General features: G+C 37.9%; 1 protein-coding gene across 1 annotated transcript; it reads left to right on the top strand.

Annotated features, from left to right (window-relative positions):
• The first annotated feature begins 25,779 nt into the window (after window positions 1-25,779).
• On the top strand, window positions 25,780-49,314 carry LOC147606733 (uncharacterized). Its single transcript, XM_086792255.1, has 11 exons — window positions 25,780-26,095; window positions 26,198-26,461; window positions 28,315-28,421; window positions 28,506-28,841; window positions 44,087-44,197; window positions 46,722-46,817; window positions 46,949-47,021; window positions 47,261-47,319; window positions 47,432-47,614; window positions 48,960-49,073; window positions 49,171-49,314. Exons 1-11 carry the CDS (start codon window positions 25,780-25,782, stop codon window positions 49,312-49,314), a joined length of 1,803 nt encoding a protein of 600 aa, XP_086648381.1.
• The last annotated feature ends 22,775 nt before the right edge of the window (window positions 49,315-72,089 follow it).

Genomic DNA, 72,089 nt, shown 5'->3' with positions numbered 1-72,089 from the left:
TGGAGAGAATCAGGGAAAAGAGGTGGAGTGAATCAAGGAGAAATCAGTGGGATTTGATGCTTGGATGTAAACTCACTAAATTGAGGCATTGCCCTAATGAGAATTTGCTGGTTTTTGATTATCCATGCCTACATTAATCTATTTATTAATTACTCATTAATCACATCTTAATTATTTACTAATCACTTTGTTAATGATGTTGATTCTAGTATTTGATCCACCATAGCTCATCACAATGCTCTAATTTCAACATGGTATCAGAGCCATGCCTAGAATCCATCATTTTATGAGCTCATTATCTTGCTAATTAGTTTGCTAATTAGCAAGATAATGAGCTCATAAAATGATGGATTCTAGGCATGGAGCTCATTATCTTGCTAATTAGTTTGCTAATTAGCAAGATAATGAGCTCATAAAATGATGGATTCTAGGCATGGCTCTGATACCATGTTGAAATTAGAGCATTGTGATGAGCTATGGTGGATCAAATACTAGAATCAACATCATTAACAAAGTGATTAGTAAATAATTAAGATGTGATTAGTGAGTAATTAACAAATAGATTAATGTAAGCATGGATAATCAAAAACCAACAAAGGAACTATCAGCAAATCATTTGAACATGTTGCTCACATGAAGCAAAAAGACCTGACGGACAAGCTCATGGCCCCAGCCATGAAAGAAGAAGAATATCTCTTTCCAAGAAGAGGATCCACACCGAGAAGAAGATCTAAAGGAAGAATTGAAGGAAGACATGGACACGAGAAGAGAAGCTGCCCCACGAGAAGAGAAGCTGCCACAAGAAGATTAAAAGAAGAGAAAGACATGGACGCATGGAGAGAAGCTGCCACGATAAGAAGACTAAAGACAAGAGAAGATGTGAGGCTCCAAAGAGTAAGGAGCCATGTGAAAATCTCTGAGAGAGAGAGAGAGAGAGAGAGAGAGAGAGAGAGAGACCCCACAACCCAATGTAACCTACCCCAACAAAGTAAAACCACCTCTGAGCCACCGATGATGTAGGCCACGTGGTAGATAGATGTATGTGTGAGCACTTTAGTCAAGGTCGCGAGCACTTATAGTAGCCTTGGATACATAGAGAGAGAGAGTGTCAAGGACTATGAGTTTAGGGACTCGACGCACTGGTCTCGCAGGCTATCAAGTAAGAGAGAAACTTGATATAGGGTCCAGGTGTGCTAAGTTAACTTTAGGGGAGGTGTGATTGGCACTAGTCGCGGACTATCAAGTAAGGAGGGAAACTTGGTATAGGGTCTAGGTGTACTAGGAGTATTCACTTGAGGGGAGCTGTTGAAATATACAAGTGAATAGGGGGGTGTGTGCGGGAACAAGCCCTTGGTTAGAGGATGTAAAAGAGGATGAGTAAATGTGAAAGAACCTGTGAAAAGGTGAGAAGAATCTACTGGGAGAGAATAAAGGGTAGCATGAGAAGATTTAGGAAGTGTGGAGATATTCTAGGAAAAGTGAAGAGGTGGAGAGAATCAGGAAAAAGAGGTGGAGTGAATCAAGGAGAAATCAGTGGGATTTGATGCTTGGATGTAAACTCTATAAATTGAGGCATTGCCCTAATGAGAATTTGTTGGTTTTTGATTATCCATGTCTACATTAATGTATTTGTTAATTACTCACTAATCATATCTTAATTATTTGCTAATCACTTTGTAAATGATGTTGATTCTAGTATTTGATTTTACTCACTAATCACATCTTAATTATTTGCTAATCACTTTATTAATGATGTTGATTCTAATATTTGATTCACCATATCTCATCACAATGCTCTAATTTCAACATATACAAGAGGAGAGTATGAGTATGCAAGAGGATGGCTCTTCACCTTTGTCTCATTCTTTGATCGTTATATACCTTGTTTAATGCGCTATACTAAATGTCATGCTTTTGATTAATGTTAGGATAAACTATATAATGCAATATGGTTAGAGGGAAGTCACTTTCACACGGAGTGTGTGGATTCTAAAAGAAACACATTTGATTGTGGTGTGATGGCAACTTTTGAGCAAGAAAGTCAAGCTAGGAGACATGATACCAATTTCATAGAGGAAAATCTTGAGTATTGTGGAACTATTAAAGATATTCTTGAGATTGGGCTTAGAGAATTTAGTCTATTCATCTTTGATGTGAAAAGGTTCAAGGTGATATGTAGAGGTGCTCAAGAAACCGTGAAGAAACATCCGAATGGGTTCTTTCAAATTGATTCCACCAAGTTTTAAAATGATGAGAAAGATACTTTCGTACTACCCCAACACTTAACAGGTTAGTAACCCAACCAATCCGATAAATCTTAATGTAGTATAATAAATGTGTAACACCTTTGCTTTGTGATATTAGGTTGTGTTTCACGCCACGATCGAATTGATCCAAAGTGGTGGTATGTTATACAAGTTTTCCTCGTTCAGAACATATCTTTCAAGATCAAGATCAAGATGTGGAGATTAAATCTCTAGATGAGGTGCAAGTACTACCACAAATCGGCTCATTAGAAGAAGACGAGAAAATGTTTTGAAGGAGGCTAATCAAGAGCATGAGGAATATCAATTCGAAGAAGATGATGAGTCACCTATCAATCATGACAATGTTTCATCAGATAATGATAGTGATATTGATATGGAACCTCATCGTATTAAGCTTCCATTAGATATAGACATTGATGAAGCAACACATATGGATTTTCTTATAAGATGGGATAGATTCGTCGTGATCTTGAAATTTTTTTCCTTCTCAAAAGTTTCCAACTATTTTTTTTTCTTGAAACATGGTTCGAAGGGTTCCAATGGATGTTTTTTTAAAACTATAATCATTTTCTCTGTGTATGTGATATGTATAACTTAAATTTAGCACTCAACTCTTTGAAATTTTATGCAACAAGAATAGCAGCAAAATTTTGCTGTTATTTTCATTGCTCAGTAGTAAAATTACAATACAACAGTGAAATTTTGCTGCTATGCTCGCTGCCCAACAGCAAAATTTTGCTACTAGGCAACAAAGCACCAGCGATATTTTGTTGCGAGGCAGTGACTGAAATGCCCAACATCCCAACAAAATAAACGTTGTTGGAACTCTTCTAATGAACGTTGTTATGCCCCCGACGTGTTGTAGTGCACTACGGAGGAGATATTAAGTATTATCACGACGGTGATTGGAAGAAGTTGTAGTGCACTACGGAGGAGATATTAAGTATTATCACGACGATGATTGGAAGGAGTTGTGCAAGGTGTATCCTAGGGCTTTGAAGTACTCATTTTAAGAGGATCCTAAGGTAGATTGTCTAGATGATATGGTGTATATTGTTGGTGATATAGAGTATAAAAATGTGGTAGGATATATAAATAGCACTCATAGCATGAAAATGAGACTAAATGTATGTTACACTCTTATCCCTAAATTGCTACCTTGATATATAGCAGACATAAATGTCAATTCAGTTGAGTATGGCTATATATGTGTTGAAACCTTATGTGATGACATTCATGTCGAGGAGGAGCTATTTGCTGACTATGAGTTTTCCTAACACTATGTACATTTATTAGGGAAAATTTAGGCCCTTTAAGGTTTTGTACACATTCTGTCTCTACAAAAATGGGCTCATGGTGAAATTTTTATAAATTAACTCAAAAGGGAGCGGAGTTTGGACATTTGGAATCTACTTTTCGAGACCTTTCCAATGATATATAGCATGATTGGCCAAGAAGTCCCCAAATTTGGTGATGACATGGCACATTCTTCATAATCACCAAATTTGGGGACTTCTTGAATATGGAAAATTGCCAATCATGCTATATATCATTGAAAAGGTCTTGAAAAGCAGATTCCAAATGTTTATACTCTGGTCACTTCTGAGTTTATTCGCAACATTTTTACCATGGGCCCATTTTTGTAGAGAGAGAATGTGTGCAAATCCTTAAAAGGCCCAATTTGAGTCCAAATTTTCCCTAATAGCTACATTGATAATTAAAAGATTATTCTCGTATGTTTTCATACAAGATTATATTTGTCTCTTTTTAAAGTAGAGGCATGATAAAATTCTATGTTAATCATTTTTGCATACACATGTAGAGATTGGCCCTAGAACCATTCTAGAATTCACTAGATGTTAACACAAGAGGGTGGAGAACAGCCCTACGGCCATTCTAGTATCCATAATGTGATTTGGAAAGTCCCTAGGGCCATTATAAAGCACATCGTGGATGGTTGAATGGCCCTAGGACCATTCTTTCAAGCACATTGTATAGGTGGAATGGCCCTGGGGCCATTCTACCATTCACAATGTTGATGTTTTATGCATGCACATGTAGAGATAGGCCCTAAGACCATTCTAATATTCACCAATAGTTGAGACAAGTGAGTAGATAATGTCCCTAGGGCCATTCTTGGAAGCACAATATGCTGTAGAATGCCCCTAAAGCCACTCTACCATGCATAGTGTGGTTGAAAGAATGGACCTAGGGACATTATAAAGAACATCATGCAAGGTAGAATGGCCCTAGGGACATTCTTTCAAGCACATTGTGCATGGTAGAATGGCCCTAGGGCCATTCTAAAACACATTATGCTTGCAAGAATGGCTCTAGGGCCATTCTACCATGCACATTACTCATGTTTTATGCATGCATGCTCTTGTTGAGAATGGCCTCATGTAGAGAATGGCCATTAGGAACTCAATGGAGTCTTTTTGGGCCCTTTAATTTGCCATTGCCTAATGGAGGTGATTAAGAAATAGACAAATAGGGAGATTACATGTGGACTGAAACCAATGGTTTGTAAGAGCCTAGAAGGTAGTGGTCAAACTTAGAATAATAGGCTAAATAGGCTCTTTTTAAATTTTCAAAATCAACTAAAACTCAAAAATTCAAAACGTATTTGCATTTTTCCCCTATTTTATATAGAAAAGGATAGCTGCAGCCTGCCACCAGCCTGCAGCCATCATTAACTAAGGCCTCCAAAAAGTGATAGAGGCCCAAAAACGAGTTCCCCTGCATTCAATGCACATTCCCCTTCACTTTCCACTATCCCTCTCTCCCACGTTCCCTCCAAAACGCTCTCTCTTTCCCCTTTCTCATAGCAAGGCGTTTTCCACTCTCCAGACTACTTCTTTTAGCTATCTACCTCTTGATCTACCTCTCTCTTCACTCAGAAACCTAGATCTATAGCTATGGAAGCTTGATCTGCAACCTGTTCTTAGAAGCTATGGAAGTTTGATCCTCACTTACATTTCCTTCCTTCATCCTTCTTCCTTGTCCAACCTCCTTTTACAGAGTGTAACAGCAGAGCTTAGCTATGGAAGCTTGATCTGCAACCTCCTCTGAGAGGCTATAGAAGTTTTGTAAGATTCCTCCCCAACCTTCGAGGTATACAGGAGTAAGAATCTCCCTTTCTGATCTTATAATTATTCCCTCTCTAAAATAAAAGAAAGTTTTTGTTTAAAAAAGGAAGACCCTTTTCCTAGAATACTTCTCAGGAGTCACGCCTATTTTAAGGATTCAGAACAATGAGTTCAGAAGTGAAAATCGGTGTTTTGGATACCAAGGTTTTGGTTTTCATTCGAGTACGGCCCAAAAGAAGTTCTTTATCTATTGGGGAGTTTAAGAAGTTATCCCTCAGATATTGTGAGTCTTATATCTGAATTCAATGAAAGTAGGTGACTTAGCCTACAAGCTTCTTTTATCTCTTCATCTCAAAATTCTTAATGCCTTCTATAGAAAAATGTGTCAAACCCAAATCATGGAAAGACGGTAAAACTTCAGTGGCAAGTTACCGTTGGCTTCTAAGTTACGCTAGCTCCTTCCTTTATATAAGTCGTAACTTTTACTTGTCGCTCACAGTAATCTTACTTCCATCGATCTCCTATCTTTCTTAATCTCCTTCATGGCTTGGCAACAAGAACTAGTTTTATCCATAATGATTCCTCACCTTCAAGACGCAAGTGAATCTGTGAAGAAGGATTTTATAGAGCAGTATGAGCGCTCACTTTTCCCTCACTTGGGAACTTCTGTAGCGCAAACCAAATGGCGGACCTATCAAAACATAACTAGGGTAACACCCTGGGGTCAGCGCTCACTTTTCCCTCACTTGGGAACTTCTGTAGCGCAAACCAAATGGCGGACCTATCAAAACATAACTAGGGTAACACCCTGGGGTCAGCAGCACTTTCGTAACAATGTCCGCTTGGCCATGGTTATTGAAGCTTTGGGTTTGGGTCCCCGATACTACTGCGTCATGAGATCAAGGCATCCTGGGTTTTCTGAGCGGGTCTTCTTACTGGCGTGTTTTCTTCCTCATGAGAAGATATGCCTTTACCCCGTTTTTGGCTTGCCTCTCAGAGGTCCTTTTGTTAGAACACCTCATACCACTGAGATAGGCGCAGCAATAACCCACAGAATCATTCCCATAGATGAGTTACCTTATACTTGTGCAGCTTGTGAGGACTGCTTTTGTGACCATATGATGGACGGGCTTATGGAAGTGTAAAGAGTTTCTCTATCTTTACTGTATAAGTTCCGAGAATGAATAAAGTTTAAATCTTGTTCGTATTTTGAATCTTGCTCTCTTTAAGACTTATCTTGGTGGTTAATCTTGATTAAATTTTTTTTTCTAAGTCTCATATTCGTGAATCTTGCGAAATTATCACAAGTTGCGAGATGAGGACATCTCGCGTTTTTTAAGTGGGGTAGAATGTAAGATTCCTCTCCCCCAACCCCTTTTTGATGTCTAGTATCTTCCCCTGTAATCAACCCTCTTCACAAATATAAAGACCCTGTTTTGCTAACTATTTTAGCCTAGAGAGAGAAAAATTATTCTAGAGAGAGAATATTCAGATTTTGAATATTTTTGGATAGAAAAATATCTCTTATAATTCAGATGAGTTCCCCTGAAACAGAAATTCAAAAAAGAATTTTCCAATGTGCAATTGGAATTAATTGAAAATAGCTATAAAGAACCTTAGCCTAAGGGTCTAGATTTTCAGAAATCTTTAGACTATGGTCCAATTAAGGTTCCTATGGACCAATAGCATCAATCCATGTGTAGGGAGGAGATAAATCCAACTTGTAAAAAGAAAATACCCAAAAATGAGTAAATGCTCACATGAGGTGAAGAGTTGAAAATGTACAAGGTTTATTAGTAAAAAAACTATGTGCAATATTAAAAATATGAGATATTTTGGGTATAATGATTTTATTATGACACATATGTAAGGAAGGGGAGTCCCTTAAATGCTCACATAAGATGAAGAGTTGAAAATGTACAAGGTTTATTAGTAAAAAACTATGAGCAATATTAAAAATATGACATATGTAAGGAAGGGGAATTCTTTAAAGGAGGTGCATATTTCACATAAGATGAAGAGTTGAAAATGTACAAGGATTATTAGTAAAAAACTATGAGCAATATTAAAAATATGACATATGTAAGGAAGGGGAATTCTTTAAAGGAGGTGCATATTTCACATAAGATGAAGAGTTAAAAATGTACAAGGTTTATTAGTAAAAAAAAAACTATGAGCAATATTAAAATGATTCCATTATGACACATATGTAAGGAAGGGGAGTTCTTTAAAGGAGGTGCATATTTCACATGCTTGAATGAGTTTTAAACTCATAAAAATTGAGATATTTCATCTCTTCTCTCTCCTCATTCAAGTCTAGTTCCAAAAAGTTAGCTTAACTGATCTAAAAATGGTCAAATATTGACCAAACTGATTTAGAAAATTCTAGAATCAGTTTGTTTGGTTAGGAGCTCAATTTTTCCTATAAATAGAAGCCTCCTCCTTGTTGAAAAATATATAGTGTTTATGCATCGTTACTCTACTCCACCTAAGCCAGAAACTGTGAATTCATTTAATAATTCACTAGTTTTTGGAGCTTCCCTCTTTCTTCAATCCCCATTAGTGGCTCCATCAACATACTTAACCAATTGATTGGTTGGGGGCCTCTACCGTGAACAAAGAATCAAGCAAGTTATAAGGTAATTAGTGAATATTGATCTTTCTATAATTTCTCAATGTTTCTCTCTTCTCAACCCCTCTCAAGCTTGAGAAGTTTAATTGGTATGGTTTTTTTTTAATGCTATTGAAGTTTGAATAGTAGTGAAGAGTTACATAATGCTATTGAAGTTAATTTTCATTTATGTTTAAATTCTAACGATTTTTATGTAAATTCTCTCTCTCACTCAAGAAATGGTCATACTCATGAACCGTTCTCAATCCAAATCAAGCTTTTCATAAAGCTTTTCCTTAACCCAAGATTAAGCTATGCTTGAGGCCAAATTAATGGCTTTTTTCTATACTTTTAGTTTATGTATATTAATGATTCAATCCATTATGGATTGATAATCCAATTAGAGATTATTTTAATTATTTTCTTAATGATAAGCATTATCCCTTAGAAAAATTGAAATTTATCAGTCATAGCAGCGGAGCTATGGCAAAATTTTTATAAAAATTATGTATAAAATAATCTCATTCAAAGCATAAAAAGAGGACTTCCTACCATATTCTAGGAATTATCATCCTAGATTAATTGAAAGAATTTCATTACAATCATGGAGAAATTGAATTTTAATATTATGCATAATGGATAAATTTTTATATATCAAAAGTGTTATTTTTATCATTTTTAATTTTCATGCATAGAAGTATGCATAAAGGAAAATTTTTATATCAAAAGTGTTACTTTTATCATTTTTAATTTTCATGCATAGAAGTATGCATAAAAGATAATTTTTTATATTAAAAGTGTTACTTTTACCATTTTTAATTTTCATGCATAGAAGTATGCATAAAGGAAAATTTTTATATCAAAAGTGTTACTTTTATCATTTTTAATTTTCATGCATAGAAGTATGCATAAAAGATAATTTTTTATATTAAAAGTGTTACTTTTACCATTTTTAATTTTCATGCATAGAAGTATGCAAAAAGGAAAATTTTTATATCAAAAGTGTTACTTTTATCATTTTTAATTTTCATGCATAGAAGTATGCATAAAGGATAACTTTTTTTTAATATCAAAAGTGATACTTTTATCATATTGGATTTCATGTATAGAGGTATGGATAAAAGATGATTATTTTAATGTAAAAAGTGTTACTTTTGTCACAATTGAATTTCATGCATAGAGGTATGCATAAAAGTTGATTATTTTATTATAAAAGTGTAACTTTTATCATAATTGGATTTCATGCATGGAGGTATGCATAAAAGATATTCTTTTTATACTAAAAGTGTGATTTTCATCATAAATGGATTTTATGCATAACTTAGATGCATAAGAGAAATTCTTTTATTCTAAAAGTGTAATTCCTACCAAATTGACTTTATGCATAAGAAGATGCATTTTAAAAAAATGATTTTTAATTAAAAAATGTCATTCTCATCTAAATTGAATTTATGCATAGGAAGATGCATAAAAGATTGAATTTTAATTCAAAAGTGTCATTTTCATTTAAAATGAATTTATGCATAGGAAGATGCATAAAAGATTGATTTTTCTTCGGAAGTATTAATCTCCTTAAATGGAATTTATGCATAAGTAAATGTGTAAAGAAATCTTATATCAAATATAAGAGTTCTCTTGTATTCTATAAATAGATATGAGATGTGATAGGATGTGATAAGAGGTGTATAAGAGATGATAAGAGGTGATAGGATGTGATAAGAGGTGTATAAGAGATGATAAGAGGTGATAAGATGAATTAAGATGTGTATGGGATGAGGTAAGAAGTGTATGTGATAGGATAAGATGCATATGGGTTGTGATAGGACGAGAATGGATGTGATGTAAAAGATTAGATGTGAAGGCATATGGGGTTACATGAATGGGAATGTGGAAATGGATGTATGTATGTGGATGTGTGGATGTGGAGATGGGAGTATGGATGTATGAATGTGAAAATGGATATATGAACGTGAAAATGGATATATGAACGTGAAAATGGATGTATGCATGAAGATGTATATGCATAGATGTGAATGTGGATATAGATGTAGATGTGGATGTATAGATGTGAATGGGAATGTGGATGTGAATGTGGATGTAGATGTGGATGTAGATGTGGATGTATAGATGTGAATGGGAATGTGGATATGGATGTTTGTATGTATGTGGATGTAGATGTGGATGTATAGATGTGAATGGGAATGTGGATGTGGATGTATATGAAATGTGGATGTATAGATGTGAATGGAAATGTGGATGTGGATGTATGTATGTATGTGGATGTAGATGTGGATGTATAGATGTGAATGAGAATGTGGATGTGGGTGTATGTATGTATGTGGATGTGGATGTATGTATGTATGTGGATGTGGATGTATGAATGAGGACGTGATAATGGATGTATGCATGTAGATGTGGATATATGGATGTGAATATGAATGTGGATGTGGATGTGGATGTATGGATGTGGATATGGATGTGTATGTATGAATGTAGATAAGGGATGTGGATGTATAAATGAGGATGTGAAAATGGAGGTATGCATGTAGATGTGGATGTATGGATGTGAATGTGGATGTGGATGTGGATGTATAAATGAGGATGTGAATGTGGATGTGAATGTGAATGTGGATGTGGATGTGGATGTTGGATGTGGATATGGATGTGTATGTATGAATGTGGATATGGGATGTGGATGTATAAATGAGGATGTGAAAATGGATGTATACATGTAAATGTGGATGTATGGATGTGAAGGTGAATGTGTATGTGAATTAATGTGTCGTCGATATGAGGAAATGGATGAGAATGAGTACACATTGAATGGAATGTGGAATAAGTAATGTGGACTAAGGAGGGATAATGTGGAAAGACGAGAGTTCGATTTAGAAACTGTATTTTGTGACTGTTTGTAAATGACTGTTTTATGTCAAGAATGATGGGGAAGCATTTTGACCGTCTTATGGATTAAGGTCATGAAGACCTAACTGTTAAAGTTGCAACTGCTGAGACGGAGAGTCAATGGAGGACGTCTCGCGTAGCAAGGTCGACCGAGGTCTTGACCAGCCTCGGTTCGATTTAAATGGTGAGCTTCCGGTACGGTGGATGAGGGACCAAGGAAGCGGCCTATGAGTGAAGCGCTAGGTCACCTGCGAAGGATCCTAGAGGGTGCTGACCATACGGTGCTCGGGCTCTGGGTCGCCGAAGATACCCACACGTGCGTCGTGGAAGATATTGGAACAAGGAGTAAGAGTTGTTTTGTGAAACCGAGCATGGATCTGGTTGATGACCTTGCTGGTCTTCAATGGATGAGTCCATGGCTCTTTATATGGATCTGTTGGTTGATCTTGCTGATCTTCAACGAGAGTCCATCTTGATTTTTATAAGTGATTATATTGCCGAGTATTATGGGCTAGGAACTATTGAAAAGGCCCCTGTGTGGATAGGTGGTGAGCGTTCTAGTTGCCAATGATGCCATAGATACTCTGATGAAGGAATGATGGAAAATTATGAATCAACCGGATAAATTGGAAGATTGTGATCAGTGGTACTATGGTTTCATTAAAGAATTGTTTAAAGTTAGCTGATGCTAAGAAAAAGGCAATTTCATATTGGGTGTGTAAGTGGTGTGGCTAGTTTTATGTTTGTATGAACTTCCGGCTAGGGGGCCTTGGAACTCTTTTCCTTGGTACCCGGGACAAAACCTAACCAAATTCCAAATTGGATCCCATCACTACAGTGGTTGGGCGGTTGGCTAACCCATGGGATCGGATGGGGTTAGGCTGGACTGATGGATCCGTAAATCGAGATTTAATTTCTATTATTACGATAGATGAAGTAAATCCCGGATAGAAATTGTTCTATGGATAGGAATCAACGGCTGTGCCTCTTGATGGGGAAAAAAGCGTTGATCCCAATGATCCAAGTGCAAGTTTCTTCCTTGAATTGACCAAGTACCGTTAAAGGTGCAGTCAGATCAGTTGATCCGTAATGATCTTGACTACGTTAGAGTAAAGAGTTATCCTGGTGGAATCGCCCATGCTTTCCGGGTAAAGGAAGTTTTTCCGGTTTTGGTTTTGGACAAACCGACGGATTAGTCTCTTGTCCAGATATCCGTGGGCGAGGCCCCGAGTGTGGATCCCTGCCCCGCGCATGAAGTGCTACTTCCGCTGCTAGTACCCCGAATCCGTTGCGCGGTGGAGAACGGGACCTCTCCCCCAACCCCTTTTTGATGTCTAGTATCTTCCCCTGTAATCAACCCTCTTCAGAAATATAAAGACCCTGTTTTGCTAACTATTTTAGCCTAGAGAGAGAAAAATTATTCTAGAGAGAGAATATTCAGATTTTGAATATTTTTGGATAGAAAAATATCTCTTATAATTCAGATGAGTTCCCCTGAAACAGAAATTCAAAAAAGAATTTTCCAATGTGCAATTGGAATTAATTGAAAATAGCTATAAAGAACCTTAGCCTAAGGGTCTAGATTTTCAGAAATCTTTAGACTATGGTCCAATTAAGGTTCCTATGGACCAATAGCATCAATCCATGTGTAGGGAGGAGATAAATCCAACTTGTAAAAAGAAAATACCCAAAAATGAGTAAATGCTCACATGAGGTGAAGAGTTGAAAATGTACAAGGTTTATTAGTAAAAAAACTATGTGCAATATTAAAAATATGAGATATTTTGGGTATAATGATTTTATTATGACACATATGTAAGGAAGGGGAGTCCCTTAAATGCTCACATAAGATGAAGAGTTGAAAATGTACAAGGTTTATTAGTAAAAAACTATGAGCAATATTAAAAATATGACATATGTAAGGAAGGGGAATTCTTTAAAGGAGGTGCATATTTCACATAAGATGAAGAGTTGAAAATGTACAAGGATTATTAGTAAAAAACTATGAGCAATATTAAAAATATGACATATGTAAGGAAGGGGAATTCTTTAAAGGAGGTGCATATTTCACATAAGATGAAGAGTTGAAAATGTACAAGGTTTATTAGTAAAAAAAAAACTATGAGCAATATTAAAATGATTCCATTATGACACATATGTAAGGAAGGGGAGTTCTTTAAAGGAGGTGCATATTTCACATGCTTGAATGAGTTTTAAACTCATAAAAATTGAGATATTTCATCTCTCCTCTCTCCTCATTCAAGTCTAGTTCCAAAAAGTTAGCTTAACTGATCTAAAAATGGTCAAATATTGACCAAACTGATTTAGAAAATTCTAGAATCAGTTTGTTTGGTTAGGAGCTCAATTTTTCCTATAAATAGAAGCCTCCTCCTTGTTGAAAAATATATAGTGTTTATGCATCGTTACTCTACTCCACCTAAGCCAGAAACTGTGAATTCATTTAATAATTCACTAGTTTTTGGAGCTTCCCTCTTTCTTCAATCCCCATTAGTGGCTCCATCAACATACTTAACCAATTGATTGGTTGGGGGCCTCTACCGTGAACAAAGAATCAAGCAAGTTGTAAGGTAATTAGTGAATATTGATCTTTCTATAATTTCTCAATGTTTCTCTCTTCTCAACCCCTCTCAAGCTTGAGAAGTTTAATTGGTATGGTTTTTTTTTAATGCTATTGAAGTTTGAATAGTAGTGAAGAGTTACATAATGCTATTGAAGTTAATTTTCATTTATGTTTAAATTCTAATGATTTTTATGTAAATTCTCTCTCTCACTCAAGAAATGGTCATACTCATGAACCGTTCTCAATCCAAATCAAGCTTTTCATAAAGCTTTTCCTTAATCCAAGATTAAGCTATGCTTGAGGCCAAATTAATGGCTTTTTTCTATACTTTTAGTTTATGTATATTAATGATTCAATCCATTATGGATTGATAATCCAATTAGAGATTATTTTAATTATTTTCTTAATGATAAGCATTGTCCCTTAGAAAAATTGAGATTTATCAGTCATAGCAGCGGAGCTATGGCAAAATTTTTATAAAAATTATGCATAAAATAATCTCATTCAAAGCATAAAAAGAGGACTTCCTACCATATTCTAGGAATTATCATCCTAGATTAATTGAAAGAATTTCATTACAATCATGGAGAAATTGAATTTTAATATTATGCATAATGGATAAATTTTTATATATCAAAAGTGTTATTTTTATTATTTTTAATTTTCATGCATAGAAGTATGCATAAAGGAAAATTTTTATATCAAAAGTGTTACTTTTATCATTTTTAATTTTCATGCATAGAAGTATGCATAAAAGATAATTTTTTATATTAAAAGTGTTACTTTTACCATTTTTAATTTTCATGCATAGAAGTATGCATAAAGGAAAATTTTTATATCAAAAGTGTTACTTTTATCATTTTTAATTTTCATGCATAGAAGTATGCATAAAAGATAATTTTTTATATTAAAAGTGTTACTTTTACCATTTTTAATTTTCATGCATAGAAGTATGCATAAAGGAAAATTTTTATATCAAAAGTGTTACTTTTATCATTTTTAATTTTCATGCATAGAAGTATGCATAAAGGATAATTTTTTTTTAATATCAAAAGTGATACTTTTATCATATTGGATTTCATGTATAGAGGTATGGATAAAAGATGATTATTTTAATGTAAAAAGTGTTACTTTTGTCACAATTGAATTTCATGCATAGAGGTATGCATAAAAGTTGATTATTTTATTATAAAAGTGTAACTTTTATCATAATTGGATTTCATGCATGGAGGTATGCATAAAAGATATTCTTTTTATACTAAAAGTGTGATTTTCATCATAAATGGATTTTATGCATAACTTAGATGCATAAGAGAAATTCTTTTATTCTAAAAGTGTAATTCCTACCAAATTGACTTTATGCATAAGAAGATGCATTTTAAAAAAATGATTTTTAATTAAAAAATGTCATTCTCATCTAAATTGAATTTATGCATAGGAAGATGCATAAAAGATTGAATTTTAATTCAAAAGTGTCATTTTCATTTAAAATGAATTTATGCATAGGAAGATGCATAAAAGATTGATTTTTCTTCGGAAGTATTAATCTCCTTAAATGGAATTTATGCATAAGTAAATGTGTAAAGAAATCTTATATCAAATATAAGAGTTCTCTTGTATTCTATAAATAGATATGAGATGTGATAGGATGTGATAAGAGGTGTATAAGAGATGATAAGAGGTGATAGGATGTGATAAGAGGTGTATAAGAGATGATAAGAGGTGATAAGATGAATTAAGATGTGTATGGGATGAGGTAAGAAGTGTATGTGATAGGATAAGATGCATATGGGTTGTGATAGGACGAGAATGGATGTGATGTAAAAGATTAGATGTGAAGGCATATGGGGTTACATGAATGGGAATGTGGAAATGGATGTATGTATGTGGATGTGTGGATGTGGAGATGGGAGTATGGATGTATGAATGTGAAAATGGATATATGAACGTGAAAATGGATATATGAACGTGAAAATGGATGTATGCATGAAGATGTATATGCATAGATGTGAATGTGGATATAGATGTAGATGTGGATGTATAGATGTGAATGGGAATGTGGATGTGAATGTGGATGTAGATGTGGATGTAGATGTGGATGTATAGATGTGAATGGGAATGTGGATATGGATGTTTGTATGTATGTGGATGTAGATGTGGATGTATAGATGTGAATGGGAATGTGGATGTGGATGTATATGAAATGTGGATGTATAGATGTGAATGGAAATGTGGATGTGGATGTATGTATGTATGTGGATGTAGATGTGGATGTATAGATGTGAATGAGAATGTGGATGTGGGTGTATGTATGTATGTGGATGTGGATGTATGTATGTATGTGGATGTGGATGTATGAATGAGGACGTGATAATGGATGTATGCATGTAGATGTGGATATATGGATGTGAATATGAATGTGGATGTGGATGTGGATGTATGGATGTGGATATGGATGTGTATGTATGAATGTAGATAAGGGATGTGGATGTATAAATGAGGATGTGAAAATGGAGGTATGCATGTAGATGTGGATGTATGGATGTGAATGTGGATGTGGATGTGGATGTATAAATGAGGATGTGAATGTGGATGTGAATGTGAATGTGGATGTGGATGTGGATGTTGGATGTGGATATGGATGTGTATGTATGAATGTGGATATGGGATGTGGATGTATAAATGAGGATGTGAAAATGGATGTATACATGTAAATGTGGATGTATGGATGTGAAGGTGAATGTGTATGTGAATTAATGTGTCGTCGATATGAGGAAATGGATGAGAATGAGTACACATTGAATGGAATGTGGAATAAGTAATGTGGACTAAGGAGGGATAATGTGGAAAGACGAGAGTTCGATTTAGAAACTGTATTTTGTGACTGTTTGTAAATGACTGTTTTATGTCAAGAATGCTGGGGAAGCATTTTGACCGTCTTATGGATTAAGGTCATGAAGACCTAACTGTTAAAGTTGCAACTGCTGAGACGGAGAGTCAATGGAGGACGTCTCGCGTAGCAAGGTCGACCGAGGTCTTGACCAGCCTCGGTTCGATTTAAATGGTGAGCTTCCGGTACGGTGGATGAGGGACCAAGGAAGCGGCCTATGAGTGAAGCGCTAGGTCACCTGCGAAGGATCCTAGAGGGTGCTGACCATACGGTGCTCGGGCTCTGGGTCGCCGAAGATACCCACACGTGCGTCGTGGAAGATATTGGAACAAGGAGTAAGAGTTGTTTTGTGAAACCGAGCATGGATCTGGTTGATGACCTTGCTGGTCTTCAATGGATGAGTCCATGGCTCTTTATATGGATCTGTTGGTTGATCTTGCTGATCTTCAACGAGAGTCCATCTTGATTTTTATAAGTGATTATATTGCCGAGTATTATGGGCTAGGAACTATTGAAAAGGCCCCTGTGTGGATAGGTGGTGAGCGTTCTAGTTGCCAATGATGCCATAGATACTCTGATGAAGGAATGATGGAAAATTATGAATCAACCGGATAAATTGGAAGATTGTGATCAGTGGTACTATGGTTTCATTAAAGAATTGTTTAAAGTTAGCTGATGCTAAGAAAAAGGCAATTTCATATTGGGTGTGTAAGTGGTGTGGCTAGTTTTATGTTTGCATGAACTTCCGGCTAGGGGGCCTTGGAACTCTTTTCCTTGGTACCCGGGACAAAACCTAACCAAATTCCAAATTGGATCCCATCACTACAGTGGTTGGGCGGTTGGCTAACCCATGGGATCGGATGGGGTTAGGCTGGACTGATGGATCCGTAAATCGAGATTTAATTTCTATTATTACGATAGATGAAGTAAATCCCGGATAGAAATTGTTCTATGGATAGGAATCAACGGCTGTGCCTCTTGATGGGGAAAAAAGCGTTGATCCCAATGATCCAAGTGCAAGTTTCTTCCTTGAATTGACCAAGTACCGTTAAAGGTGCAGTCAGATCAGTTGATCCGTAATGATCTTGACTACGTTAGAGTAAAGAGTTATCCTGGTGGAATCGCCCATGCTTTCCGGGTAAAGGAAGTTTTTCCGGTTTTGGTTTTGGACAAACCGACGGATTAGTCTCTTGTCCAGATATCCGTGGGCGAGGCCCCGAGTGTGGATCCCTGCCCCGCGCATGAAGTGCTACTTCCGCTGCTAGTACCCCGAATCCGTTGCGCGGTGGAGAACGGGATCTCACAGTTGGTACCAGAGCATTTGGTTAATAAAGATCAACTGAGAAGACAAATATATCAAAAATTTATGAAGAAACACAAAAAGGTTATAATTGTGTGAGATAATTCATACAATTTGATATTCAAACTGAAATTCGTAATTTGGTAGTTGGGTCTTCAGATGGAAGTACCGCAATTATATAGAATCCTTGACTTTCTTGAGGCCTAGACATGATAGTAGTTACCTTATAATTCCAAGGGCCGTGACTACCCGTATATACCGAGAGTATACTGCAGCTCTTTACTGACAGTATATACGAGTAAATCTAAGACTTGAAATTATAAGCGTTAATGCTATCTAGATGATGATTTCGAATGTGATTGATATGATTTTTAATTCTGTTTGAGAATGGATGAATTGATTTGGATTCTGATTGAAAATTCTGATTGAAAATTGATGATTTTTAAAAATTAGTTGAAATATAATGAAACCACAATGAGGGGGAATGGGACGAGTCCCTGTGATGATATTCATAACTAGAATGATGATAATGAATTCAGCAAATCACTATGAGATTAGTGGGTTGTGCTGTCAGATTGCTGCTGTTAATACTTGATCGGTAGATCAAGTTAAGGGATGTCAAATTGAGGACTTGCTTAACTGAATTTCCGTGGAGGAATGTTCCGAAGGAAACTTTTCGGTCTAATGGACCATTATCATGTTAAAGATATGAATGATATAATCTGAATGAATTGTTATTTAATGATGAGTTCTATATAAGGGATATTTATCCTAGTGTTCTGTTGGGTTGACCAGAATATAAGGAACCCCATAATAAAATTGGATCTTAAGAAAAAGAGCTGTCCTCTACCTTGCGAGATGAGGACATCTCGCACTTTTTAAGTGGGGTAGAATGTAAGATTCCTCCCCAACCTTCGAGGTATACAGGAGTAAGAATCTCCCTTTCTGATCTTATAATTATTCCCTCTCTAAAATAAAAGAAAGTTTCTGTTTAAAAAAGGAAGACCCTTTTCCTAGAATACTTCTTAGGAGTCACGCCTATTTTAAGGATTCAGAACAATGAGTTCAGAAGTGAAAATCGGTGTTTTGGATACCAAGGTTTTGGTTTTCATTCGAGTACGGCCCAAAAGAAGTTCTTTATCTATTGGGGAGTTTAAGAAGTTATCCCCCAGATATTGTGAGTCTTATATCTGAATTCAATGAAAGTAGGTGACTTAGCCTACAAGCTTCTTTTATCTCTTCATCTCAAAATTCTTAATGCCTTCTATAGAAAAATGTGTCAAACCCAAATCATGGAAAGACGGTAAAACTTCAGTGGCAAGTTACCGTTGGCTTCTAAGTTACGCTAGCTCCTTCCTTTATATAAGTCGTAACTTTTACTTGTCGCTCACAGTAATCTTACTTCCATCGATCTCCTATCTTTCTTAATCTCCTTCATGGCTTGGCAACAAGAACTAGTTTTATCCATAATGATTCCTCACCTTCAAGACGCAAGTGAATCTGTGAAGAAGGATTTTATAGAGCAGTATGAGCGCTCACTTTTCCCTCACTTGGGAACTTCTGTAGCGCAAACCAAATGGCGGACCTATCAAAACATAACTAGGGTAACACCCTGGGGTCAGCGCTCACTTTTCCCTCACTTGGGAACTTTTGTAGCGCAAACCAAATGGCGGACCTATCAAAACATAACTAGGGTAACACCCTGGGGTCAGCAGCACTTTCGTAACAATGTCCGCTTGGCCATGGTTATTGAAGCTTTGGGTTTGGGTCCCCGATACTACTGCGTCATGAGATCAAGGCATCCTGGGTTTTCTGAGCGGGTCTTCTTACTGGCGTGTTTTCTTCCTCATGAGAAGATATGCCTTTACCCCGTTTTTGGCTTGCCTCTCAGAGGTCCTTTTGTTAGAACACCTCATACCACTGAGATAGGCGCAGCAATAACCCACAGAATCATTCCCATAGATGAGTTACCTTATACTTGTGCAGCTTGTGAGGACTGCTTTTGTGACCATATGATGGACGGGCTTATGGAAGTGTAAAGAGTTTCTCTATCTTTACTGTATAAGTTCCGAGAATGAATAAAGTTTAAATCTTGTTCGTATTTTGAATCTTGCTCTCTTTAAGACTTATCTTGGTGGTTAATCTTGATTAAATTTTTTTTTCTAAGTCTCATATTCGTGAATCTTGCGAAATTATCACAAGTTGCGAGATGAGGACATCTCGCGTTTTTTAAGTGGGGTAGAATGTAAGATTCCTCTCCCCCAACCCCTTTTTGATGTCTAGTATCTTCCCCTGTAATCAACCCTCTTCAGAAATATAAAGACCCTGTTTTGCTAACTATTTTAGCCTAGAGAGAGAAAAATTATTCTAGAGAGAGAATATTCAGATTTTGAATATTTTTGGATAGAAAAATATCTCTTATAATTCAGATGAGTTCCCCTGAAACAGAAATTCAAAAAAGAATTTTCCAATGTGCAATTGGAATTAATTGAAAATAGCTATAAAGAACCTTAGCCTAAGGGTCTAGATTTTCAGAAATCTTTAGACTATGGTCCAATTAAGGTTCCTATGGACCAATAGCATCAATCCATGTGTAGGGAGGAGATAAATCCAACTTGTAAAAAGAAAATACCCAAAAATGAGTAAATGCTCACATGAGGTGAAGAGTTGAAAATGTACAAGGTTTATTAGTAAAAAAACTATGTGCAATATTAAAAATATGAGATATTTTGGGTATAATGATTTTATTATGACACATATGTAAGGAAGGGGAGTCCCTTAAATGCTCACATAAGATGAAGAGTTGAAAATGTACAAGGTTTATTAGTAAAAAACTATGAGCAATATTAAAAATATGACATATGTAAGGAAGGGGAATTCTTTAAAGGAGGTGCATATTTCACATAAGATGAAGAGTTGAAAATGTACAAGGATTATTAGTAAAAAACTATGAGCAATATTAAAAATATGACATATGTAAGGAAGGGGAATTCTTTAAAGGAGGTGCATATTTCACATAAGATGAAGAGTTGAAAATGTACAAGGTTTATTAGTAAAAAAAAAACTATGAGCAATATTAAAATGATTCCATTATGACACATATGTAAGGAAGGGGAGTTCTTTAAAGGAGGTGCATATTTCACATGCTTGAATGAGTTTTAAACTCATAAAAATTGAGATATTTCATCTCTTCTCTCTCCTCATTCAAGTCTAGTTCCAAAAAGTTAGCTTAACTGATCTAAAAATGGTCAAATATTGACCAAACTGATTTAGAAAATTCTAGAATTAGTTTGTTTGGTTAGGAGCTCAATTTTTCCTATAAATAGAAGCCTCCTCCTTGTTGAAAAATATATAGTGTTTATGCATCGTTACTCTACTCCACCTAAGCCAGAAACTGTGAATTCATTTAATAATTCACTAGTTTTTGGAGCTTCCCTCTTTCTTCAATCCCCATTAGTGGCTCCATCAACATACTTAACCAATTGATTGGTTGGGGGCCTCTACCGTGAACAAAGAATCAAGCAAGTTGTAAGGTAATTAGTGAATATTGATCTTTCTATAATTTCTCAATGTTTCTCTCTTCTCAACCCCTCTCAAGCTTGAGAAGTTTAATTGGTATGGTTTTTTTTAAATGCTATTGAAGTTTGAATAGTAGTGAAGAGTTACATAATGCTATTGAAGTTAATTTTCATTTATGTTTAAATTCTAATGATTTTTATGTAAATTCTCTCTCTCACTCAAGAAATGGTCATACTCATGAACCGTTCTCAATCCAAATCAAGCTTTTCATAAAGCTTTTCCTTAACCCAAGATTAAGCTATGCTTGAGGCCAAATTAATGGCTTTTTTCTATACTTTTAGTTTATGTATATTAATGATTCAATCCATTATGGATTGATAATCCAATTAGAGATTATTTTAATTATTTTCTTAATGATAAGCATTATCCCTTAGAAAAATTGAAATTTATCAGTCATAGCAGCGGAGCTATGGCAAAATTTTTATAAAAATTATGCATAAAATAATCTCATTCAAAGCATAAAAAGAGGACTTCCTACCATATTCTAGGAATTATCATCCTAGATTAATTGAAAGAATTTCATTACAATCATGGAGAAATTGAATTTTAATATTATGCATAATGGATAAATTTTTATATATCAAAAGTGTTATTTTTATCATTTTTAATTTTCATGCATAGAAGTATGCATAAAGGAAAATTTTTATATCAAAAGTGTTACTTTTATCATTTTTAATTTTCATGCATAGAAGTATGCATAAAAGATAATTTTTTATATTAAAAGTGTTACTTTTACCATTTTTAATTTTCATGCATAGAAGTATGCATAAAGGAAAATTTTTATATCAAAAGTGTTACTTTTATCATTTTTAATTTTCATGCATAGAAGTATGCATAAAAGATAATTTTTTATATTAAAAGTGTTACTTTTACCATTTTTAATTTTCATGCATAGAAGTATGCATAAAGGAAAATTTTTATATCAAAAGTGTTACTTTTATCATTTTTAATTTTCATGCATAGAAGTATGCATAAAGGATAATTTTTTTTAATATCAAAAGTGATACTTTTATCATATTGGATTTCATGTATAGAGGTATGGATAAAAGATGATTATTTTAATGTAAAAAGTGTTACTTTTGTCACAATTGAATTTCATGCATAGAGGTATGCATAAAAGTTTATTATTTTATTATAAAAGTGTAACTTTTATCATAATTGGATTTCATGCATGGAGGTATGCATAAAAGATATTCTTTTTATACTAAAAGTGTGATTTTCATCATAAATGGATTTTATGCATAACTTAGATGCATAAGAGAAATTCTTTTATTCTAAAAGTGTAATTCCTACCAAATTGACTTTATGCATAAGAAGATGCATTTTAAAAAAATGATTTTTAATTCAAAAATGTCATTCTCATCTAAATTGAATTTATGCATAGGAAGATGCATAAAAGATTGAATTTTAATTCAAAAGTGTCATTTTCATTTAAAATGAATTTATGCATAGGAAGATGCATAAAAGATTGATTTTTCTTCGGAAGTATTAATCTCCTTAAATGGAATTTATGCATAAGTAAATGTGTAAAGAAATCTTATATCAAATATAAGAGTTCTCTTGTATTCTATAAATAGATATGAGATGTGATAGGATGTGATAAGAGGTGTATAAGAGATGATAAGAGGTGATAGGATGTGATAAGAGGTGTATAAGAGATGATAAGAGGTGATAAGATGAATTAAGATGTGTATGGGATGAGGTAAGAAGTGTATGTGATAGGATAAGATGCATATGGGTTGTGATAGGACGAGAATGGATGTGATGTAAAAGATTAGATGTGAAGGCATATGGGGTTACATGAATGGGAATGTGGAAATGGATGTATGTATGTGGATGTGTGGATGTGGAGATGGGAGTATGGATGTATGAATGTGAAAATGGATATATGAACGTGAAAATGGATATATGAACGTGAAAATGGATGTATGCATGAAGATGTATATGCATAGATGTGAATGTGGATATAGATGTAGATGTGGATGTATAGATGTGAATGGGAATGTGGATGTGAATGTGGATGTAGATGTGGATGTAGATGTGGATGTATAGATGTGAATGGGAATGTGGATATGGATGTTTGTATGTATGTGGATGTAGATGTGGATGTATAGATGTGAATGGGAATGTGGATGTGGATGTATATGAAATGTGGATGTATAGATGTGAATGGAAATGTGGATGTGGATGTATGTATGTATGTGGATGTAGATGTGGATGTATAGATGTGAATGAGAATGTGGATGTGGGTGTATGTATGTATGTGGATGTGGATGTATGTATGTATGTGGATGTGGATGTATGAATGAGGACGTGATAATGGATGTATGCATGTAGATGTGGATATATGGATGTGAATATGAATGTGGATGTGGATGTGGATGTATGGATGTGGATATGGATGTGTATGTATGAATGTAGATAAGGGATGTGGATGTATAAATGAGGATGTGAAAATGGAGGTATGCATGTAGATGTGGATGTATGGATGTGAATGTGGATGTGGATGTGGATGTATAAATGAGGATGTGAATGTGGATGTGAATGTGAATGTGGATGTGGATGTGGATGTTGGATGTGGATATGGATGTGTATGTATGAATGTGGATATGGGATGTGGATGTATAAATGAGGATGTGAAAATGGATGTATACATGTAAATGTGGATGTATGGATGTGAAGGTGAATGTGTATGTGAATTAATGTGTCGTCGATATGAGGAAATGGATGAGAATGAGTACACATTGAATGGAATGTGGAATAAGTAATGTGGACTAAGGAGGGATAATGTGGAAAGACGAGAGTTCGATTTAGAAACTGTATTTTGTGACTGTTTGTAAATGACTGTTTTATGTCAAGAATGCTGGGGAAGCATTTTGACCGTCTTATGGATTAAGGTCATGAAGACCTAACTGTTAAAGTTGCAACTGCTGACGGAGAGTCAATGGAGGACGTCTCGCGTAGCAAGGTCGACCGAGGTCTTGACCAGCCTCGGTTCGATTTAAATGGTGAGCTTCCGGTACGGTGGATGAGGGACCAAGGAAGCGGCCTATGAGTGAAGCGCTAGGTCACCTGCGAAGGATCCTAGAGGGTGCTGACCATACGGTGCTCGGGCTCTGGGTCGCCGAAGATACCCACACGTGCGTCGTGGAAGATATTGGAACAAGGAGTAAGAGTTGTTTTGTGAAACCGAGCATGGATCTGGTTGATGACCTTGCTGGTCTTCAATGGATGAGTCCATGGCTCTTTATATGGATCTGTTGGTTGATCTTGCTGATCTTCAACGAGAGTCCATCTTGATTTTTATAAGTGATTATATTGCCGAGTATTATGGGCTAGGAACTATTGAAAAGGCCCCTGTGTGGATAGGTGGTGAGCGTTCTAGTTGCCAATGATGCCATAGATACTCTGATGAAGGAATGATGGAAAATTATGAATCAACCGGATAAATTGGAAGATTGTGATCAGTGGTACTATGGTTTCATTAAAGAATTGTTTAAAGTTAGCTGATGCTAAGAAAAAGGCAATTTCATATTGGGTGTGTAAGTGGTGTGGCTAGTTTTATGTTTGCATGAACTTCCGGCTAGGGGGCCTTGGAACTCTTTTCCTTGGTACCCGGGACAAAACCTAACCAAATTCCAAATTGGATCCCATCACTACAGTGGTTGGGCGGTTGGCTAACCCATGGGATCGGATGGGGTTAGGCTGGACTGATGGATCCGTAAATCGAGATTTAATTTCTATTATTACGATAGATGAAGTAAATCCCGGATAGAAATTGTTCTATGGATAGGAATCAACGGCTGTGCCTCTTGATGGGGAAAAAAGCGTTGATCCCAATGATCCAAGTGCAAGTTTCTTCCTTGAATTGACCAAGTACCGTTAAAGGTGCAGTCAGATCAGTTGATCCGTAATGATCTTGACTACGTTAGAGTAAAGAGTTATCCTGGTGGAATCGCCCATGCTTTCCGGGTAAAGGAAGTTTTTCCGGTTTTGGTTTTGGACAAACCGACGGATTAGTCTCTTGTCCAGATATCCGTGGGCGAGGCCCCGAGTGTGGATCCCTGCCCCGCGCATGAAGTGCTACTTCCGCTGCTAGTACCCCGAATCCGTTGCGCGGTGGAGAACGGGATCTCACAAGTTTGATCCTCACTTACCTTTCCTTACTTCATCCATCTTCCTTGTCCAACCTCCTTTTACAGAGTGTAACAGCAGAGCTTAGCTATGGAAGCTTGATCTGCAACCTCCTCTCAGAAGCCAGGGAAGTTTGATCCTCACTTACATCCTTCTACCTTGTCCAACCTCCTTTTACAGAGTGTGACAGTGGAGCCAAGCTATGGAAGCTTGAGTTGCAAATGCTTTGGCTCTCATAATCTTACTTATTATCTCCTCTCATCCCCTCCAATATCCTCTTTCAAAGTGCAGTAATAGCACAGCCAAGCCCTTGGAACTTGCTCTACAACTCCTTCTCTTTTTTACATCTCCCTAGTCTAAGTTTTTTTCTCACCATTCTATTTTTCTTTGCCATCAAGGTTTATAATCTCTCTAATATATACATCTGATGTCTTCTTCTAGAGCTCGAAGGCCTCCGATCAGTATTCAATCTCTCTCTTGTAGCAGTGGTCAAGATGAGGATGGGCACTGGAACATCAAACAGTACGAGAAGTGGAATTGGATTACGATGCAGCCTAGTACAAGAGGAAGCCACAAGGTGTCAAAGCGATACGTTGATATACAAAGTCACCATTGGAAAGGGCGGATATTGGAGCTCAAACAAGATCGTGATGGAAAAAAGCTAGCCAAGGTCCAACATGTTTACAAGGCAACAGAGCTGAAACTAGCAGACCATGACCAACGTCAACGATTTCCTGCAAATTGTAAGTTATTTCACCACTTTATATTCTTGTTTTTAAATCAATTGTGTGCTAATAATGGTATACTGAGCACTGCTTCGATTGTTCTTGGGTTCCTGTGCGTAGATATTTTTCCCTCAAACTATAGTGAATGGGAGCCTATGGAGGCAATTTCAGGAACCTTTGAAGCATACCATGTGGAGCTTGGTAGTTTAATCTTTGGAGGATGTCCAGCTGCACAACTTCTAGCACGAAACATCTTCTTCTATGAGGATACATATGTGGTTCCCACGACAGCAAATGGTACTGGAAAATTAGTTCCAAAACCTACGCCAACTCTCACATCTATTGAATGGCCAATTCCAGACAATGCTTCAGTGGCCATGGCTTGTTTGCAGATCGAAAGCAAGGTGCAAAATGTATGAAGTGCACATATGGATCTCACAAAGCAACCATAACCTGCTTCATACCTCTACACCTCTTTGTGTACCTGTTCCGTACAAGTGACACACATTGTACCCCAACTTTATGGATTGCAAAGGGGGAGAGAGCTCTGACTTGTTTCTTATCACCTGCATGGGATAAAAAAGTTGTTCAACACAATGAAGACACCATCAGATGCGGAGTAATTGTTGAGAAGGTTGTGACGCGCTATCATATTGCCAAGCAACAGTTGTCCATTGCGTTTCCTTACAGGCGATGGAAGCTTACAAATGGAGAATGGGAGGCGTTAGACTCCGACACAACCTCTACAGAACAGGGTGTGCTACATATATCCATGCAAGGTGGGGATGTAGAAGATGTTACTGTGAACGATGACTGGTCCCTTGCCAACTTACGTGACTACTTAGTTCTTCTCACTCAGTGGTGATTTTGCTTTGATAATCAATGGTAGAGTAGTGCGCAAAAGGCAGGAACGATCTTTTCTTTGTAGAGAAATTACTTTCCCTGGCTGTGTAGCTATCAGATAACCACTAGATATGTAATCTTGAATTGAAGTAAATACAATTTCAATTTTTTTGCCTCACTGTCTTATTAAGAATTTTCAATTGTCTTGTGCAGTTTTATTTTTTTGTGATAGTGTAAGGTTGGTCACAGAAGCATCTGTGGCGTGAGCCACTAATAAATTGGAAATGACCTTGCGATGGAAGGATACGTTCTTGCTTTCGCATACCATTTCTTAAAAAATTTTTGGTACTTACAAATTTTAAAAGTTTTTAAAAATTTTATAACAAGGTCGCCCATTTATAAACGATACTTTACTCATTTACATCAATTGACAATTATCGTTCTCTCCTAACACTTGCTCTTAATTTCGCACACCTTTCTGTATCACACACTCTCTATTTCCTCCAATCACTCATAGACATGGCACCTCTACTTGACGCACTTATTGCACAGCTAGGAAAGCTTGAGTTACTTCATAGGGTTGATGAGATCGTCCCTATGTTTGAGGGAGCAATTGATGTACGTGCAACAATGCATCTACACGCGGATGCTTTTACAGATGTCATTCAGTATATGGATGAACACATCAGCACGTACTCCATCATGTTTGAGGGTGATGAGGGCTTATGGGTTCCAGTTGACCTCATCAAGGGAAGAGAAGAATTTTAGATTTCGCCTATCCAGGTTTTTAAAATCCCTCACAGAAAAGGACTACAGAAATGAGGAGGAAGACTTACTCCTGGATCTACAAATGGGCAACATCGGCACTTCTTTCCTAAGCTGGGACATGGTTTTGGTCCTTCTGTTACAAGAGGGTGTGGCGAAAGAAAGTGGCAAGGAAAAAGAAAAGGGCAAAGTAAAGCTAATGGAGCAGGTCCAAGAGGCCCAAGCTGAGGAAGAGAATGTTACAGAACAATGGGAGGCCTCAATGGCATTGGTGGCTCTACAAGATAATGTCCCCGAGGAGGTTCCGGACCTAGTTCTAGAGGGTGATGAAGTACTTGAGGAGGTCCCAGACCTTGTTATCAAGTCTTTGCATCCAATCATTATTGATGGGAAAGAGTTTTTGTTTTTGGATGACATTGCCAAGACACTCGGGTTTCGTGAGGATGAGGCACTTTCTATTATTGCCGTGAATGCTGGGGGTCAAGACAAAGGAAAAGTGAAAATCTCTTTTGAAGATGACAACCTCACAAAAGCGCTTGCATATGATATTGGTAGCAGTACCTTGGAAGTTGTAGTGGCCAAAGCGCTCGTTGAAATAAAGCAAGAAGTGCAATTCTATGAGAGCGTAGATGCCTTTGAACCACACATGCCCTTGGTTGTTGCTGGCGATGCTCAAGACCAAGGAAGCATAAACTTGACGAATGAGCAACTAGTTGCAAGTGACGATGCAACTGAGGTATGTCCTTACTTCTTAGTTGTAAAGCAAATTATTTTTTGTATCATTTCACGCTTCCTAACTTCTATATTGACATGTTGACAGACTGCTTTTGAAGTGGACAAGTTTGCTATGCGCGTAGGAGGAACGCGGCCAAAGTCAGAGGGTCGAGATGCATCCCTTTGGCACTACATACCTGCCCTCAGAGCCGACATAGTGCGGGTTTTTCATTTAGAATATGCAGAGATCGCCTATGCCGAGCTCCTAAAATGTAAAGCACTTAGTGCAGTCTTGTCGGAGAACCCCTTAGCCTCGAACATAAATAAATGTATTTTGGTAGCTAGGGAAGCTGCCTTGTATTGCTTCACGGGCAACCATCCCGGCTCAGTTTTAGGCCATTGTGCCCTTTCTCAGGCTCAAGGAATCAATGAGCCGAGTGATGTATTCCAAAGCTTAGGCCAGAAACCAGCCTCTAGAACTCTATCTCCTGAGCTCTTCCAAGAGCTTATTAAAAAGATGTAATGCAAACTTCTCTTCCAAGTTTAATAAAAAAATTTTGTTGTGCATTGTAAGTTGTGATTTTTCCTGGCGTACTTGTGACATACCATTTCAAGCATCGCAATTTTAAGATTTTGTTCATGTGTTCATAGAAAAAATTGTTTAGGATTTGTTTTAATTGAGATCGTGATTAAAAAAAGTAATTGAGATTGGGTTAGAGCGGTATGAAAAAATATTGTATTTATAGATGTAAACACACTCACATATATGTAAGATTTGGGGCTGTTAGGGCACCTAAATGGTCTTATGAGCCTCTCAAGGCAAAAAAAATAAAAAAAAAATAAAAAAAAATAAAAAAAAATGCCATGTGCGCTACGGCGCGTAAATCTCCATTTTGACCTGGTCAAACTGGAGATTTACGCGCCGTAGCGCACATGGCATTTTTTTTTATTTTTTTTTATTTTTTTTGCCTTGAGGCACATAAGACACTGTATAAGTTTCTCTAGTTGACTTTATAGGATCTACATTTTTTGTATATATAAATATTCATATATATATGTGTGTGTGTGTACATATATATATATATATGTGCATATGTATATATATTTGTATATGTATATATATGTGTGTGTATATATGTTTGTGTGTGTATATATATATGTGTGTGTGTGTTTGTGTGTGTTTCTTCCTGTGTGTATAGTGCTTTTATATTTTTTAAATGAAATGTTCATTGGCACTGAGTATACAAAAAAAATGGACTCAACAAAGAATGTAACACAACTCAAAGTTTTCATTAATGTGTGAAAAAGCTACAAAGGAATCTGGGAACATTACAAAATTTTGTAGGGAGTATTACAAAATGGGTTAGCCTATTGAGGTAGAAGGCTACGCTCTAAACGTAGACGTAGGGCTAGGGACATATCTACAGGCTTCAAAGTAACTCTCTTGGCATGTACCATAGCCAGCACTGAGTCTTCAAAAACAGAAACTACAATATCTTCAACAGCTTCTTGAAGAGCTTCAAGAGCTGTGCTCTGTATGCGGTCAACCCTGTCAGAATATTTTTCCATTGTTGCTCTCACCAGTCGAGAGAATGGTGCCTTGGGGATGAGAAGATCTATGCTTTTCTGATATTTCCTAATCTCTCGTAGCGCGACTGTCCCTGGCCTCCATTTTCTCTTCTTCTTTGTAACTGGTGGAGGCGGTGGTGGTCTTTGATTCTCCCACGGTGGTCGTTCAGACCTGAACTTCTTTCTCTTTTGTGCACGCTCTTCCTCTTCTTGTTGGTCCCGAAACTTGCCCTCCATTCTTTTACCACACTTCTTGACTGGCCGTCTGGATGTTGTGGCTGCCTGTGTGGCTGTGCTTGGCTTGCCCTCCTTGCGTCCTCTTTGGGCTGCTGTCTCTTTTGCATTTCTGTCTCCCAAGCTGCCCTCACAAGAGCAAACTCTTTGTCAATGGTATCTTTCGTGATGCCATAGGACAAGAGCTCGACCTCCCTGTTCTTCAAGATAACCTCTAGCTGTTCTAGGGTGTCGGCCTCAATAACAATCTCCGGTGGCTGCCCTTGACCTTCCTCGGCTTCTTTTCAACGCCGCTCTTCTTCTGCTTCTCTACTAGACCCTGCTTCTTCAGCTTCCTTCCTGCGTTGCGCTTCTTCGGCCTCCTTCCTGCGCTCTTCTTCTCTCATCTCCTTTGCCTCTTGCTCTGTTATGATAGGTAGACTTGTCCTTTTTGCTGTAGCAGGTAGCAGGTAGTGGGCCGAGTTGATCGAAAAACCGCAAGTCTTGCTCCTGTTCTTCTGGCATGGCCTAGGTATGTACGAGTGCAAGAGATAGTGGGAGGGCAAGAGAGAGTAGAGCACAAAGAAGAAATTGAAATGCGGTGGCTATAAATGAAAAATGACTTAAATATGTCTATAAATATAATTTTTTAAAACTTTTAAAAAATTTAAAAACACAAAAAGATTATAATCAGAGAGTTTAAGCCCATGAGGAACCACACCGACGCTTGCTTGCTACCCACTGCCATAGTCTCTCCCTAGCATTTGATCTGTTGTATCCTTCAGTTCTTCTTGCATTAACAGTTTTCATTATTTGACGCCTAAGAGACAAATTACCGCGACTTTTCTGCCTTTTTTTGCCAACCAGAACGCGATAGAACCAGTTGAACATTTCATGGAGTGCATTACTCTTGACTTTGCCACCACCATGGCGAGTGCCCTTAAAATACACGGCCTTTGCTTGGTAATGTGATTTCTCCATGCCTTGATTGCTCCAAAGTGCTAAAGAGCCATATCTATCGAGAAAGTATGGCCCATATGCATACAATATATGTTGCATAGAAAATGACAAAAAGTCAACAAATAGTATGAAGAACATACTACAAGGACACAATAAATACAACATTACCATGTAGTGAGTAATGTGTGTTTCTCCCCATGCCTCGACCATTTCTTCTGTGAATCTATAAGTGGCTTCTTTAAGTGCCTCAATACCATGGTCATCCAGGTGAGGTCGCTCTAGAAGATCGACCATTTTATTACACACCTCCGATACATGTGCACGTTTTAGGCCAAGCCTGGCATCATTTCCTCGATATGTTGTGACATCACATATCTTCTTCCAAATTTCAAAGTCAGTGTGGCTATGAGAACCCAAGTGGTTTGATAGCAAGTGTCTTGCCTTTGATCCACCCATGCAAATTTTATTAGGGTTGTCTTGTGTAGGGTTTGATTTTCTGTCCTTTGTCAAGACCACTGCTCCAGCATGTAATCCCATAGAGGAAAGTACACCCTCTAGTGCACGTATTGACTCTTCTCGTCGATCTTCGGGCTCCATGTTCCAGACATAGTTTATATGGAGCATCAATAGCTTATCCAAAATCCTGAGTCTTGCATGTAATGTGCACACATGCACTTGACATAGTGGAATTTCCAAGATTGGGTTCCAAGCATTGTCCTCCTGGTCACGACTAGGTGGCTTGCTCTGGTCACAACTTAATATGCCATTATGCCATACCTTTGATCCTTTCCTCTGTTCAGCATAAAAAACGATTGCTTTTTTTGCACCCACCTGTTTTTGACTTTTGTCTTTGCTAGGTTGTTTCCCTTTTACTCTTGAGTCTACTGCTGTCTTGGAATGACAACAGTAAACACATGAGAATATAGTATTCGCACCTGTTTTACAACCCAACATACACTTTAAGGTTTTTAGATCGCCACCCAAGTGCCATTCAACATTAAAGCAGCCTATTCCGGGAACATCAAGCTTCTGACCATTGACCTGACAAGAGACGACATGTTGAATGCCAGACCGTTCAAAATACCACCTCAAGGTATCATGGTTCTCTTTTGGGAGGACCCATGCTGCTTGCCACCAGATGTTCTTCTCTGATTGAATGCCGTAGTAGTCCTGCTTATGCCCTTGACCCCTACTGTTGCTGTCTTCAGTTGCATCCAACTCTTGGGTCTCTAAAGGCCTTCCTCTAAGTGCTCGGCTCATCAAGGTTAAACTAACACGCTCCAGTCTTTGACCTTTAACCACTTGACATTCATCCAGCTTCAAGACAAACACGGCATTTCCACCTGTCTCTTCAAGTGTGACGCCATAGTACTGAATCATTGCTTTTTGTAGCACTTCCATGTCAATGTAGACATTGTTATATGCATTGTATTCAAAGGGTTTGATTGTTGGCATTGGCATAATATCCTCCACCCACTTGTACCCACCCACTTGTACCCACCCTCGAACATGGATGCAATATCACCATTAGCACACTTCTTTGCCATCTGTAAGCTATAAAGTGTTGGAAGTAAGGATTGCATAACTCCCTTTTCTCGCAACCCTAAAGTGATTGACCTGTATATTGCTCTGTAACCTTTCTGGCTAATACCTGCTGAGTCACATATATCAAGCATCTCTTTGGGGGTGACAATTTCTTTGATTTCCTTCAAGAAATGTTGACGAAGGGTCTCCCGCAGCTTATCATTACCAGAACCTGTTATCATTTCCATAATATCCTTCTCCTGAAGGACATGCTGAAGAAGGGAGGCATTAACATTGTCCTCAGCGTTGTTACATCCTAGTATAGCTGTTGCACAAGCCCTACAATCACAATGGTCAACCATGAGAGATGCTTTATTCATTAATTGCTTCTCAAAGCTGCTATAATTCCTACAAAAATTTTTACCTGGTTGTTTGTTTACGCCTCTTGCATGCGCCTGCTGCTGCTGTCTTTGAAAGCAACCCAACAGCTTTACGTTTTCTTTGCCTTGCGTGATATCCCATGGGAAGGTGAGTGAAATGGTGAACACGACGTCGAAGATTACGAGTGGAGTGTTGAAGACGAACATAATTATCGGTAAATTGATTTATTGTGCGCACACGATTCGCTAGATTATTCTTCTGCACCTCAAGCTCCTCTGAGAGCTCTTTAATCCTCTACATCAAACCATTGATCTGCTTAGTCGATGCCGCTTGAAGCTGGTCGAAGACAAATTGTGTTTGTCTCTTTTCAGCTACTTCATCTAGCCACAACATGTGTAATCTCCTACAATAGCCAAGAAGCCCATTGAAACCATCACCAACAAACATAAGAAAACTTGTAATGCTTTTGAATGGTGGAGGGGCACCAGATATTGGATCTGGTGGATAAAGATTTCCATCAATCCAAAGATCAATGGCCTTTGCTCCTTGCATTCGAAGCTGATCGTATGAAATATTGGGTGCAACATGCCTACTGCGTAGGGTTGCGTATTCTGTCTCCAAATCAACCTGAAGGCAGATCTTAGAAGGCTTATTGGTGATGTCTTGTAGTGCCATCTACAAGAAAGTAGGCTTGTAAGCTTGGGTTGAATAGGAGTGGCAGGAGCAGGATATGGTATTAAAAAATAATGGAAAGAATGGAGATGAGGGTTGCTTCTCTAGAGCTGCATTGTGGATAGAGAAAGAAGCCAGAAAGGGAGCCAAAGAAACATAGAGAGGGTTGGCAATGGTGAGACGAAAATGCAAAGGAGACAATGCATCATGGGAAGCTTCTTTAGTGCAAGCTATGGCTGCTAAGCAATATAGAGAGAGAGAATACTTTATGAAAAGGTTCTTCTGTGCTACTACTGTGGGTTTGGAGAGAGAACCAAGTATTGTAGAAAGAATGCTCCTGGTAAGCTTCTTCCTTGCAAGCCATGGCTACTACTGTGGGTTTGGAGAGAGAAGGCTCATTTAGGAGTACAGACCTACTAGCTATGGAGAGAGGACCAAGTACTGTAGAGAGAATGCTCATGGTAAGCTTCTTCCCTGCAAGCCATGGCTACTACTGTGGGTTTGGAGAGAGAAGGCTCATTTAGGAGTACAGATCTGTTAGCTATGGCTTTTGGAGTAGAGAAAGACGCTTTTTTCCATGGAGAAGGAGTGCAGGGCGTTTTAGAGAGAAGATTTAGAGAGAGAAAGAGATCTGGTGTACACACAAAAAAGGGGGGAAGAAAGTGACGAATTTTTGGAATGTTTGGAGTTCGAAAAGGTTGCTGCAGGCTATGATTACTGACTGACAGCCCATTAGAAAGCTTTAAAGTCACCTAGGTGGCCAGATCTAGGAATATCTCCTTTTTTTTATTTTTTTTGTTTTTGTGAAAAATCAAATATATGCTTTTAGGACTAGGCCTCTAGGCTTGGTCAAAGATGGATTAGCATTTTAAGCATTTCACTAAACGTCCAAATTAAAGGGCCCAAGAAGACTCCATTGAGTTCCTAATGCTTGGGACCATTCATCTTGATGTTTTATATAGTGTTTAGATTTGTTCATAATAATAAAGTGTTCCTAGTGTTTTAATGTTGTAGATGATATGAACATTATAAAGATTTGAATTGAACAATAACATCTGATATTCACAATAAAAGATCATTGCTAAGAAGCTTCAACAATATTCCTACAAGTGAAAATGCTATTGAAGTTTTGGAGGAGTCAGTTTACAGGCGATAATGAGAGTAATATAATACAAGACATATCTAAGAAATTAATGTTGACTGTGGTGTTGGATTTTAATGGATCGTTATTAAAGAGTTGTATTCAACCATCATTGTTACATCAATCCACCATGTATGGTCCAAATAGATATTTATACTATGACTGGATATATAAAATTTTTGTAGACCCTTTTTGAAAGTTGTAATGTTGGGATCTGGTCAACGGCAATGGAGGATAATGTTATTCAAATGGTGAGAGCTTTGCAAGAAAAAAGCAAGAAAAATAATTTCTTTTTTTTCCATTTGGGGTCAACACACTTGTTACACTTATGAGAAGAAGAAACTATTTAGGCCAAACAGTCCATGTGTCGAGGTAATGTTTACGCCATTGAAGAGAATGTCTAAAGCCTTTGAATGGGATCCTAGGAGGACCGTTCTTGTTGTGTTACTCCCACTAGAAACTACATCTTCCCATCCAAGTTTGATATAGATAAAAAGTTCGACAACATTATCTTGGGGGAATTACTACCTTACTTGATGTGGCTTAATGATGCTGAGGATGTACATAGTGTGATTGACTCTAACCATTATGGCCAGCTCCCATTGTTGAATGACCATGAATGGTTTAGCCTTGTTAGTGGTGTGGTTGATTATTGGAAAGATTATAATGTGAAATGGTTACACTTAAGATTCAACATAGGTAGACTTCCTCTTGTTGCAAAGAAATTACATGACATTTTGAGGGTAATGTAGAAGCAAATTTGGTGATACCAGTGGTGGTCGAAGAGATGATAAAGGAGGAAAGATTATTGTAAGGAGTATGCAAATCCTTAGTTGTAGTTTATCTCAACACACAGAATATGAAATACGAGATATCCTGCTAAAAGAACGTTCACACATTTCAAGCATGAAGACACCACAATTGATTTCACTATCTAAAATGTTGGGTTGCAAAGGAGGAACTAACATGAAGGCTCAGCATGTGAAGGAATTTATTAATAAATTGCTAAACAATCATGGTCTCTTGAATATCAACAATAACATAAAGGTACCACTCTATTTGAAATTTTAATCACAATAGACAATGGTTTATAATGTATCTATATTCTAACTCAAGCGACTCGTTTTGTGCAACTTTTTCTAGACTTATGAATTTATCAAAGAGGTGTTATCAAAATGATAATAGCTTGCATAAGATCAAGAACTTTGAACCAAGACAGTACTTGGAAGTTTAGAAGTGCATGTAAAGAAATGTATAGACATGAACACTCATTGATAGTGTTTATAAGTTGTTTTTCCAAAGGGGGAAAATCATTATGTTACATTTCTCCTGGTATCTCAAGAAATTTTCAAATGTATTGAACTTCTCTCTTAATAATGCATTACAGTTTAGTTTATGTTCACGATAATTTTAAACCCTTCTAGCAAGAGTTCTCTTAAACTTTAGTGTCTATTTTGTCGTATTTTGTTGGAGTGCAACCTACTCTAAGGGGGCTCCTTTGATTTGAATAGAAAAAGAAAGTATTTTAATGAATGAACTAAAGTTTATGATCTTAGCAACCTTAAATCTTTCTGGTAAGAGTTGTCTTAAACTATCTTATACTTTTTTTAGTATTTTAAAGGAGTGGATCTTAAGTCAGAGTCCATCCTGCTCTAAGGGAACTCGTTTGATTTGAATATAAGAAGATATATAAAGTTTATGATCTTAGCAACCTTAAATCTTTCTGGTAAGAGTTGTCTTAAACTATCTTATACTTTTTTTAGTATTTTAAAGGAATGGATCTTAAGTCAGAGTCCATCCTGCTCTAAGGGAACTTGTTTTTTAGTATTTTAAAGGAGTGGATCTTAAGTCAGAGTCCATCCTGCTCTAAGGGAACTCGTTTGATTTGAATATAAGAAGATATATAAAAGTCTTTTAATGAGTTTATTAAAGTAAGTTATGTTCACCAATAGCCTTAAACCTTTGTGATGGAAAGTGTTTTCTTGAACGTTAGTGTACTTTTTATGGTATTTTCTTGGATTGGAATCTAAGTCGATGTGCATCCTACTCTAAGGGGACTCATTTCATTTCAATATTAAAGTTGTTTACAACAAAAGGTTCAATGTAGATACAGCAAAACCATGTAGCTTATTACATCGAGTCATGTAACACCATTTTGAGCATTGTTCATGATCGAGAGACAAAGTATGTAATGGATGTTTACTTGCCAAAAAAACACAAAGATGCTTGATGGAGATTTGTAGATATACATAAGGACTATATGTCTGTCGCATGATTCTCTATAATTGTGTGCTCATTTGAGGCCATGTACAACTTTGGACACATTCTAACATGGCCATTTGAGGCCATGTACAACTTTGGACAGATTCTAACATTTTGGGTGAGTGATGATCATGTTCTACGTGTCTTGTTTTCTATAGCATTATAGAATGCCCTAGGGCACTTCGACACACCTTGTGCTTCACTAGAACATAGTGCCCATTCTAGAATGGCCATATGGCAATTCTAGAATCCCTTGTACTTTACAAGAAAAATAATGTACATAGTAGAGTGGCGCTAGGGCCATTCCATACCCTTTTGCTACATTAGATATAGAATGGTTCTCGAGCCATTCCATGTCCTTTATGCTATATTCAAGAAAGAGTGTGCATGGTAGAATGGACCTAGGGTCATTCAATAATCTCACATGCATGGTAGATATAGAATGGCCCTAGTAGGTACATTCCTAACATCCTATTATTATACTTATTTAAATCATATGTTGCTTTACAATATAAAGCGGAGAAAAATTAGTAAAATACCTAAAAAATTTAGTAATAAATCAAGTTAAGATCTATGCAATGTGTTCTTTTCATATACAAATTGGGATGATCATTAGACGATGCAAAAGTACTAAGCATTTTACAGTAAAGAAAGTTGAAAAATACAAATACTGAAACTTCTGTGCAATGAAACAATTCCTAAAATAGATTGGATTTTTGATCATGGGTGCCATTTGAATACTCATTATATGTATACTGTACCCAAACACCATGTCACTAAATTCCAAACATAACCATGAGAGATTGAACCTTTAACTTGCGAAGATGCATGTTTTCAAGCTACCTTCAGGGCGCCTAACTATCAAAAGTGGTGCCCCTTACCTTGCAACCACCCTAACATTTTAAGACCATATTGTTTACCTGTATAAGTTTAGAATGTGCGAGATAAACTATATTTGTGATGTAGGAAGTTTAACATTTGAAAATTTTAATTTTTGATCGGATCATATGTTTAACTACATGACTAACAATGTGATGTTTCATTAGAAGAGCTCAAAGTCAAATTCTTTTACCAAGTGTGTGATATTAAACAATTTTAGTGAAAAAATAATTATTTTTTGTTATAAAAAAACTTTGAAGGTGATCCAAAGTGAGGACACTTATTGTACAAGCACACAAGTGATCAATCCCCTTAACTATTGTCTCATTAATAAATAAAAAAGTCTATTTATCATGAATCACTTTGCATGCTAATTCTTGTTATGCTTGTAGTATCATAAATATGGTACACTTTGATCACACGACTGTCATTTTCAAGAGGAATGAATAGATTGTAAAAGAAAAAAAATTGATATAGCGATGTCAAGGCTAACTTCATGCAAGAAAGTCGATCAAGTTTAAGTGACTTGAATGAAGAAGTTGGCATGCTTGATTACTGTGGAACCATTCAAAACATCATCAACGTTTACTTTAGAAGGTTTTAAATGTTTATCTTTAATGAGAGGTAGTTCAAGGTAGTAACAAATGAACCAAATACAACCATAAGAAAGGATAAGCTCGAGGGATTCACTTATCAATCAGTGTAACCTACCACTTGAGTTCAGCATGACATTTTATATTTAATGTTTTGAGAGAAACTTATTTACAAAAGGGCACCATTAATAGGAGTTTTAAATATGAAAAATCTACAGATAAGGAGTTATATATATATGCCTTGAACGCACATGATATACTATGTTTACATGTAGTGAACTCCCTGAGAGGACAAGAGTGGGTTTGTTCAAGTTGACTCCATGAGAGAACAAGACTCAGGTCTATTCAAGTTGACTTGAAGAATTCTTGGACTGACCAGAAAATTGTGAGCAAGTCCTATTTAAAGAAGATCTAAAAGATCCAAGGTGAGTGCTTATAGTCCAAGTTGCTCTTTGTAGCAATTTATTTTGAAGGTGAACAACTAGAAGAAGAACCAAAGACTCATAATGATGGAGTTGATGTTGTTGAAACTCAAGAAGAATCATTGTACAAAGCTAAATACAGAAAGGCATTCATTATAACAACTGAATGTGTATGGGTGAGAAGATTGATGGAGGATCTTCTCAGGATCTTTATGTCTCTTTAAACACCCCTTCTCCTATCCTCACTAACATAGTCCAAGTGCAACGGCAGCTGCAAAGAATCCTATCTTTCATGTAGCCAAGATAAAGCACATTGATATGTTAAAAGAGAGGCTCCATGTAGGAGAGATCAATATGATCTATTGATAATATGGCAAAACTTTTCACTAAAGCCTTATCATGTAAAAAGTTTAAGGCCTTCCATAAAGCTTTGGGCCTCTTGCCTTTAATAGACTGATCTACAATCTCTATAAACGTCACATTTGTACTTCAGGGATATTTGTTAGTACTACACTATGAGCCCATGTACTTATGCCATGGATACTTCATCCCACTATAGGTCTTTTCCCATGACCATCCATGCTTGAAAACGGGCTAGGTATATAAGCAACCTCTTTCATAGTTTAGAGTTGTTGCTTATGCTTGTAGAGAGCTTCATCTGTCTCTTTTGAGCTTACCAATCTCTCTCTCACACTCTACACCTCTACCTTCTTGTCTCTAAGTATTCTATATGTGAGTCCAGCTCCATTTTGTGTGAGCTAACATTTTTCTAGATGGGGAAATGACATATTCACCTATATTTATTAATTTAAGAAGAAAATTGTGCCACCTCTTCACCAACACACTTTATATCTTCTTCTTTTTTTTAAAATTTTCAGTACACATATAAGAATGAGTATACACAACTTTTTTTTAAAATTTTCAGTACACATATAAGAATGAGTATACACAACTTTTTTTTTGTTGATAATAGTTGATATGAGTTGAATGTATATCTTGTTTTCTTGTAAGCATTTTTTGGCAACAGTTAACATCATTGAATGTTTAGAGCTTATGGACATCTCTTGTAGTTCACAAGTAGTGGGTTTTTTTTTCATTCTCAGATACACCTTTGAAATGATGTTCTTTAAAAATCACTAATTCTTTGAAATAACTATAAGAAATGTCACATGCACTGTACTAAGAGGGTCCATATCCTATTGCATGACATGTTCTCTCTTCAAGAACCGATCAATTATGAAAAGAGAAAGAGCCAAGCAAAGTGCTCTTGAAAGGCACAAAACTCATGTTTGAATTTGATTAGTTTATATTTCTCTATTTTACATGTAAATATATTTAAAGATCATCACAAAGATGCTTTGCTTTTTTGGGGGGCCATTTTCTTCTTGAGCTTGGATGAGAAAAATACAACATATGGACATACTCCACACAAAACCTTGTTCTCTTCTAGCATGGAGAAAATAGGACTAGAACATGCCACTTTGACTAGTTTAGATTTCTGGAACAAAGCAACACTGGTAGTCCCAATGTCCTTCCTTCCATAATCCCACCAATTGCAAAACTTGTACTACAAAGATTCCACTCTGCAAACCTTGTTCCCTACTATCTCTCACCTCAAGCTCCACTCGTGGCTCCAAAACACCAGTCCACATAGCCCTTAGAACTGCTGCTGGGATAGCCTACAATCCACAGCCCACACAAAAACACCAAGAAAGAGATAATAAGAAACACTAGGATTCAAGCTTGTTAGGTTATTTTGTCTCTCTCTACAAAGCTGGCTAGGTTGTATCTTTCTCTCTACAAATCTAGATGGGTTGTTTTCTCTCTATAGAGACATTATTTTCTATCTAAGGCTCAACACCATGTACATCTACAGGCTAGACAGTAGGTGTTTCTCTCTCTACAAGGTTGAACAGAGGTCTATCGAGATGTCTCAGGTTGTGGAGGAATAATAGAGGCTTGCCCTGTGGTTCAGTTGTGTCTTGCACTATCCTTAAGGTTCTCTTTTGGGTTGTGCAAAACCTTATAGAGTCTTGGGCAAGAGAGGCATAAAGATACATGGAAGAGTCTTATAGAGTCTTGGATCTTTTAGGCTATTTTTCTTAGTTGTTTGAGATTTTCTAGTAGATTACAGGCTCATGTGTGGGTTCTCACACTTTGAGAGTATTTTGGTGGAGCCAGAAAGTTGTTTTTTAGTGTTGCCAAAGTGTCAGATGAGCACATGGACAATGTGAAAGCACTTTATGTGAACCTCGTTATCATAAGAACAATGTGACTGAGGAGGGAATAGGCTCGGGGGGTTCACTATATGTAAACTCTCTATATCACATGTGTTCAAGGTCTAATTTAAAAACCCCTTATCTATAAATTTTTCATGAATAAAACACACCCTTTTTCTATTCAATCTGTAAATATCCCCTTTAAATGTTACCCTTTTGTATGTAAAAAATGTATAAAAAAGGGATTTAAAAACCCCTTCTGTTGAACCCACGTGCTATGCTTACATATTTATGAGTGACCACACCCCCCACCCCACCCCCCCTCTGAGAGGGAACATGCATCTAGCATCATGTCGACCCCATCTTGAGCATGTCAGCCCAAAAACACTTCCACTTATCCAAACACCACCAAACTTGATGGGAGAAATCCTCTACCTCTGGTCAACTTGCACACTAAGCTTCAACTCAAATCTCCTTTAGCAAGCCCTCCATTAGCCCTATGAGATGATTGCAAGCTGGCAAACTGGAGATGCTTTGGACCAGGCACTAACCCTTCTACTGCACCTCCTTATTAGGAGACCCAAAAAAATGAAACTTTGCAGATTTTTTCCTTGACTTGTATAATATCCACATATCAAGTTTCATGCCCAACGTCAAAAGTGAAGGCCCCCAACAGCCTGTAAGTCCCTTGGGTCCATATGCATTCCTAATTGCAGCTATCATATAGGTACTTTTCACACCTATAAAACGCCTCCCTCTTGGTGCTAAAGTCTCATGAGATTTGATATGCTTCAAGAACAACTTATGGACATACTCCTTACAAAACATTATATCCTAGTTCTCTTCTAGCATGGAGAGAACATGGTAGGAACAAGGCACTTTGACAAGTTTGGATTTTTAGAACAAAGCAATAGTGCTAGTCCCAATCTCCTACCTTCCACACTCCCACCAACCGCAAGGATTCCACTCAGAAAACCTTGTTCCCTACTATCTCTCACCTCAAGCTCCCCCCTGGATCTAAAACACCTATTTATGCAGCCCTTAGAACTATCTGCTGGAGAGCCTAGAACCCATAGTCCACAAGAAAACACCAAGAAAGAGATAGGAAGAAAGAATAAGATTCAAGCTTGTCGGGTTGTTATATCTCTCTTTACAAAGTTGGTTGAGTGTTATATTTCTCTCTACAAAGCTGGACATGATGTTTTCTCTCTCTAGAGCCATTGTTCTCTGTGTCTAGGGTTGGATAATAAGTATAGATCACTTTCTCTCTATAGGGCTAGGTAGCTTGTGTTTCTCTCTACAAGGTTGAGCAGAGGTCTACATAGGTGTCCTTGGGTTGTGGAGGAATAGATGCGACTTGTCATGTGGTTCAATTGTGTCTTGGATTGGCCTTTAGGTTCTCTTTTGGGCTAGGTAAAGCCTTCTAGAGTCCTTGATAAGAGAGGTGTGAAGATACAGGACTGATTTGGGCTATTGTCTTAGCCAATTGAGCTTCTCTGGTGGACTACAGGCTCAAGCAAAGGTTCTCAAGATTCGAGAGTATGTTGGTGGAGCCAGAAGGTCTTTTTTTAGTTTCATCATCAATCAAATCATTAGATGAGCACAAGGAAAATGCAAAAGTAGTGTATGTGGATCTTATCATTATTAGAACCATGTGCCTATGGAGGGAATTGACATCTAGCATCATGTCGACCCCCCCAACTAGAGCATGTCGACCCAGAACCACTTCAACTTGTCCAAACTCCCCCAAACTTGATGGGAGAAATCCTCTACCTCTGATCCACCTGCACACCAAGATACAACTCAAATCTCCTTCAACAAGCCCTCCTTCAGCCCTCTATGCTAGTAGCTGAAGATGCTTTGGGACCAGACACTAACCCTTCTGTTGCACCTCCTCATTGACCCAAAAAGGATGAAACTTTGTAGATTTTCTCCTTGACTTTTATAAGACCCAAATATCGACTTTCATGCCCAACTTAAAAGGATAACCCCCCTCGAATAACCTATAAGTCTCTCGGGTCCTTATGTAGTCCTAACTGCACAGTAGATATTAGAGATACTTTTGATCCCTGCAAAAACCTACCTATTACTGTCAAAATATTTTGTGTGCTTCGATTGCATCATATGGACATACTCCACACAAAACCTTGTACCCTAGTTCTCTTCCAGCATGGAAAAACTAGGGCCAGAATAGGGCACTTTGACAAGTTTGCATTTTTGGAACAAAGCAACATTGCTAGTCCTAGTCTCCTACCTTCCACACTCCCACAAACTGAAAAACTTGTATTGCAAGGATCCACTCTACAAACCTTGTTCCCTAATATCTCTCACCTCAAGCACCCCTCTTACCTCCAAAACACGAGTCCACAGAGCCCTCAAAACTGCCTGTTGGAAAGCCTACAACCCATAATAAAACATCAAGAAAGAAATAGGAAGAAACACTAAGATTCAAGCTTGTTTAGTTGTTATATCTCTCTCTACAAAGCTAGTTGGGTTATTATCTTTTTGTTTACCTAGACATTATGTTTTCTCTCTCTTCAGCCACCACTGTTTTCTCTGTCTAGGGCTGGAGAGCAAGTACAAAGGGCTAGACAACAAGTACAGAGGGATCGACAGAAGCAGATACAAAGGGGTAGACAACACGTACTAAAGGGCTAGACAAACGAGGCTTGTCTTGTGATTTAATTGTGACTTGCACACTTCCACTGCTGGAACTCAAGACTTCCCCGATGAAGTCGAATCTACTGGTAGAACTGGCTTGCCACAATCATGCTATGGGCGTCAAAAGAAAACCCATGATCATCCACTAGATCTTGGTCAAGGATGCACTTTGGCCTAATGCAACTCATCAGATAGTAGTCTACTCCCTTGCTATTGCCCTCACTAGCAATAACAGCAAATACATCACCCTCCTGCAGCAAATCTGGCAGGTCATCAGAGCTGGCCCCATGAACACAGGACCTGTGTGCTCATTGAACAACACTGGACGTGAAGGATGCTCGGGGAGAGGACTGTCTATATCCATGCATCTCTTCCCATCCTCTCAAGGCACAATGTGACCAATCGCCATCCATACATGCTCCACAAAATCATGCAAACTGTCGTGTGTAAATTGTGGGGGCCACCATGCACGTGCTCTTGATGGAATGTGAGCCCAAGGTGCCAAGTATTGTATGAAAATATGAAGACTTGTTCCTTCACTTGTATAAGACCCACATATCAAGTTTCATGCCCAACTTCAAAGGAGAAGGCCCCCAACAGCCTATAAGTCCTTTGGGTCCTTATGCAGTCATAGCTATAGCAGCTATAAGATAGGTACTTTTCACAATTGTAAAAACTTGCATCCTTGCCCTAGTTCTCTTCTAGCATCTTCTAGCATAGAGAAACTAGGGCTGAAATAGGCCACTTTGACTAGTTTGGCGTTTTGAACAAAGCAACACTAGTAGTCCCAATCTCTTGCCTTCCACACTCCCACAAAGTACAAAACTTGTACTGCAAGGATTCCACTTTGCAAACCTTGTTCCATAATATTTTTCACCTACCTCCAAAACACTAGTTCACATAGCCCTTAGAATTGCATGCTGAATAGCTTACAACCCATGGCCCAGAAGAAAACACCAAGAAATAGATAGGAAGAACCACTAAGATGCAAGCTTGTTGGTTGTTTTATCTCTCTCTACAAACCTAGTTGGGTTCTATCTTTCTCTTTACAGAGAGCTAGATCCATGGGCTATTTTCTCTCTCTATAGCCACTGTTTTCTCTATCGAGGGTTAGACAGCAGGTATAGAGGATTGGACAACAAGCATAGAGGGCTCGACATCAAGTATAAAGGGCTGGAAAGTGGTCTCTCTCTAGGGATGGGAGGCTTGTGGTTCTCTCTCTATAGGTTGGAAAACATGTGTTTCTCTCTCTATAAGATTGAGCAAAAAGCTACAGAGATGTCCTGGGTGGGTTTTGGAGGAATATATGAGTTGGCTTTTCCTATGGTTCAATTGTGCCTTACATTGGCCTTCAGGTTCTCTTTTGGGCTAGGCAAAGCCTCCTAGAGGCTTGGGCAAGAAAGGTGTAAAGATACATGGTTAATTGGAGCTTTTGAGCTATTGTTCTCAGCCAGTTAAGCTTCTCTAGTAGACTTTAGGCTCAAGCGAAGGTTCTCAAGCTTTGAGAGTATTTTGGTGGAGCCATAAGGTTTTTTTTTTCATTGTCACCATCAGTTAAAGCATCAAATGAGCATAGAGACAATGTGAAAATAGTGTACCTTGACCTTGTCATCACAACAAAACTATGTGTTTGAGAAGGGAATAGGCATCTAGCATCATGTCAACCCCAGCTAGAGCATATCGGCCGAGAACCACTTCCACTTGTCTAAACACCGCCAAACTTGATGGGAGCGATCCTCTACCTCTGGTCCACCTGCACACCAAGCTCCAACTCAAATATCCTTCAGCAAGTCCTCCATTAGTCCTTTGAGATGGCTGCAAGCTAGCAGCAGAGCTGAAGATGCTTTGGACTAGACACTAACCCTTTTGCTGCACCTCCTTTGTAGACCCAAAAAGGATGAAACTCTACAGTTTTCTTCCTTGACTTTTATAAGACCCACATATCAAGTTTCATGCCCAACTTCAACGGAGAAGGACCTAAACAACCTGTAAGTCTCTCAGGTCCTTATGTAATCCTATGAAAAGATGCAAGGGAGAAGAGAGCTTGAGCTCTTGCAAGCACATACACACTCACACAAACCCTAGAAGAGAACACACAAGGTGAGATGCTAAAAAATCTTCTCCTTCTTCCCACAACAAAAGAGGTCTACAAAGAAGATAAAAAGTGACTAACACACATAATAGAGTATATACAAGTGTTCTATAATGTGAACATGCTAAGTGGATTGGATAGGTGTGGACTAGTTGGTGTAGTCTAGTTGTAGAATCTCTAGCGAAGATACGTCAGTGCCAGCTACCAAACCCTCCCCAGTGATGTAAATGTCGAACGGTCATGCTATAAGCTCCTCGTGAGTGTCCCCTCATCCGAGTCTTGGGTTGTTTGGGGAAGCCATGGGATCTCATGACTTGTGGACCCAAGTGAGGAGGCAACAACTCACGCAAAGAGCAAGACTGCAAAGCCCCTGGCCTCTGCGCAGAAAGAGAAAGGACAAGACCCATTGCGGAACCAACCGTCAGACCAGCTTATGTGTGGAATTGGAGTCAAGGGGTGTTTCTCGCTAATTTTTCTCTTAGTAGAGTGGCAAGATAGGATATCAAACCAATCAAGCAATGCCATGAGAGACGTGTAGCCACTTGCCAGGCCTTCTAGATTCAAACACCAACTCTAGAGTGGTGAAGGGGACATTCAAAATACTACTCAGCTTTAGAGCTTCACAAACTCACACTATGCTCTCACTCCACTATGTAACTCTTTCACTCTCTCTCTTGGGTACACAGCATGTTTCTTAGAACAGAGACATAGCATTCCTATTCAACATTTTGTAGGGAGTACACAGAGATCAAGTGAATAGAAACATTTCTCTTTGTTTAATGTATTACTTCAAGAATCAGTACAAGTTCACTACAGAGAAACTTCCCGATGTAAGGCTAAGACCTCCTAAGAACTATGACTATAGTTACAGAGAAACTTACTATGACTATAGTAAGTTTCACATCACTAGTTGTCCACTTGTTGTGAGCTAACAATAGCATGCAACTTTCACAACCTTCAGCTAGTGCCCCCACTGCTTGCCTTGCACCATCCTTTTAAGCTTAGTCATCTTGATCTTGACAATGGCTACTCTGGTGGTTACATCCCACCACCTTCATAAGTGCAATACCGAGGTGGTGCTCACGACATGGAAGGTGGTCAGACTAAGTGAGCATCTGGGCACAACACTTGGCACACCCGGTGCTAGAGCTTGTGCTTTGGAACTTGTTCCCTTGACAAACTTTTCTTTAAACTTCACGAAAATTTCTAGAGGAGTGCAATCCGGAATGTACACATTGTTAAAGTATGTGGCGTACTTCTGCATCCTTTTTAGTTTTGTCGCCTGCTCTTCTAAACACCCAAGACCCCTATTGTCGTTTTGCGAAGTCTGCGGTAGGTTGAACACTATTACCACTGGTTGGAGTGGGGTTTGCCTTAGTATTTATTTTTTCGCCATTGGGATTGGCCACCACTTAACTTGTGTGGCTTCTTCATATTTTTTCAGATGTTCTGGAAGTGGTCTTTCTATCTTTTCAGATGTTCTGGAAGTGGTCTTTCTATCTTTTTCGCATGTTCTGGAAGTGGTCTTTCTATCTTTTTCGCATCTGGGTCTCCAGTGCCCCACTTCCAAACATCGGCACTGCTTGGTGATTGCATCCTCATTGGGAGCATCTTCCTCCCCTCCAGAGTATGCGAGAACAAGAAGAATTAAGAGCAAGGATGTTCTTGAGGGAGGGGTTTATTGGTCAGTATGGACCTGATTCTATCTACATTTTGAAAGTATTGTGGTAGCTCCTTGTATAGCTCTGAGAACGTCACATGAGAGGCTTCAAAAAATGGGTTATCTGTGCTGGCACATGGAATAATTGAGTTGTTGGCTAATTTGTCTTTCAGGCACTCATTTTCTTTGTTTAGGGCTTGGTTGACATCCTGAAACTTCCGAAAATCAACCAATATCTCACCATGCTCTTTCCTTGGCACATTGGCCGGTAGCATTTTTTGTGCTTTCTGAGGCTAGTTCCGCATCAACATTCACCTTGGCGATTTTTGCTTGTAGCGTGGCAACCTCTTCTTTCGTTTCACGCAGCTCTAGTTTCCACTGCAATCTCGTTTTTTAGGTTTGTTGTACCTTTTTTATGATTAGTTGTGCCTCCTCTATCTGCCTTTGGAGGGGTTCCTTGTATTCTTCCCAATCTTCGGGCCTTTCTCTTCTGAGTTGATCTTTGTTTTCTAGATAGTGTTGCATTTCTAATTCAAGGGCGTTCAACTCACTGATTATGTCCATTTCGAATTTTTTCTCTTCTCTAGTTTTTCCTTGTATTCTTCTGTCTATATTTTGGCGTTGTCTATGTCTTCCTTAGGGGGGTCACTTATAAATATGTAAGTGTAGCACGTGAGTTCAAAACAAGGGGTTTTTTAAATCCATTTTTTTCACATTTTTTACATACAAAAGGGTACCATTTAAAGGGGGTATTTACAGATTGAATAGAAAAAGGGTGTGTTTTATTCATAAAAATTTTACAGATGAGGGGTTTTAAATTAGACCTTGAATGCACGTGATATAGAGAGTTTACATATAGTGAACCCCTAAGCTGTCTTCATAGGCTTCTCTCAAAATTTTTGCATATTCCTGGGAGGTTGTGGCATCCTACATATTCTTGGGACGGTGTAGCATCCTGCAATTCTTGCTATAATTTCTTATTTTTCTCTGCTAGCTTCTTAGCCTCCTTCTCCCATTGAACTACTTTCTAAGCTATGGCCTTCATGGCTTGCAGTAGGATCTACTCCTCATTTTCTGTTTGTTTCTCCTTTCTAGAAATGCTTGTCTTGGGGAACACTTGGGTTGTAGATTATTGCTGGTGCTACTATTGTGCTTCTATTGTTGTTACTGCTATTGTTGTTGTGGCTGCTTCTCACATCATCATCTTTATCTAGGTCATGGATGACCTTTTGAGCTTTACAAGCTATTTTCTCCTGTATTTTAATCAGAGCTTCTTGGAATTACAGGCTATTTTCTCTTGTATTTCAATCAGGGCTTCCAAGGCTTGGTCCCACACCTTGCTGAGTTTGCCCTTTGCTATTTTTATAATTTCTATTTTAGCATCAAGCGATTTCTATTTCTTTACTTCTTCCAAGTCAGGCAACAGGTATTCATACACTCTATGCTTTCTCTTTTTGCTAGCCTTTTGGGCTATTTTTAGACATTCCTCTTGATCATTTGCATCATCTTTAAACAAATTGAAGGTTACTCTCGTGGACTTTGAGGATCCTCTGGCTTTGTGGTGTGGACGTTCCGCATTGGATTCTCCGGACCTGAGATCCACGGACCTGGCAGCCTGTGCAATTGCTCTTAGTGTGCATGCACCACCATCAGTTGTTTTTCTTTAGCCCATGTGACTACTCATTTTGCCAAATTTTCCTTGTAGATGGCAGCCCATTTGATCTTTTCTCCTACTTCTGCTGCTTTGAGTAGCCTATAGGTTTTGTTTAACATGTCCTCTATGTTTCCCATGAACATAACATTTTGGAAGAAGAAGATAAATTGTTCTCTCTGAGTCTCATCTAACACATCCTTCACCTAGTCCATGTGGCCTATTTTTGGGATCTCTGTGTGGTGCACTGCGAGCTCCAAGATCTTTATAGGCTCCTTCCCCTCCATATGCACAATGTTTGTCTCAAGAAACTCATTAATAATCTTTCCCCCATCCATTGGGTTCTGTAGGTTCTCCCACTAGTAATCTAGCAACTTTTCAAGCAGCACTTCCTCCACCCTGGTCTTCATGTTTGTGTCGAGTGCACTGTCCATTGGCAACCCTAGTGTGTGGTGCACTGCGAGCTCCAAGATCTTTATGGGCTCCTTCCCCTCCATATGCACAATGTTTGTCTCAAGAAACTCATTAATAATCTTTCCCCCATCCATTGGGTTCTGTAGGTTCTCCCACTAGTAATCTAGCAACTTTTCAAGCAGCACTTCCTCACCCACTCCTGGTGTTCCTTCTTCCTCATGTTAGGGACCATCATCAGCATGTAGAGGATTTTCTCTGGCCTTTTGTCTGACCTTAGAGTATTGCTGATCTTTGGCATGTCTCTATCTTCAGAGAGAGTGCTTTGAATTGGTGAGAAAGCTATGAGCAAGAAGCCAGGTTGAGAGTGTGCACGTTTTGGATCCTTGTGCTCTTTTTTGCAATGTTTTTTCAACTTTCCTTCCTTTCTTGGGGAATTTTCATTTTCAGCTTTTGATTTTTTATGTGACTTGACCCTTGATTTGTATCATCCTAATCGTCTTAACTTAAAGGCGTTAAACATTTCTCGCTGCTGTTGCCTCCCTGTCTTCCTATTGTATGTGGAGTTTTAATGATGTTGTGACAACTTTCCTCCATGAAGTTACTTATGCTGACATTGTGTGGCCATTTGCATTGCTGACATGGATCTGGCAAGCGTACACTTGGTTACTTGCTTCTTTGCTAACCTGGCCTTGTTTGTTTGCGGAATTGTGATCTTTCATAGACTAGCCACCCTTGCAGAATTCCTCTGTGGCTTTATTGCTTCTTGGATTTTTTGTGTCAATCTCTACTAGTGAGATCATGCCATAGCAGATGCTCTGAACCAGCTCCTTGTCCTCCACTTGTTATTCCTCTGGTGTGATTTCCACCGGTTGGCCCAAGTACTTTCTCATCCTTAAGCTATCATTGTTTTGGGAAAAGGTATGCCATCCAAGCTTTCTAATGTAAAGGCATTTTGACTGAGTGGTTTTTTTAAACCATGAATGGCCCTATTCACCAGATCTTGAATTTTCTGAGGTGCAATCCCAACTTGGAGTTATAGACCAATGCTAGTTCTCCTTGCTTGAAATTTTTGTGCTTGAGATGCTTGTCAATCAAGGCTTTCCTTCTCCCACTGCACTATCTCCGCCTGTAGAGAGGTGAGTTTTCTTTCTTCCTCTAAAGCTAGGATGATCTCCTGTATTTTACGCTCCTAGGATTCCTCCATTTGTAGCTTCTCTTAGATAGCCACTGTCAGCCTGGGCACCACAAATTCCATGGGCATTATTGCCTCCATCTTATAAACTAGTTTGGATGGTGTTTTCCCCATTGAGACCTTGTAAGATGTGCGGAATGCCCATACGACAGCATCTAGCTTCTGGTCCCAATCATTTTTGTTAGCATTTATGATCTTCTTTAAAATTTTGGTCAGAACCTTGTTAGTAGATTTTGTCTTGCATTGCATGGTGGGTAATAGGTTGAGGACTTCTTGTGGTTGATAAGGTATCTTTCCATTAACCCTTTCAACACCTTGTTCATAAAATGTGTGCCCTAGTCTTTCAAAATAATAAAAGATCTTGTTTCTACCTGAGAGAAAATATTCTAGAGAGAGGTAATTCAGTTTTTAGATATCTTTGGATAGAAAAATATCCTTTCTTATTAAAATAGATTCTCCCAATACAGAAGTTTAAAAAGAAATTCCTTAGGTGCATTAGAAATAAATTTTTAATTTGCACAAAAGACCTTAGCCTAAGGGTCCAAATTTTCTGAAAATTTTGGATTAAGGTTCTTATGGACCAGTAAGATTAATCCAAATCTAGGGAGGAGATAAATTGAAGAATAAAAGAAAAACTCTCCAAAAATTAGTAAATGCTTACATAAGATGAATGTTGAAATTTGAGCATAATGATGAGCTATGGTGGATCATACACTAGAATCAACATGATTAACAAAGTGATTAAGAAATGATTAAGACGTAATTAGTGAATAATTAGCAAATAGATTAATGTAGGCATGGATACTCAAAAACCAGCAAATTCTCATTAGGGCTATGCCTCAATTTATAGAGTTTACATCAAGCATCAAATCCCACTGATTTCTCCATGATTCACTCCCAGAATATCTCCACCTCTTGCCTGATTCTCTCCACCTCTTCTCTTTTCCCTGAATATCTCCCAGAATAACTCCACACTCCTAAATTCCCTCATGCTACCCATTATTCTCTCCCAGTAGATTCTTCTAACCTTTTCATCACAGGTTCTTTCACAATTACATCTCCTCTTTTACAGCCTCTATCCAAGACCTTGTTCCCACACACACCCTATTCACTTGTATATTTCAACACCTCCCCTCAAGTGAATAATCCTAGTACACCTAGACCCTATACCAAGTTTGCCTCCCCTTACTCGACTAGTGTCTACTCCTCCCCTCAAGTTATCTCTCAAGTTATCTCAGCACACCTGGACCCTGTATCAAGTTTCTTTCTTACTTGACAGTCCGCGACTAGTTCCTCAAGTCCCTAAACTCCATAGTCCTTGACACACTCTCTCTCTATGTGTCCAAGGCTACTATAAGTGCCCGCGACCTTGACTAAAGTGCTCACACATACATCTACCACGTGGCCTACATCATCGGTGGCTCAGAGGTGGTTTTACTTTATTGGGGCAGGTTACATTGGGTTGTGGGCTCTCTCTCTCTCTCTCTCTCTCTCTCTCTCAGAGATTTTCACATGGCTCCTCACTCTTTGGAGCCTCACATCTTCTCTTTTCTTCAGTCTTCTTCTCGTGGGCAGCATCTCTCCACGCGTCTGTCTCTTCTTCGAGTCTTCTCGGGGCAGCTTCTCTTCTTGTGGCAGCTTCTCTTCTCGTGTCCATGTCTTCCTTCAGATCTTCTTGGTGTGGATCCTCTTCTTGGGAAGAGATATTCTTCTTCTTTCATGGTTGGGGCCATGAGCTCGTCCGTCAGGTCATTTTGCTCCATGTGAGCAACATGTTTCAATGTTTTGCTGACAATTTCTTTGGGCTTTTTATGTTTATTTTGTATCATTATGCAATGCAAACCCAAATTTATGCGGGAGGTCTTACCTCTTGCCTTAATCTGGACAAGGGCAGTGTCTGTTCCCATTTTTACACTAATAAAATGTGCCCAATACATAATGCGTATAGCATTCATTCTCATGCACATTCCAAATGCAACTTTGGTTGTGAATAATCTTGAATTTGAGTGAGATTTACAGGCATTAACCAAGGGTTAAATGCAAAATGATAATTTTCACAAATTTATCAGCACAATTTTACCAGAAATTACATTAAATCAAGGGTAACCAATTTGTACGGGATGGTTGGAGTATCAAACCAACTCCGATTTGAAATATGAAGTTATAGGGATCTGTATCAGATACCTAATGGTTAATTTGAACCCTCAATTGCACCAAAGTATAGTGATTAGCGCTGATTAATCATTGATTAGCAAATTAATGCTCTGGTTTGTGTGCAGAAAACAGAGTATGCGGGGAGCTCAGATCTGGTGCCTTCCACTTCAAATGAGCTCAAATTCTTTCAAAGGCATCAATAGCAATGAGTCTAGTAGAGGATTAAGCCAAGAAACACAAGATTTGACCAAATAATGAAAGCTTAATCTCTGTTTTACCAAAGTCACCTGCAGATTTGATGAAGAGCTTTGATCTCAATGTAGACTTGATGAAACTCAATTCTGTCTTCACCATCTTGTAGAGCATGCTTGATTACTCCTTGGGCTAGGAGGAATTGAATCAATTTGAAATGATGAAGTGTAGATCTGCAATTTACTCAGAAAAATCAGCGCTGGAAAAAACGTGAAGTTCTCTTGAACCCGTCTGCGTTTTCTTGATGGGCTTGAAGCCAAGGAGCTTAGCTAGCTATGGTTAGAAGCTTTTGCCCTAATTTGATGTGTGCTAGATGCTAGAGACCCTCCACTGGTTGGGGGTGAAGAGGAAAATAAAAAACTCACTAAAAATTGATTTTTTGCTAATTATCTTACTAATCCTAATTAATTAACTAATGGGCTCATAAATCTGGTTGATTCTAGGCATGACTATGATACCATGTTGAAATTTGAGCATAATGATGAGCTATGGTGGATCATACACTAGAATCAACATGATTAACAAAGTGATTAAGAAATGATTAAGACGTAATTAGTGAATAATTAGCAAATAGATTAATGTAGACATGGATACTCAAAAACCAGCAAATTCTCATTAGGGCTATGCCTCAATTTATAGAGTTTACATCAAGCATCAAATCTCATTGATTTCTCCATGATTCACTCCCAGAATATCTCCACCTCTTGCCTGATTCTCTCCACCTCTTCTCTTTTCCCTGAATATCTCCCAGAATAACTCCACACTCCTAAATTCCCTCATGCTACCCATTATTCTCTCCCAGTAGATTCTTCTAACCTTTTCACAGGTTCTTTCACAATTACATCTCCTCTTTTACAGCCTCTATCCAAGAGCTTGTTCCCACACACCCCCTATTCACTTGTATATTTCAACAATGAAGAGTGGACTAAGGACCAAAGAAAAGATTAAAAAATTTGAATTTTGACACCTCAGAGTGGGGATCTCCCCTCATGAAGTAGGTGCCTTTTTCTCATCATTACCCACCAATATTTAAATCAATTAAATGAGATATTTTATCTCTCCTCTCTCCTAATTCAAAACTAGATCCAAAAAGTAAGCTAAACTGACCCAAAAATGGTCAAAAATTGACCAAACTGATCTCAAAAATTATAGAATCAGTTTGCTTGGTTTGAGGCTCACTTTCTCCTATAAATAGAAGCCTCCCCTTTGTAAAAGCTTAATGGTGTCTATGCACCGGTACTCTACTCCTGCCCTCAGCCATCTACATTGAATTTCTTGATAATTCAATTGTTTTTGGCCTAATCCTCTCCAAAGTGAATCGGTGGCCACTCTTGCTTCAAACAAGAGTAGAACCCTCAATCCCTCAAGCCAAATGAAAGCTTACAAGCTTCATGTAAGCTAATTTTTCTAACTTGTTTAATTTTTAAATCTATGGTTTTCTTGATTTTCATGTTTTACTATTGATTGAATTAAATTCAAATGCTATGTCTTTGAGGAAAAGGCCACCTCCTTCTCTTCTTTACATTCTAGTCCTTCTTAATCCTAGAAAAATTAACTAAAAGATTAATTAAACTTTTCTTATTATTTACTCTCTTGAATTTTAAAAATTATGTAGATTAGAGTCCTATACATCTAAATTGGGTTAATTTAAGTCAATTAAAGAATGATAAAAATTAGAAATGGTCAGCCATAGAAAGGAGGTTATGGCAAAATTTTTTAGAATTTTGTGAAAAAGAAAGTTTGTTTTTATATTATTTCAAAAGAGTAATTCCCACCATTTTTGCATCAAAGAAATATTCTAATTACTCCATGTACATATTCACCTATGAATATGCATGGATATCACTGACATTAATTTTTAAAATTGATTTCTATGCATAGAAAGATGCATAATGGAAATGTTTTTATTATAAAAGTGTTATTTTCATTAAATTTAATTTTTATGCATAGAAAGATGAATAATGAAATTTTTTTATTATAAAAGTGTTATTTTCATTAAATTTAATTTCTATGCATAGAAAGATGCATAATGGAAAATTTTTTATTATAAAAGTGTTATTTTCATTAAATTTAATTTCTACGCATGAAAAGATGCATAATGGAAAATTTTTTAGTGTTATTTTCATTGAATTTATATCTATGCATAGAAAGATGTATAATGGAATATTTTTTTTATTATAAAAGTGTTATTCTCATTAAAATTGATTTTTATGCATAGAAAGATTCATAAAGGAAATTTTTATTATAAAAGCGTTATTCTTGTAAAAATTTATTTTTATGCATAAATAGATGCATAAAGAAATTCTTTTTATTTTAAAAGTAATATTCCTATTAAAATTGATTTTATGCATAAATAGATGCATAAAGAAATTCTTTTTATTTTAAAAGTGTCATTCTTATTAAAATTATTTTTATGCATAAATAGATGCATAAAGATTTTTTTTTAATTTTAAAAGTGTTATTCCTATTAACATTGATTTTATGCATAAATAGATGCATAAAGAAATTCTTTTTCAAAATTAGAATTCTCTTAAATTCTATGTTTAAATTCTATGAGAAATTGATAAATGAATAATTTAATACTCTAAGAGGGAAATTTCTATCGTTTTATACTCACACGGATTGTAAAAAGAAAATTCAAGAAATCTATCGAGATCGAAATATTCAGATAAATGATTAATTTATTCCTTATTGGAATTCGTAACTAATTTAGAAATCAGTTAAGTGAATATTCAGAAGAAGAACTTCAGTAAAATAGTAACTGAATTATCAAACCTTTTCGAGAAAGATAGTTCAGGAAAAATCTTATCAGACTTGAACTTTGAATCAGACTATGACCAAGACCAAACTCTTTCGTCAGTTTCGAAGGGAAGAAGATGTGACCAGTTTAGAAAAATACCCTCAAAACTCCCGCCAAATCTAAAACTAAGTTTGAGGCCCTTCGAATTGATATGTGGATCAAGGTTACAGAATTCGAGGAATTCTGGTATGAAATTCAAAATTTCGTTCAAGAAGTTTTGGGGATACTGATTCAAGATATACTCATTGTATTCAAAAGAAAATCAAACTAAAAACTTGCATAGAAACCCTATTTTCTTAAAGGACTGTCATACACCAGAATGCTAGAGGGAGCATTTGGTATATGTTTTTCTAAGGAAAGTTTGGTTGCAACAACTGGCGGGGAGTGTTCAAAGGACAACTCACGCGGCAAAGCCTGCCCAGGTCTTGACCAGCCTCGGTACGATTAAAATGGTGCGCTTCCAGTATGATGGATGAGGGTCGATGAAGCAATCCCTGAGTGAATTGCAAGGACACTTAAGGAGGATCTTGGAGGGTTCTGACCAGGCGATGCACGGGGACGCGGTGCCTAGGACACCTATGCATATGTCATGGAAGATATGTATGATGGACGAAATGACTATTGTAGTCTGTTAACTGGATCCCGTTGTTGCTGAGACCAGCTAGTCTCAATGCAGAGTCTAGAGTGATACTGTTTTTTTTAAAGAAACAAGGGACTGGATGGAAATTTTGAGTTATGACATTTGTAACCAATAACTATTTGTCAATGGATTATTTTGTAAGTTAAAGTTTTAAAGAGGAGTGTGTGCGTATCTGTATTCGAAAGCAAAAGTTAAGAAAGGCATTCAATTATGGGTGGCTGAGTAATTGTCTAGTTCTACCGATTCCAGTGGTTGGGTGGTGGCTAGAGCCAATGGGCCGGATGGGGTTAGGCTAGAATCAGTGGAGTATTAATAATGAAATTGAAATAATAGGAATACACTTAGAATTCGAGTAGTTAAATAAAAACTTGAAGACTTTCTCAAATGATTAAATCAATGGCTGTGCCTGACTTCGGTTAGGAAAAAAGTGTTGATTTCTTCAAGTTAAGTCTATAATAGTTTTCCTTCTATCTAGTTTAATGAGGTGAAGGATAGTTTAGTTCTCTTGATCCCGTTAGAAAATTCGTTAAGAAAATAAAAAAAGGTGAAATCGTCCCCATTTTTTGGGCAAGGGAATTTTTCTCGGTTTCGGTTTCGAAATAACCACCAGATTAGTCTCGTGTCTGGACATTCGTGGGCGAGCCCCAAGTGGGACACCCTACCCCGCGTAAGAGGAAGCTATTTCCACTGTACCTGCTGGTGCACGGAGGGGGCAGAGGGGTCTCAGAGGAGCTGGTATCAGAGCCTATTGTAAACTTATGAAACAGCAGCAAAAATTGCCTAAAATTTTAAAGTAAATCTGGGAAATAATGTTTTCACTTACTAAGATTATGTTTGAAATGAATTCATAAATTAAAAACTCATAACTTGAACTGGATTTTTAGATGGATACCCCAAATCTGTCTAGCATTTCTAGACTCTCCCAGAGTCAGGATATAATGCCTTCATCAATCTCATCAACTCTGCTACAACTTGAGAAAGCAGAGACTGAGGCTCGCTTGTCACTTTAAGGATCTATACTTTCCTAATCCAATAGAGCGACATCAGCATATGTGGTTCTCTGGAGGGCGAAGTATTAACGTCAATACCAATGAACATTAGAGACTCAGGCAGAATATCTCACTAGCCATTGTTGAGATTCAAGCTCGATGTCAGTGTGTGCCAGCTGTGCTATGTGCTATGTGCTGGCATGTTAGGTAGGAACATGTGTGAGACATAAATGACCGTGTCCAGCTCATCATAGTGTGTGGACATTAGCTAGGGTTAGATGTGTGTGGACACAACTCATGGTGTGTCTAGTGTATTATGGATTATGGCTTTATGCATTGTGTGAGAAGGGAGATGGCTTCCCTCTATGGTTAGGGTTTGTAATATACATTAGGGTTTGCTCCTGTGTGTGTGTCTCCTCTCCCTCTACCTATTTTTCAACATGGTATCAGAGCCTGGTGCTCTCTATTAGGGTTTATGATGAGTGAGTGAGAGAAGAGGGAGAAGAAGCTATGAAGAAAAGCTGTGAAGCTTGCCATTGATGCTGTGAAGCTTGAAGCACACCGATTTTTATCAGATCTGAGAGCTTGGCCTACCGGGTAAGGTATTCTAAACATCCTTGAGCAGATTGCAGGTGATTCAGGCAGAAATAAAGCAAATTAGGGTTGCCCAAAGCAAAGGAAAATTCTATTTTTTTGGAAGCTTTCCATTGAAGCTTGGAAGCGATGATGTATGGTGAAATAAATGTAAATGTGGCAAAGAAACATATATGTGGCAAAGGAAGAATGTATTGGCAACTCAAGTGCATGTCCTACACTGATTTTGGAGCATTTTTGATGCATTTGAATGAGTGAAATTCACTGGTTTTTGAGCTCTCACAAAATAGAGAAAAGGAAGCCAAATTTTGATGAATTTGGAGCCTGGATTGCACACATGCCTCTAGGTGTATTAAGTACTTAATTACACCATCAATTGCCACTTCAAACCTTCCTAAATCCCTCAGGAGCAAGCGGCGCGGCTCATACAGAGAAACAAGATAGAATTTTCACTTTTTGATGCGAGGAGGCCACAAATCAACTCTTTTACTTGATTAATTCCACAATTGGCTTAGAAAATTTGTAATTCACATACCCAAGGAGGTTTCTATATGATTGGATTGAGCAATTATCATCTATGAGGCTGGAAATGAGCTGATTAAACAGGTCTACTGGTTGCAGAGAAACAAAGTGTGATTAATCGATCAATTACTCTTTGGTCTTAAGGAATTGGACTAATTCCTTTTATATGGAGTTAGTGGACGTCATTGCTAAGCTAATGAATGTCTGGTTGCTCAATTTGGACAAGGATTGAAGAAATTAGAGCAAAATTACTACTGGTTTTTCTGGTTTTTTTGGTTTTTCTCAAAACAGAGAAGGGGGTTTGACGAAATTGATATGTACACATATTGGATGGTGTTGATATTCAACATTGAAGTTATTTAGGTGTCAATGCAAGTTATGCACACTTGATTGAACCACTACATTGCAATTTGGAGCCTTGGAAAGTGCATCAAATGAGGGTATCTTGGACTGTGTGAGCCAGTTCATTTTGGATGCATACAGGTTGATTTTCTACATCAAAATTGAAGTTTTTTGACTACTTTGGAGTACCTAAAACACTCATTGGAGTGTGGCTGAGTTGAGGAAGGCTCATTTACATATTTGGACGTGTGCGGAAGGTGTATTGCATTGAGCAAACATGTCGGATAATCGAGTACAGATTGTTGGTGAAAAGCTGGATAGGAAGAACTTCCAGGCATGGAAGTACAGGATCAAAAGCTTTCTAAAGGGAAAAGGTTTTTGGAATCTCATTACAAGTGCTGAGCCAGAGCCTGAACTACCCCGATAACCTACATAGCAGCAGGTTATAGCTCATAAGCAATGGTCATAAAGAGCATTCAAAGTGTTGCATTATCTGTCTATATGTATTTCGGATGCTATGCTCATACACATACATGATGTTAAGAATCCCAAGGATGCATGGGATACATTGGTGAAGTTGTTTAATACAGACATGAGTGCTCGCGCAAGTCTCAATTGCGACAACAGATACATAATGTGAAGTGGAATAGAAGGAGAATCCATGATTATGTGCAAGAAATAAAGAAGTTTGCAGATGCATTGGCAACAATTAATGCCCCCATGCCTGATGATGATTTGGTGGACATTACCTTGCGTGGTCTTGGCAAGGAGTATAAATCTTTTGATACATCTATCTTGGTTCGGAGTACAGGTTTACCAGACTTTGATGAGTTGGTTTCACTCTTGCTTGTTGAGGAAATCAAACTCAGTGATTCTTTTCAGGATGCATCTACTAGCCATGATGATAATGGCAAAAATTCGGCTTTTTATTCGCAAAGAGGTTTTAGAGGTAGAGGGAGATTTACATCACGTGGCTGTGGTAATGGTCATGGATGGCAGGACAAGTCATCACAACAAAATTTTCAGCCTTCATATGGTGCTAGACGTGGTCGTGGATATACACCTCAGAGAGGCAGAGGTAATCCTCGTGGTAGAGGACGTTGGCAAGGTCAACAAACATCTATGCAAGATGTGGAATGCCATTACTGTGGGAAATTTGGTCATATGGCACGTGATTGTTTTCGCAAACAGAATGATTTGAGAGGAGGTAGAGCACAACATCGTGGAAATTATGCACAACATTGTGGTGGAAATTATGCATCAAGCAGTAATGATGGCACTGCAAATCACTTGTTTGCCATGAAACATGTTGTTGGATCTACGATGACAAATGCTGAAAATGATGACACTTGGTATATGGACTCTGGAGCATCAAACCATATGACTTGTCATGGTGAATGGTTTGAGCATATGAAGCCTGTGGAGTGGATGTGAAAGGTTATGTGGAGACAAGAGATGATACTCAGCATGCCATTACACACGTTGGAAGTGTACCATTGGTTATGCACAATGGTCAAACAAAGTCTATGTCAGATGTATTGTATGTGCCTTCTATCACAAAAAGCTTGGCCTCAGTTGGTCAAATGGTGGAACAGGGATTACAGGTTCATTTCAACGAGCATGGTTGCTTCATTGAGGAGTTCAAGAATGGATGTAGAGTCATTGCTAAAGGCAAGAAAGAAGGCAAGTTGTTTAAGCTGGATGCTAGAATTCCTGAGTTAAAATCAGCCATGTTCTCTAAGAGCAGAAATGTGGTACAGGACATTGATATGTGGCATAAGAGGATTGGACATGTCAATATACAAAGGTTAAAGAACATGCAGGCAAGAGGCATTGTTAGTGGGCTGCCTAAATTCAAGTATGATGGGAATATGCATATTTGTGAAACTTGTCAGTTTGGAAAGCAGGCAAGGTTGCGGTTTCCTAGAGAAGGCAACATGAGTAGCAGGCCACTTGAGATAGTACATATAGTGATGTATGGGGTCCTGCACAAAACCCATCTATAGGCAGTTTATATTATGTGACATTCATTGATGATTTCAGCAGAATGACATGGATATACTTTCTCAAAGAGAAAAGTGAAGTGTTGGAAAAGTTTATGGATTTCAAAGCTTTTACAAAGAAGCAATATGGTTATTGGATTAAATGTTTGAGGACAGATGGAGGTGGTGAATACACCTCAAATGCTTTTGAGCATTTCTTGAAAAAGCATGGCATAGTTGACTTGCAGGTATACACCTCAGCAGAATGGTGTTGCTGAGAGAAAGAATAGAGTCATATGTGAAGTGGGCTATGGCTGGGAAACCATAACGAAGAAGTAGTCTCTAGGCTATTAGCATGGCTTGAAGGGGTGTAAGGGGAGCTCAAAGAAGTCATGAGGGTATTGGAAGGTGATCAGCCCGTAGTAGGGAAGAAAAAATGGGGTATGAGGCTTAGGCTATCGATGGGGATCTTAGATAGAGCATAAGTATACTGTTGGCGGGAGAGGGACTCCTCTATATAAATATCATGTTGGAGAAGGTTGAGGCAGATGGCTTGGAAATGTAGGTCAAGGAGCTGAAAAGGGGTTTAAGGGTGGAATGCCAAAATGGGGAGCTCTTTTGTAGTCTCCATGATTGCATCCACCTTGTGATTGACCGAGCTAGACGAAGGAGCCGATGGAGTGGTTGGCTAGGCGGGCCTCACCGAGCTGCTCATGTAAGCTATGGATGGTGGGCTCTATTAAGTTGTGGTGCCTTGCAAAATCTGCGATGGTGCAGCAGGCTAGAGCTTCCTCTGCTGTTTGGGCCCAGCTCTGATGGCCTGATGTGCAGTCTTTCTATGAAAGTGAGCTCTTTGTGGGCTGTCGCGAGACCACTGCGTGGGCTTGGTTGCTGGAGCTCTATAATTGCTGGAGCTCTATAACTCAAGAGAGAGCCATGCCCAACTGCTCTGTTTGTTGATTCAACTTTTTCTACAGCTCTATGAATTGGACATTTATCTGGTATAACTCCTTAGACACTACTCTCTCGTGGGCTTTGGCTAATAACATTTCCTGCTGTGAAAGTTATGCCACTTCTTGTTGTCGAGAGATGCAGTTTGTCATCTGTTGTATGAGCTCCCGTGCCATATAAGCAAAGCCTTGGGAAAAATTGGGCACATCTCCTCCAGCCACATGGATGTTCTCTGTATAATTTCAAGTGGAACTGAAACTACAAGCGTGAGCCTAATATGGAGAGTGTTGACTGTATTTTGGGTGTCACTAGGGGATGAAGGCCCGGTGTAAGATTCCTCCCCAGCCCCTCAAGATGTCCAGTTTCTTCCCTTGTAATCAATCCCCTTTTCAGAATAATAAAAGATCTTGTTTTTACCTGCTGTTTTGGCCTAGAGAGAGAAAATTTTCTAGAGAGAGATAATTTAATTTTTAGATATCTTTGGATGGAAAAATATCCTTTCTTATTAAAATATATTCCCCCTAAATAGAATTTTAAAAAGGAATTCCTAAGGTGCATTAGAAATAAATTATAATCTGCACAAAAGACCTTAGCCTAAGGGTCCAGATTTTTTGAAAATTTTGGATTAAGGTTCTTATGGACCAATTAGATTAATCCAAATGTAGGGAGGAGATAAATTAAAGAATAAAAGAAAAACCCCCCAAAAATGAGTAAATGCTCACATAAGATGAAGAGTGGACTAAGGACCAAGACTACGGATTTAAAAAACTGAATTTTGACACCTCAGAGTGGGGATCTCCCCTCATGAAGTAGGCACCTTTTTCTCATCATTACCCCCCAATTTTAAATCAATTAAATGAGATATTTCATCTCTCCTCTCTCCTAATTCAATTAAGTGAGATATTTCATCTCTCATCTCTCCTCTCTCCTAATTCAAAACTAGATCCAAAAAGTAAGCTGAATTGACCCAAAAATGGTCAAAAATTGACCAAACTGATCTGGAAAATTCTAGAATCTGTTTGCTTGGTTTAAGGCTTACTTTTTTCTATAAATAGAAGCCTCCCCCTTTGTAAAAGCTTAATGGTGTTTATGCATTGTTACTCTACTCTCCTGCCCTGAGCCATCTATATTGAATTTCTTGATAATTCAATTTTTTTTGGCCTAATCCTCTCCAAAGTGAATTGGTGGCCACTCTTGCTTCAAACAAGAGTAGAACCCTCAATCCTTCAAGCCAAAGGAAAGCTTACAAGCTCCATGTAAGCTAATTTTTCTAACCTGTTTAATTTTTAAATCTATGGTTTTCTGATTGAAATAAATTCAAATGCTCTGCCTTTGAGGAAAAGGCCACCCCCTTCTCTTCTTTACATTCCAGCCCTTCTTAATCCTAGAAAGATTAACTAAAAGATTAATTAAACTTTTCTTATTGTTTACTCTCTTAAATTTTGGAAATTGTGTGGATTAGAGTCCTATACATGTCAATTGGGTTAATTTAAGTCAATTAAAGAATGATAAAAATGAGAAATGGTCAGCCATACAAAGGAGGTTATGGCAAACTTTTCCAGAATTTTATGAAAAAGAAAGTTTGTTTTTATGTTATTACAAAAGAGTAATTCCCACCATTTTTGCATCTAAAAGAAATATTCTAATTACTCCATGTACATATTCACCTATGAATATGCATGGCTATAACTGACATTAATTATTAAAATTGATTTCTATGCATAGAAAGATGCATAATGGAAATTTTTTTTTGTTATAAAAGTGTTATTTTCATTAAATTTAATTTCTATGCATAGAAAGATGCATAATGAAATTTTTTTTTGTTATAAAAGTGTTATTTTTATTAAATTTAATTTCTATGCATAGAACGATAAATAATGGAAATTATTTTGGTGTTATTTTCATTAAATTTAATTTCTATGCATAGAAAGATGGATAATGGAATTTTTTTTAATTATAAAAGTGTTATTTTCATTAAATTCAATTTCTGTGCATAGAAAGATGCATAATGGATTTTTTATTATTATAAAAGTGTTATTATCATTCAAATTTATTTTTATGCATAGAAAGATGCATAAAGAAAAATTTTATTATAAAAGTGTTATTCTTGTAAAAATTGATTTTTATGCATAAATAGATGCATAAAGAAATTCTTTTTATTTTAAAAGTGTTATTCCTATTAAAATTGATTTTATGCATAAATAGATGCATAAAGAAATTCTTTTTATTTTAAAAGTGTTATTCCTATTAAAATTGATTTTATGCATAAATAGATGCATAAAGAAGTTCTTTTTTAAAATTAGAATTCTCTTAAATTCTATGAGAAATTGATAAATGAATAATTAAATACTCTAAGAGAGAAATTTCTATCGTTTTATACTCACACGGATTGTAAAAAGAAAATTCAAGAAATCTATTGAGATCGAAATATTCAAATAAATGATTAATTTATTCTTAATTGGAATTCGTAACTACTTTAGAAATCAGTTAAGTGAATATTCAAAGAAAGAATTTCAACAAAATAGTAACTGAATTATCAAACCTTTTCGAGAAAGATAGTTCAGGAAAAATCTTATTAGACTCGAACCTTGAGTTAGACTATGACCAAGACCAAACTCTTTCGTCAGTTTCGAGGAAAGAAGATATGGCCAGTTTAGAAAAATACCCTCAAAACTCCCGCCAAATCTGAAACTAAGTTTGAGACCCTTCGAATTGATCTGTGGATCAAGGTTACAGAATTTGAGGAATTCTAATATGAAATTCAGAATTTCGTTCAAGAAGTTTTGGGGATACTGATTCAAGATATACTCATTATAGAAAACTTGCATAGAAACCCTATTTTCTTAAAGGAATGTCTTATGCCAGAATGCTAGAGGGAGCATTTGGTATATGTTTTTCTAAGGGAAGTTCGGTTGCAATAGCTCGCGGGGAGTGTTCAAAGGACAACTCACGGGGCAAAGCCTGCCCAAGTCTTGACCAGCCTTGGTACGGTTAAAATGGTACGCTTTCCGGTACGATGGATGAGGGCCGATGAAGCGGTCTTTGAGTGAAGTGCTAGGACACCTAAGGAGGAGAATTCTGGAGGGTTCTGACCAACAGGCGATGCACGGGCTCGCGGTGCCTAGGACACCCATGCATATGTTGTGGAAGATATGTATGATGGACGACATGACTATTGTAATCGGTTACTGGATCTCGTTACTAACCAGCTGGTCTCAACAGAGAGTCTAGAGTGATACTGTTTTTTTTTTGAGAAACAAGGGACTGGATGGAAATTTTGAGTTATGACATCTGTAACCAATAACTGTTTGTCAATGGATTGTTTTATAAGTTAAAGTTTTAAAGAGGAGTGTGTGCGTATCTGTATTCGAAAGTGGCCCCTCAAACCTTAATTTAAAATTTTCAAAAAATTTAGACCCCTAGGATAAGGCCTCTTGAATAGATTATACTTGATTTCTAATGCACCTTCTGAAAACCTTTTTGAACTTTTGTTTTGGGGGTAGAAACAAGATCTTTTATATTTCTAAAGAAGGATTTGATTACAGAAGAAGATGCTGGACATCTTGAGAGGCTGGGGAGGAATCTTACAGTAATTATTATACTTGCACCCCAATAATTATAAAGGACAAGAATTTTCCTTGTAATTATTAAACTTACCACCCCAATAATTATAAAGGATAAGAATTTTCTGTGTAATTGGTATGACAGGGTAGGTGTGTCTTTATAGGTCTTCAAGAGCTGCTTTACCAAACACTTTTAATTGATTGTTATAATATTAGGTTTTCTATAATCACATTAGTATCATACTGTTTGAATTTCCTCGTATACTATTAAGAAAGGCATTCAATTACGGGTGGGTGAGTAATTGTCTAGTTCTATCGATTCTAGTGGTTGGGTGGTGGCTAAGGGTGGTGGCTAACCCATGGGCCGGATGGGGTTAGGCTGGAATCAGTGGAGTATTAATAATGAAATTGAAATAATAGGAATACGCTTAGAATTCGAGTAGTTAAATAAAAACCCGAAGACTTTCTCAAATGATTAGATCAACGGCTGTGCCTGATTTCGGTTAGGAAAAATGTTGAAATTTGAGCATAATGATGAGCTATGGTGGATCATATACTAGAATCAACATCATTAACAAAGTGATTAGCAAATGATTCAGACATAATTAGTGGGTAATTAGCATAGATTAATGTAGGCATGGATACTCAAAAACCAACAAATTCTCATTAGGGCTATGCCTCAATTTATAGAGTTTACATCAAGCATCAAATCCCATTGATTTCTCCATGATTCACTCCCAGAATATCTCCACCTCTTGCCTGATTCTCTCCACCTCTTCTCTTTTCCCTGAATATCTCCCAGAATAACTCCACACTCCTAAATTCCCTCATGCTACCCATTATTCTCTCCCAGTAGATTCTTCTAACCTTTTCATCACAGGTTCTTTCACAATTACATCTCCTCTTTTACAGCCTCTATCCAAGAGCTTGTTCTCACACACACCCTATTCACTTGTATATTTCAACACCTCCCCTCAAGTGAATACTGTCTAGTACACCTAGACCCTATACCAAGTTTGCCTCCCCTTACTTGGTAGTCCACGACCAGTGTCTACACCTCCCCTCAAGTTATCTCAGCACATCTGGACCTTGTATCAAGTTTCTTTCTTACTTGACAGTCCGCGACCAGTGTCTCAAGTCCCTAAACTCCATAGTCCTTGACACTCTCTCTCTCTATGTGTCCAAGGCTACTATAAGTGCCCGCGACCTTGACTAAAGTGCTCACACATACATCTACCACGTGGCCTACATCATCGGTGGCTCAGAGGTGGTTTTACTTTGTTGGGGCAGGTTACATTGGGTTGTGGGGTCTCTCTCTCTCTCTCTCTCAGAGATTTTCACATGGCTCCTCACTCTTTGGAGCCTCACATCCTCTCTTTTCTTCAGTCTTCTTCTTGGGGCAGCTTCTCTTCTTGTGGCAGCTTCTCTTCTCATGTCCATGTCTTCCTTTAGCTTTTCTTCTTCTCGGTGTGGATCCTCTTCTTGGAAAGAGATATTCTTCTTCTTTCATGGGCTGGGGCCATGAGCTTGTCTGTCTGGTCTTCTTGCTCCATGTGAGCAACATGTTTCAATGTTTTGCTGACAGTTCCTTTGGGCTTTTGATGTTCATCTTGTGTCATTATGCAATGCAAACCCAAAATTATGCAGGAGGTCTTACCACTTACCTTATTCTGGACAAGGGCAGTGTCTGTTCCCATTTTTACACTGATGCAATGTGCCCAATACATAATGCGTATAGCATTCATTCTCATGCACATTCCAAATGCAACTCTGGCTGTGAATAATCTTGAATTTGAGTGAGATTTATAGGCATTAACCAAGGGTTAAATGCAAAATGATGATTATCACAAATTTATCAGCACAATTTTCCCAGAAATTACATTAAATCAAGGGTAACCAATTTGTACGGGATGGTTGGAGTATCAAACCAACTCCGATTTGCAATTTGAAACTTTAGGGATCTGTATCAGATACCAATTGTACCAAAATATAGTGATTAGCACTGATTAGCAAATTAATGCTGTGTTTTGTGTGCAGAAAACAGAGTGTGCGGGGAGTCCAGATCTGGTGCCTTCCACTTCAAATGAGCTCAAATGCTTTCAAAGGCATCAATAGCAATGAGTCTAGTAGATGATTAAGCCAAGAAACACAAGATTTGACCAAATATTGAAAGCTTAATCTCTATTTTACCAAAGTCACCTACAGATTTGATGAAGAGCTTGGATCTCACTGTAGACTTGATGAAACTCAATTTTGTCTTCACCAGCTTGTAGAGCATGCTTGATTACACCTTGGGCTAAGAGGAATTAGAAGCATTTGATTTGAGCAAGGAGAAATCTTCAATTCCCTTCAGAAAAAATGCGCTGGCTAATTCGTTTATTTTTGCTTCCTCTGTTGGCGGTTTGCTGCGCCGTCTTACTGAGCTTGTAGCCAAGGATGTTGGCTAGCTTGTGTTAGAAGCTTGTGCCCTAATTTTATGTGTGCAAGGTGCTAGAGATCCTCCACTGGCTGGGGGTGAAGGGGAGAAGTGAAAACTCACTAAAATTTTGATTATTTGCTAATTTTCTACTAATCCTAATTAATTAACTAATGGACTCATAAATCTGATGGATTCTAGGCATGGCTCTGATACCATATTGAAATTTGAGCATAATGATGAGCCATGGTGGATCATACACTAGAATCAATATCATTAACAAAGTGATTAGCAAATAATTAAGACATAATTAGTGGGTAATTAGCAAATAGATTAATGTAGGCATGGATACTCAAAAACCAGCAAATTCTCATTAGGGTTATGCCTCAATTTATTTTACATCAAGCATCAAATCCCATTGATTTCTCCATGATTCACTCCCAGAATATCTCCACCTCTTGCCTGATTCTCTCCACCTCTTCTCTTTTCCCTGAATATCTCTCAGAATAACTCCACACTCCTAAATTCTCTCATGCTACCCATTATTCTCTCCCAGTAGATTCTTCTCACCTTTTCATTCACAATTACATCTTCTCTTTTACAGCCTCTAACCAAGAGCTTGTTCCCACACACACCCTATTCACTTGTATATTTCAACAAAAAATGCGTTGATTTCAAGTTAAGTCTATAATAGTTTTCCTTCTAATTAGTTTAATCAGGTGAAGGATAGTTTAGTTCTCTTGACCCCGTTAGAAAATTCATTAAGAAAATAAAAAAAGGTGGAATCGTCCCCGTTTTTCGAGCCAGGGAATTTTTCTCGGTTCTGGTTTCAGAATGACCACCAGATTAGTCTCGTGTCCAGACATTCGTGGGCGAGGCCCTGAGTGGGAAACCCTGCCCCACGCAAGAGGAAGCTACTTCTGCTGTGCTAACAACCAGGAATCTGGTGCATGGAGAGGGCAGAGAGATCTCACACCCGGCTTGTTGATCATGAGGAGGCATTTATGTGAACTTGTCAAGGGGTGGGGTCTCATATAAACTTCTCTTTAGGAAATCTTACCTCTAGGGCGATTCTCTTCCTCCTCTGCGGCTTTCTTGTATCAGTGATTAATCGTGTATATCATAGCATGTCTCCATTGTAGTATCACCTTTTTATGCATACACGATTGAGCAAATTGATTTCGTGGTTGTGAATATTGGTTAATAAGATTATCAGAGTGAATCTAACTTTTAAGAATTATGATGGAATATTTATTTGTTTAAGAAATAAATCTCAAAAATTAAATAGTCATAAATCTGATAAGACAAAGTTAAGTTGACAAAAATCTCGTTTTGTCAAAATCATGAGGCACGCGGGCCGTGGTAGGCAACCGGATCCTCTTACCGATGATGAAGAGTTAGATCTGGACGTTTGTAAAGCCATGCACCAATCCCAACATGGTCCCTTCAAGGGTGAAGGGGAACAGTTAGGAGAAACAGTGGAAAAATGGATCGAGGCAATGGAAGAGTATTTTGATGTAACCAGTTATAATGAGAGGAGCAAGATGGCTCTCACCAGATTGAAAATTGTGGAAACGGCCAGGGTCGCATGGAGGAACCATTGCGAGACAAACTGTCTTGATGGAAATACCTAGACCTGGTCAGATCTTAAAGCTTACCTCATGAAGAGGTTTTGTCCTCCGAGCTTCCTGGAAACCAAAATGAATGAGTTCTTGGAATGGAAGCAAGATAGCCGGACAATTGAAGAATACCATCAGGCATTTGCCCTTCTCCTCAAATATTCTCCACTTTTGGATGAAGAGCAGTTGATGGCTAGATTCGTTCGAGGGATGAACGAGCCATTGGATACTTTAGTGAAAAATGCCAAACCAATCTCAATGGCAGAAGCTGTCAGAATGACAAAGGACTTTGCCAAAGCATTTGTTGTTAAGGTCCCACCAAAGCCTGCACCCTCAAACTTTAAAAGGTTCCAAACTCCGGGAAGTGCTTCAAACTTTCCACCCCCAAAGAGGTAGCAAGGCCCTAATCAGAATCAAGATGCTGGGAGATTCAGAAGTGAAGGAAGACCCTTCCCTCAAAACACTTTCTCCCCAACCTGGTCCCTTCAAGGGTGAAGGGGAACAGTTAGGAGAAACAGTGGAAAAATGGATCGAGGCAATGGAAGAGTATTTTGATGTAACCAGTTATAATGAGAGGAGCAAGATGGCTCTCACCAGATTGAAAATTGTGGAAACGGCCAGGGTCACATGGAGGAACCATTGCGAGACAAACCGTCTTGATGGAAATACCTAGACCTGGTCAGATCTTAAAGCTTACCTCAGGAAGAGGTTTTGTCCTCCGAGCTTCCTGGAAACCAAAATGAATGAGTTCTTGGAATGGAAGCAAGATAGCCGGACAATTGAAGAATACCATCAGGCATTTGCCCTTCTCCTCAAATATTCTCCACTTTTGGATGAAGAGCAGTTGATGGCTAGATTCGTTCGAGGGATGAACGAGCCATTGGATACTTTAGTGAAAAATGCCAAACCAATCTCAATGGCAGAAGCTGTCAGAATGACAAAGGACTTTGCCAAAGCATTTGTTGTTAAGGTCCCACCAAAGCATGCACCCTCGAACTTTAAAAGGTTCCAAACTCCGGGAAGTGCTTCAAACTTTCCACCCCCAAAGAGGTAGCAAGGCCCTAATCAGAATCAAGATGCTGGGAGATTCAGAAGTGAAGGAAGACCCTTCCCTCAAAACACTTTCTCAGGAGCCCCACCTTTTTCAAGGATTCAAAGGGATGAGCTTAGAAGTGAGAACAGGTGTTTTAGGTGTCAAGGTTTTGGTCACCAGCTTAAAGATTGCCTGACTCCTGCCATGTCAAGAGGACAGGGAATTCAAGGACCCAGAGTGTAGAGACTAGCCCCTTCATATCAGTCAAATCAGGGTCCGTTGTCTCGCCAAAATCAGGGCAATCCTAGGAGGACTCCAGCTCAGCCATCTGCCTCTATTAAGAGTAATCTTAGAACTCTCTCCCAGAACTAGGGTAACCAAAGAGAAAGAGTTCTGCCCCAATCTGCAGAAGCAGCAGCCAGAGCAATTACGATAGCAGAAGTAGTGGAAGAGGAAAGAGGTCAGGATTTATGCCGCCGCAATTGAAAACCAAGGGCCAAATCATCAATTCTCTGTCATCCATACTCCAGCTAAGTATAAGGGTAAGCCATTTAAGCTTTTGATTGATTCAGGCAGTACTCATTCATTTATTTTCCTAGGATGTGTAAGCTAGTCTTAGAATAGAAATCAGGGAAACCTATGCAAGTTGAATTGGCCATTGGGAAGATTCTTTTCACTCACCATGAGACAGATTGTTTCAGTTTAATCTAGATGGAAATGTAACTGACTGCCAGTTCAAAGTCTTACCTTTGGGAGTTTTTGACGGAATCCTTGGAATAGTTTGGCTCCACAAAAATCAAGCTGACATTCACTATCATAATGGAACCATTTCCTTCCGTGACCTGGGAACAAAGTTCAAGGAACTAGATCTGCAATTAGTAAAAACTTCTAGGTTACTGAAAGAACTTAGAAAGAAGCAGCTCATTTATGTTGTCAAAATGAATCCAGTAGACACAAAGTTAAAGGCTAAAGAACCATAATGGTTAAGTGAGTATGATGATTTATTCCCAACGGAGCTAACTGAGATGCCTCCGATTTGGGAAGTAGATCATGAGATAGAATTGACCCCCGGAGCTCAGCCAGTAGCCTAGTGCACGTACAAAATGCGAGTCCTTGAAGCCATTGAACTCAAGGAATAGCTTAGGCAGCTGTGAGAACAAGGGTTTGTAAGACCCAGTGTTTCACCTTGGGGAGTGCTAGTTCTCTTTCAGAAAAAGAAGGATGGAACGTTAAGACTCTGTGTGGATTACAGAAGTCTCAATCATCTGATAGTTATAAATAAGTATCCTATCCCCAGAATTGATGAGCTTCTGGACAGGCTAAATGGA

This window comes from Cibotium barometz, chromosome 57, assembly GCF_041138505.1.
Source record: "Cibotium barometz isolate CiBa-2024 chromosome 57, ASM4113850v1, whole genome shotgun sequence".
NCBI lineage: Eukaryota > Viridiplantae > Streptophyta > Polypodiopsida > Cyatheales > Cibotiaceae > Cibotium > Cibotium barometz.
The sequence above is the reverse complement of the archived record's forward strand: the minus strand, read 5'-3'. Positions and strand labels throughout refer to the sequence as shown.

Excerpts from the sequence above, each read along its gene's own strand:
- LOC147606733 (XM_086792255.1), top strand. The coding sequence starts at position 25,780 with ATGTCTTCTTCTAGAGCTCGAAGGCCTCCGATCAGTATTCAATCTCTC. Across the intron at positions 26,462-28,314 it reads TGCTTCAGTGGCCATGGCTT|ATGCCTTTGAACCACACATG; the intron begins GTTTGCAGATCG and ends ATGAGAGCGTAG. Across the intron at positions 47,615-48,959 it reads GCATCTTCCTCCCCTCCAGA|GGCTTCCAAGGCTTGGTCCC; the intron begins GTATGCGAGAAC and ends TATTTCAATCAG.